The sequence below is a fragment of the Xiphophorus couchianus genome, chromosome 5, assembly GCF_001444195.1.
Source record: "Xiphophorus couchianus chromosome 5, X_couchianus-1.0, whole genome shotgun sequence".
In the NCBI taxonomy this organism is placed as follows: domain Eukaryota; kingdom Metazoa; phylum Chordata; class Actinopteri; order Cyprinodontiformes; family Poeciliidae; genus Xiphophorus; species Xiphophorus couchianus.
Window position 1 is genome coordinate 16,778,640 of NC_040232.1, and position 71,395 is coordinate 16,850,034.

At 37.4% G+C, this 71,395-nt stretch overlaps 5 protein-coding genes across 8 annotated transcripts; 3 read left to right on the forward strand and 2 right to left on the reverse strand.

Annotated features, from left to right (window-relative positions):
- Positions 1-1,096: 1,096 nt before the first annotated feature.
- LOC114144361 (PRELI domain-containing protein 1, mitochondrial-like) lies at positions 1,097-11,385 on the reverse strand. 2 transcript variants are annotated; one of them, XM_028017097.1, is made up of 7 exons: positions 11,232-11,385; positions 10,171-10,377; positions 8,597-8,822; positions 8,345-8,458; positions 7,120-7,198; positions 5,433-5,458; positions 1,097-2,274 (listed from the first exon to the last, which is right to left on the reverse strand). In XM_028017097.1, the coding sequence occupies exons 2-7, from the start codon at positions 10,260-10,262 to the stop codon at positions 2,239-2,241; spliced, it is 573 nt and encodes a 190-aa protein (XP_027872898.1). In that variant the 5' UTR covers positions 10,263-10,377; positions 11,232-11,385; the 3' UTR covers positions 1,097-2,238. The 2 variants fall into 2 exon arrangements, with proteins under 2 accessions (XP_027872898.1, XP_027872897.1); XM_028017096.1 differs by lacking the exon at positions 5,433-5,458.
- Positions 11,386-12,356: 971 nt separating this feature from the next.
- Positions 12,357-14,817, forward strand: ndufb6 (NADH:ubiquinone oxidoreductase subunit B). Its single transcript, XM_028016186.1, has 4 exons — positions 12,357-12,625; positions 13,777-13,869; positions 14,472-14,516; positions 14,658-14,817. The coding sequence occupies exons 1-4, from the start codon at positions 12,440-12,442 to the stop codon at positions 14,721-14,723; spliced, it is 390 nt and encodes a 129-aa protein (XP_027871987.1). The 5' UTR covers positions 12,357-12,439; the 3' UTR covers positions 14,724-14,817.
- Positions 14,818-15,807: 990 nt separating this feature from the next.
- toporsa (topoisomerase I binding, arginine/serine-rich a) lies at positions 15,808-20,194 on the forward strand. Of its 3 annotated transcripts, none has more exons than XM_028017809.1 (2): positions 15,808-15,932; positions 17,356-20,194. In XM_028017809.1, exons 1-2 carry the CDS (start codon positions 15,906-15,908, stop codon positions 19,729-19,731), a joined length of 2,403 nt encoding a protein of 800 aa, XP_027873610.1. In that variant the 5' UTR covers positions 15,808-15,905; the 3' UTR covers positions 19,732-20,194. The 3 variants fall into 3 exon arrangements, with proteins under 3 accessions (XP_027873610.1, XP_027873611.1, XP_027873612.1); XM_028017810.1 differs by having other exon boundaries at positions 15,828-15,976; XM_028017811.1 differs by lacking the exon at positions 15,808-15,932 and adding an exon at positions 15,986-16,246.
- A 1,259-nt stretch (positions 20,195-21,453) lies between these two features.
- On the forward strand, positions 21,454-40,935 carry mtap (methylthioadenosine phosphorylase). The gene is made up of 8 exons (XM_028017812.1): positions 21,454-21,594; positions 24,132-24,218; positions 24,330-24,388; positions 24,480-24,647; positions 31,004-31,106; positions 32,116-32,355; positions 38,296-38,418; positions 40,079-40,935. The coding sequence occupies exons 1-8, from the start codon at positions 21,571-21,573 to the stop codon at positions 40,115-40,117; spliced, it is 843 nt and encodes a 280-aa protein (XP_027873613.1). The 5' UTR covers positions 21,454-21,570; the 3' UTR covers positions 40,118-40,935.
- Positions 40,936-41,990: 1,055 nt separating this feature from the next.
- Positions 41,991-44,745, reverse strand: cdkn2a/b (cyclin-dependent kinase inhibitor 2A/B (p15, inhibits CDK4)). The gene is made up of 2 exons (XM_028017814.1): positions 44,328-44,745; positions 41,991-42,954 (listed from the first exon to the last, which is right to left on the reverse strand). Exons 1-2 carry the CDS (start codon positions 44,448-44,450, stop codon positions 42,703-42,705), a joined length of 375 nt encoding a protein of 124 aa, XP_027873615.1. The 5' UTR covers positions 44,451-44,745; the 3' UTR covers positions 41,991-42,702.
- Positions 44,746-71,395: the final 26,650 nt, after the last annotated feature.

The following is a 71,395-nucleotide window of genomic DNA, read 5'->3' on the forward strand; positions in this document are numbered from 1 at the left end:
GCATTAAAGTAGAAATGCACCAATTAGGCTTTTTCTGACCAGGTGTCAGGAATCGCCTCCCAATTTAATAAAAATAAATGAATACATTTTAGAACTGCAACATAAAGGACAAAAATCTGTGAGTGGTGGAGGTTGTAGTTCTGTATCCAAAATAACATTAAGAAATATTATCCTAATGCTATCCTGAATGGCTAGTTCCGAGGCTCTGGATGATTGATTTTTAAAAGTCCTTTTAACAGTATTGATATTGGGTGGAAATTGGTCGATTCCAATGTCTTAATGATTTATCAGTGCATCTGTAATTGAAAGGCACTTTAAATGAAATGCCAAAATAAGGCTTTGGAGTGACCAGAGTTTTTTCTTCAGCTAGATGGAGCCACAGTAACACGATGCTAGCTGCCCCACCTGCTAGTCAGGTGGTTGGAAACAGACTTTCTGTGAGACTTTTCTCATGCGATGGGCAGCTCTGGTTGCTTTGAGACAAACACAATTGGATGTTTTATATTTTTCTGTTATCACCGTGGTAATTTTATTTTTTTTTGCTCAACATTTTATCGGGAGAATATCTTTACTGGCCCATGCCTACTTTCGCGTTACTGTTGCTCAGAGATTAGCGTAGGTATAGTGCAATTTCTGCAAAGCATGTAGGCTTGGAAACATCAACAGGCTCAGAGAAAATAACATCAGCACACCTTGAACAGAGATCAGAATCTATTGCTGCTTTTAAAATCCACACAATGACTTCCATTAGAAATATTATTCCTGCCAAACAAATGGTCACTTTTATTCCTTCCATGATTAATTAGGAATTTGTGTCTTGTAATACAACGTGGATAGCTTTAAGTACCCTTTAGGCTTTAGGTCAGCTTTCCGCCCTTTTTCAGCCTTCATCACATCTTCACACGTAGAGGTAGAACCCTCCAGAGCCGCATCAGCAGGAGGATCTCTGGCTGGGGGTTTAGTACAGAGGATTATGGAGAAACAGTTGGGGACCAGCGTGCTGAGCAGGGGAGGGAGAGTTCTGTGCCAGAGACCTGTGAAATATGTTCCTTTATAGAGGATATGTAATTGCATACAGAAGATGTTATTAAGTTCCTTTTTTTTTTTGGTTTTGTGCGTATGAGCGCGTCTACACGAGTACCTGGTGCTGGCTACATTTTAGCAAACACTTGAAGGTATTGTGTGTTGTCTCATTGTAATATAATTAAAATGTTTTATACATAAACATGTTGCTGTGACTTATTCATGCACGCAGCTGAGCAAAGCAGCAGGAAAAGGCAGATAAAAGAGCTGAAATGTTAGGGGGCTTCCTGTTTGGTTTGTGCAGCTGTGAAGCTGAAGTCTGGAATATTAACTTTTAAAGGTCAAAGTGGAGCTTCTTGCTGCAGCAGCAGAAAGACGTTAGCTGATCCCATAAACAATAAGCATGTCAATCATGTAACCTTTTTTTTTTAAGTTCTATTGAAGCTCGTTTAACAAAAGAGCTTTCTGAAGTTGGACGTGCTGTAGATTTTTCTATTTTATAAGAGCTTGTCTGTTTAAAATGACCAGAAAAAAAAAAAAAAAATCAGGAATACATCCGTCATATTGTATCTTTTATCCAAGGCTTAAACAACAAATAAAAATCCAGTCAAATACAAACTTGAAAGGAATGCAGTCGCTGAAATCAGAACGATCTTAAGAACAAGCTTTAAAATAAAAGTTGATTCAGTTTCATTATTGCACCTCAGAAGCAGTCATTCAGTTACAGCCTGAATACGTTACAGTAAATCAGTGAAAATGTTGCTCATTCTGATAGAGCCAGTCTGTTGTGATCGACAGTATCAGCATTGGCATTTTATGCTTTCTAATGATCATGTCACAAATTACTGATGCATATATTAGCTCTATATATTAGCTCTAAAAAGTAAAAACAAAATCAACATCGTCTCTCTCTACTGGGAGAACTTAAAATGTGAAGTTATCTGGACTCAGCATTAACACCTGGCTCACTGACATTTTCTAGCACTGAAAGGCAGACGGCTTTCATACAAACACCTGAGATTTAACATAACTGAGACAGAAAGAAAAAAAAAACACACACATGATGAAAAGAACCAAGTCAGTCGCAGTTAGCCCTCATCTTAGGCCCTGAGCCTCCCGCTCCCGGCCGTCAGACGTACTGCTGGGATTTCTGCGGAGCGGCGGCAGCTGAAGCCAGAGTCTTGGCCGCCTCCTTGGCCTTTTCTGACGGGGGTCTCACTGAGTCCCGGAGTAGCCGTTGCGGCGCCTCTCCTACCAGAACCAGAGCGGGATCAGACAGAAAGAAGATCAACTTTCCTTAAATCAATAACCAAGGCATGAATATTCAACATCTGCATGACTCGTTGAAAAAGTATTCATACATCTTGATCTTTTTTTCCGTTTTGCCAGGTTGCAACTACAAACCTGAACACAGTATAATTAATTGGGATTTTAAATCGTAGACCAACAGTAGTGTGTAAATGTGAAGTCTTTAGGATTCTGCCTACGTGGCTTTGAACATTATTCTTTGAAAAATAGTTCAAGCTCAACCACAAAGATTAAGCTTGAACATCAATTTTCAAATCTTGGCAAAGATTGTCTGTTCAGAACAGACAATCAGCAGAACACGCTTTATCTACAGACTGGATGACCACGCTGCTGGAAGCCTGAAATCTTTGTCCGATATTTAGCGCCACTAACCTTCCCATCAAATGACCGGCCTTCCTTTCCCTGCATCCCTGAAAAACATCCCCACAGCATGATGCTGCCACATTCTGCATGTAGGCCAGAAGGTTCAGTTTGGTCTCATCTGACCAGATCGCCTTCTCCCACATGTCCACTGTAACACTAAGGCAGGATTTTCTTCAGTAAAGGCTTTCTTACCCAGTCTGTCCGTTCAGGTGGGCAGCTGTGTAGGTTTGATTTGTGCAACACATTTATCTCTGATCTGTCTGCTGTGTTTCATGACTAATGACCATGAGAATAGAAAGAGCTTTATTTGTCCTAAGGCATTTCACACAACCACCCAACGACCCTTTGTTGTGGTTGTCACATAAAAAAAAAAGTGAACATGTTAAAGGGACAGAATAACTTTTGCAAGGCGGGGTTTCAGGTGACTTTCTTGTAATATTTTTGTGTTTTTAAGAAAATCTGAGGAGGCATCAAAGGCACCGTTGTCTAAGCATGTCGACAGATTTACCGATGCTGCAGGCATCAAGCTAGGAGTGCAAGGCTCAACTGCAATTACTACCATGGGTTTAACTCTCACTTATTGGCTTACCTGAGATCATTTCCAAAAAAATAAGAGTTTAAAACGAGAATGAGTCTCTGTATCCTTACTCTAAACAGGCAATATCTTAAAGGCTTTAATTTAATCTGAGTTCATTTGAGAGCTGTCTGAGTTCCAGACAGCCAGTCATCTGTTTTCCATATTATGGACTCAAGGATGTCAGATGAATAGGTGACATAACAACAAGCACAGAGGACCTTGGAGATCCTACAAGTAAACAGAACACCGTCATTTGTATGCTGGTTTGAACTGGCTCACAATGGATTCACTGCCGTGGGCTATGGAGTGTGAGTGCCTGAGTGTGTGTGTGTGTGTGTCTGTCCTGACGGTGAACCTTCGAACCTCAAGGGAGAGCAATAAGCACAATAAAGACAGAATGGACAGCAGGGATGAACCGGTCTCTTCAAACCTTGCAGCGGATTTCAGCAAAGTGAAAAAGCAGGTAGAAAAGTTCTGAGGTCGCCTCGGTGTATCGCAGCTACTGTGAAAAGTTTACTCCAATATTCTTAAAGTACTTATGCTAAGAAGGCTTTGCTTATTTTGTAAAAGAACAAAAAAAAAAGGAGATGTACCAATGAGGCTTCTGGAGGCTGACAAAGTTTTGGTTTGCTTTGAGATTTGACTTGCCGACTCAAATCTTTTACCAATTCTGTTTTTTTTTTTCCTTCTTCAAAATTAAAAATTCAAATGTGGTAAACATATAACACAATATCCCAGCTGTCACCTGATTTTTAGTAAGCTCAAAACATCCAAGCACCTGAGAACGTGCAGTTTGATGACTTGCTAAGAGACAGAAAGCAAAGTGGGAGTAGAACAAAATACAAGTTTGGTTTTCTAAGGCGCCTCAGGAAATCGTCATCTTCTTGACCCTTTTCACATTTAGTCACACTACAACCACAGACGACAACTTGTTTTGTAACACACCAACACAAATTTGGGCATACTTATGAGCTGGAAGGAAAATGACATTTTTCTTGTTTTTGCTGTAAAAAAATCTGAAAAGTGTGGTGTGCATTCAGGATGGGGTTTTAGTTTTGCACCATGCATGTTGAATGCAGGAGAGAGTTTTCAGTTTAGCTTTCAGAGTAAAGCACCTTCTCTCACACGTTTGCCATATTCTCTACAGGCGCTGTGGGACTCTGCAGCTCGTCCAGACCTACAATGAACAAAACCGATGGTTGCTTCTCAGATTAGCGCGCTCACTGTCTAATGTTGCTAGAGTGCAGTTGTGCCGTGATCTTCCAATTACTGGATGACGTTGAGATATTTGTATAACCTAACTTTGCTTCAACCTTCTTTACAACTTGGAGAAAATGTGAAAAAGTTCAAGGGTTAAAACCTCTGCATATGGAAATAAATTCCTCCAGGCTTCTTGAACAACTGCTGCTGGCAGCAGTGACAGTTTGTCAACAGCAAAACAGAAATGCAACATGCAGCTACATGCTTAAGGCAGAAAATTAAAAGCAGTCTGTTTTTATGTGGAGCTAATGACAGCAGAAAAACAGACCTAGGAAAACCGCATGCCAATTTTTCTGAAATCCTTTGCACACATAACACTTCACCACTTTCCCTCAAATTTGGCTCTGAATCAAAATCCCTACAACCAAATGACTACAATATATAAGAAGGACCAAAACTTGGTGTGTTTCTAGGCTATGTGACTTACTGACAGTCTACAGTAACAGAAAAACTACAAAAACAAACCACAAGCTTCAAATCAAAATGTACTAAATAACAATGACTTTATTTGGGCCTTTTAATCTGAGATATGGAAGCAATGCACATGCTCTGATTATATCATGCATTTTCAGCTTATTTTAATATTTAGATGCCGCTAGAGTTTTTGCTTGAGACAAACAAAAATGAATTATACATAATAATGCATGCAGGCAATTTTTCACAAATTGCAACTGCTGGAAGTAATGCTAGGTTATCCATGCTGCATCAAAACAGCCATTTTATTGGTGTTTTGAGGACCACATAAAGACATTGTTGCTCTAACTGGTAAAATTTTCCCAGAAGAATGGGGGTGTCGGTACCTCCACTACTCTATCTATTGTTGCAGGCTCATGTGACAACCATGGGCAGAGGCCAAGAGTGTCAAATTGATGCCACCCCACCACCCACCCAACATACTCACCCCAACGGTCAGCCTGATGCCCAGTCCTGCAGAGCCATCAACAATGGGGCAATAAAACAGAATCACAACAATGGGAGAACGCCCTTTTAGACAACAGTACGCTGCTGCATCAGCACAACGCAGTTTGGAGCACAGGACTACCAGCAAGAAGCTACACTGTGACTAGGCCTGTCGCGATAAATGATAAATTAAAACTATCGGCGTCATTTTAATTATCGGCATTATCGTCTCTTCCGGCCTTTTTCTCTTTCTGTTGATGACACTGAATGAAAAAAGGCTCAACTCCGGTGCTCTCCACGGACACCCCCTTCCTCATTTCCTTAGTGTAAAGCCCAGCGCACACGACGTCGGCCGATTGTCGGCCCATTTTCAAAACCTGACAGATCACACATTAGTCGACAGAAATCCTAGGTATAAAAGGTTCTATCGGTTCGTTCCTGCCGTGTGGTGTCCAACAATGGGCACAAAATAATGGCTACAAGTCCAGTTAACTAATTTTAAAACCAGGCATTAATCAATGCTTTACTACAATCTACCTGCAATGCATGTGGCTAGTGTCAGTCCTGACTGAATGAAAATCATTAGAACCTATTTACGTCACGTTAACGAAGAACAGCTGAAAAGTTACCAGGTTTATCAACTGCAGCAGCAATTTCGCTCCAACTTGTCCCCTTGTCATTTCTGTATTCTTTTCATGTTGAATAAACATTAATGTTGTTTCCACATATCATCTCCAATGTTGCTGGACTTCAGGTTGCTGTATCAGCTGTTTGGGATTCCCCTCTGTAATTTCCCCTCAGAAAGCCAGGAGGGAATCTGTGCTTTCTGATTGGCTGCCTGTCACATTGAACAGGTGGAGTTAACGCTCCCAGTCTGGGAAAACTCCTGATTTAGATCGGAGCCCATGACGACCTACCTTAACACACCACACACTACAGGATGACGAAATCCCAAGTCACAATCTTAGAACAACCAACGTTTTAAGATTGTTGTAAGGGGAAAAATAGGAGCAAAAAATCATGTAGTGTGAACTATTGCATCAGGTAGTCGATGTGCCCATCTTCTCTATTTAAATCTAATTATTACTGAAGGGCAATATAGTATATAGACTTCATAATCTGCCCTCTTTTGGTTGAATGCAGTATTTATTTCCACTTTGGCTTTATGTTGTTTAGTTTTTATTCAAGTAAACTTTTTTATCAATGGAGACTGAGAATACATTTTGTTTTTGGTTGTTTTGTTTATTTGTTTATCAGTTCCAGTGTTAAATGTTCTTTTGAAAGTAAAGTGTATCTATCTTTGGCAGGAAATCGCATGCATTATTACGTCATTTCCATTAAATCAGTGTAAAAATGTCTTCAAACAATATTATCGTTTATCGCAATAATTTTTGAGACAATTAATCACTCAGCAAAACTTGTTATCGTGACAGGCCTAACTGTGACAGATCAAAACAAGCAGCTATCTGTTAATAGCAGATTACATTTGTTTCTAACTGAACGGTTTATGGTTTTCTTTCTCAAAAGTGACTTTGTCTTTATGTCAGACCTCCAAACTTTATACTTTTGCCGGAGCAGGAACAACAGGAGAAGTTTCTCAAATCTTTTGTTATTTAAACATATTACATATTAATAAGACGTTACACTTCACCTTGCCCTCATCTGAAGCTCAAACGTAGCATACATACCCTGCAGATTGGACAGAGCGTATTCCAGCCCCTTCATGGCCTTCACCTGGTTGCTCTTGAAGCGGGCCAATCCAAACTCCTGGGAAAGTACACAACAGGAAATGGTAATTTAATGACAACAGAAGTACACTCCTATGTGTCTCTGTCTGACTGGAGATGTTTAATAAAGTCTGGAATATTATGATTTTAATTACAGTTAATGGTTTTAGTACTGCTTAGATTGAAGGTCTAATATCCCAACAAGATCTTGCATTTATCTTTAGTTGGATTACTGCAACAGTGTCCTCAAAGGTCTATCTGAAGTGTCATCCAACTGCAGCTGATCCAGAGCGCTCCTGCTGCTCGCGTTCTCACTAAAACCAGGAACATAAAGCACATCACCCAGGCCCAACGTTCTTTCACTGGCTCCTTGTGACCCAGAGAACACACATGAAGATATTTGGTTTAGCAATCACTGAATGGCTTAGCACCAAAATACATTGAAGCCATGTTGTTGTCACATCAACGCTCCAGATCTATGATTTTAAAATACTCTGCAATATGGAGAAGAAGCATTCAGTTTTTATGCTGCACTAATCTGGAAAAAACATCCAGAAAACTGAAAAACTGCTGGAACACTGACTTCCTTTAGATCGAAGCTAAAACCCCATCTGCTTATTAGAGTTGCCTTTGACTCTTACATTTATTATACCAATACAAACATCATTAATTTCAGTCTTCAGACTTTTCATCACTTTCCTTCATGTCGATGCAGTATATTTCTGTTTTATGTTTTCATCCTGCAAAGTACTTTGAATTGAAATGTTCTCTACAACACCCTTAAAGTAATAGATCAAATGATTAAACATTTGAAAATGAATAAACTCCCGTTGACAGGTGAACTAAATTACAAACAGTGACTAGGAATGGTACTCGTGCCCCCTTAAACTTTTTAATACTTTCTCATGTTACAAACTCAAACTGCAAATGAGATTTCCAGACTTCTATTCAACAATAAAATTCTATTTGCTTAACAGCTGTCCTGTCCACTGATTCTCCCCCCTAAGTAGTGGAGTTCTGCAGCTTCTCCAAACATACAATCAGCCTCTTGGCTACTTCTAAACACCTTGGCAGAACTCAAAATGTCTGCACGTCACAAGAAACGAGCGTTTAAAAGGGACGTCTATAAAGCAATCCAAAGGTTTGCACAGGTGAGCTTATGGAAGTAAACTGCAAGTAAATGTACCTGAATGGGTTTGGAGAAGCCAAAAATGCTTGAAGATATCCATGCTTCCCGTTTTAGCTGTGTGGTTGATGGCTGCTCTGCTGAATCTAAGAAAACACAACGCTCCTCCACAGACTGAACCAGGAGAGAGAAAAGTGTGCCCACTCATTAGAACAAAAATTCGCTAATACTAGATTCTAAGCTAAAATGTTTTACATGTAACAGGATATTTTCCTGTTTTCCTTTTGCTTTTCACAGAGAATGAGGCCTCACCATGAGAGTCGTGTGATTTAGGTTCCACGTGTAGGTGGTCAAGCTTCTGTTGACCGGGTCCAGAATGGAGTCCTCCAGGATGTAGACGTAGCGAGACATGCCGGAAGGGAAGAACCGCTCTGCCCAGCGAGGCAGCCGATTGGTCTTCATCAGCAGGCGTCTGGAGAGGAGCCGGTGGTCCGTGGTCACCTCCCGGTACACAACGTCCTCAGTGAGAACATGGGTGCTGGGAGACATAGAGTCACGTTAGCACTGGGTGCTCAGTATTTTTATACCTTTGAGACTTTGTATTGTGTATAAACAGTGGTGGTGAAGGATTTCATGAAGGCTTTGTTATCACGTTAAGCTAATCCCTTTACTGATAAACAAAGTCAGAAAACAGAGACTACAGTTCTGTTTCTTTGTCAAAGCATTTCACTAACATATAAAAAAGAATATCCTTTATAGAATCATCTATGTGATCTTTGACATACTAAACAATATGATCCATGTGTATTTGTTTTTAACTAAAAAAAAACATCTGACATTGCTGTGGAGAAAATAGATTTCTATATGCTAAAATTTTCATCTGAGGGTCTCCTAAGGCCCAGTAATAGGACCAATGTTTCTTTTAAAGATAATTGCAAAGTTCCCAAACAGCCACAACAAATGACACAAATGTATTTTATCTTATTGATTGAAATTAACTTTTGCAGTTTTGGCTGAGAGCTAAATGAGTCAAGAGAGTGGCTTTGACATTGATTGACTTTGTATTTACGTTAATTTATTTGTTTATGTTTGGTCTTCATTTAACCAACTCAACAACTAGACTTTTAATAAATGTTCCTGAGTCTGACATCAAATAATTTTGTTAATTCAGGTTGAAAACCTTTTGTCTAGATTTTGTGTGTGTGTGTTTTTTTTTACAGTCATCACTGAGCTCATTTCACTGTTCTTATATTAATTTTATTTCTAGTCTCAAGATCGCAGATCAGTGTTTGCAACGTGTTGCAAAACTCTTAATGTTCTCATTGTAAAAAGAACGGGCCGGGGCAGCCGGAGATAAGAAGCAGATTACCCTCCAGAGAACTTGAACAGACTGAGCCTAGTTTTACTTCCCTGGTGACGTTTTTCAGTTCTCTGTTCTAATCATGATTGAGGTCGTCTTGCTCTTTCAGAGCAATGCACATTCAGTGTCATGTGTTGCATATTAAAAATGGTCTTTGGAAGGTGCTTTTATTGATTCATTTAGAATTTGCCTCATCATTTATTATAACCGCCAGACACCTTTTGCACATTTTAATGATATTTTTAAAAATGCTGTGCATTTATTTTAGACACAAAGGCGCCATCTGTTGCAAATTCTCTAAAGGCTGTTTATTATAATAAAACAGCTACCGAGAGTGGATATTTTAGTCCGACCTAAATGCATTCTAACAAGTTAGCAGTAACAAAGCTTTATTTTTATGTAAAACATAACATTTGGGTCACATTACCACTCATCACAAAAATCCCTTTTTCACTTTTCATATCCTCCAAATATGTTTCAACAATATGGCTTGATATAATAGAGACAATGAAAAGAGTTTCACTACCTGAAAGGATTAGGGTATCTCTGCCAAAAGGCAGAGACAACATGGTCCCATGTGCTCTTTATGTCTGTGGAGCTACAAAAATATTTGACCATTCTTCTGCAACTTTGTTGCACTATGACCTGAATCCTGAAACCTGAGGACCCTTTGTATGATTATAGAAAATAGCGAGATGCTGGAAAATGACTCCATCCAAAGACTGGGATTGTCCTGAAAAAAGAAAAGAAAAAAAAAATCCATGAGAGAAATAAAGACACATTAGATTCACTTTATCTCAGACTAATTTGTCCATATAATTAAAAACCTTTAAAGTGAAACACAAAATGCATCCTAAGCAACACATGTAAACATTACTCTCTACAACTATCTCCAAGCTTTAGCACATCTGAGGAAATTAGAATATGCCTTGCAATGTGGCTTGTTTGTAAAATTACCTTTTGAAAATAAAAACCTTTAAGTAAGTCTCGGACATAATGCTCATTAAGCCCATATTTATGTCTAATAAATGGTGTTCATTGGTCTGATGTAATCTTCTAATCTTAAATGGTATGTTTTCATTGGGTGTACGCAGAAAATCATCATAGTTAACAGGAATATTTATTTAAATAATAGACTAATTTATTGAGATGCACCTGTATGCCATCGTCTGTGTTGTGACTATTAGTTTTAATAAACCTATTTGACTTCTTTATCTATTCTAAGAAAACTATGGGAACCGTTTTAATGGTATTAACGTGATATTATTTTCTTCATTGTTACCACATGTAAGTCGAAATTCAAGCTTATACAATACAGGTCAGGACAGATTTTCACTGTTATCGCTTAGCTCACATGACAGCGCTAGCTGCTTCTAAAAACAAACGTATTTAATTGACCAGAAACTAAGCTTAGACCTATGACTAACATTCACAGTAATTTAAAAGTTCTGTTGTCATCTAACGTTTTACTTGTAGCTGTTTAATGATAATTAAACCATCCTAACAAAACCGCACCAAGGTTAATTACACAGAATGGCTAGCCTTAACAGCGACCCGACGAAAACATGCGTTTTAAACGTCTCTTACCTTTATAAAGTGTTAAAATCTAAGTCGAGAAACATTTGCAAATTGTGTGGTGTTTTTTTTTTTTTATTGAGCTTCAATCCCAAAAATAAACAAGCGTTAGCTAATTAAAGACATGATGCTAAAAGTAACAGCGAGGACGGACGTCATATGACTATTTCCGACTACTTTCAAAGTAAAAGAATCCCTCTTTTTGTATGTTTATTTTTATTTTATTTTGATCAATTATAGCTGGTGGAAAGCTATGGGTCCCTTTTAACCTAACTATTTATAAAATTACGAACAGAATATTGTAGCAAACTACTGGGAGAAGCTTATTAAACGATGCCTAAAACGAAGTCATACGGTTCGAATGGAAGATCTACCAAATACTGACAACGTGTAATTTTCTGGATGTGGAGAAAATGAAGAAAATACTTCTCCAGGCAATTCTCTGTCAAATTATTCTCTCATTTAGCAAATATAAAGAATTGTAATCATCTTAACTGATCTAAAAGGGGGAAATGTTCACTATTTCAGCTATTAGCATGCCAATTTGAATAGAATAGAATAGAATAATCCCGTTTATGCAGCAAGTGACAGGCAAATAAAATACACCCAGATACACAAACAATAACAACAAAAATGAAAAAAAAAAGAACAAGTAGTGAGGTGTCCTTCACACACATAGAAATGAATGTGTGATGCAGAGAACCGTTTAACGTCACGTATGTCTCTTGAAATTAACTTCCTAATAAAATATTCCACGTATTACTTGAAAAAAATCCCGAGTTTAAGGTAGGTTCCGTTAAAATAAGGAATATTATTCTTTGTTTTTGTCAGAATTTTGCTTCTGGCGCCTTCTAGCGGCTAAAATTAATAATATAAAAACAGCAAAGCAGTTCCAAAAAGCTTCAGCTAAAGACGAATAATTCATGCAGCATTTACTTGTAAAGTATTGTTAAGATTTTATTATTTTTTTTAATTTAATTTTGGTGTATTTAGGAGAAAACCAGGGACATATAAACCCCACCTCGCAAAAGCTTTTCTCTCCCTTTTCCCAGCCTGTATCCCTCAACCGGTTTCCTTCCTATTGTTGTCCAGTAGATGTCACTCTCAGATTAGTCAAACTCTTAAATTGTCTTCTTGTAGCATTTCCGGCTACTCTTGTCTGCTAAGGGAAGTGTCCTCCATGGTGTCATTGTAGGTCTGTCGAGGTTGAACGTTCAAGCATGATAATGTCTGGCTACCCACCAGACGAGAAGCTGCGCTTCCAGCAGCTAGTGAAGCTCCGGAGGCAGTGGCTAAAGGACCAGGAGCTCAGTCACAGGGAGCCAGTGCTGCAGCCCAAACCTCTCGGGCCTGTCGCTAAGTTCTGGGCCGGGTTTCTGGAGCCGAAGAGCCTGTGGAGGCTTTACGTGAGTCATGAAAACACAACAACACGTTATATTAAATGCGATCTGAACCGAGATACAGCTGTATTAAGATAAATGTGCGCTTCATTAAACTTACAATGATATTATGGTGCGAAAATTATTTAGTTAGGCTTAAAGTATCTAATTAAAACAGTGGTCTGTATATAGGCCATTGTTTGCATATTTTACAGTGCAATACCAATTGCTACATCTTCTGTAGTTTATCAGTTTAGTTAAATTTCAGATCACAGTTTGAGCAATTGTAATTACTGTATTTGCAGTACCCAGAAAATGTATTCTTTGATTGAAGTTCACCAGCAAACAGAGTAAAATGTATGTAGAAGTAAATCATCAGACCTGTGTAGATAAAGCTACTCTGACGGTTAAAATGATTGAGTCTTCTCTGCTAATTTTGTAAATCTAACTTCTCTGTTAAGTTCGTAAATCAAAATGACACAGGAACATTTTGAATGGTTAAATTAAAAACAATGCTGCAATAAGTTTATCCAAAGTCAACACATCACACTTTTAATGATAAGTGCAGTCTTAAACTTTTTCAGCCTGTTGAACATTGGAGAATCCGTTGTAGAAGAAGAATTAAGCATAAGCTGAAAATATGCTTATTTTCAGCATTTCAAATATGCAAGTGTCCAGAACCCCATTTTTGTGGTTCTGGAGACTTGTAGCATGTTTATTTACTCAGTAAATCCTGGGACAAAATATCATGGAGTCAGTGGGGAAGTTGAAGTTTGGACGACTCACTTTAAAGTTCCTACACTGGCTCCCTGTAGCTCAAAGAATACACTTTAAAATACTGCTGTTAGTTTATAAATCACTGAACGGCTTAGCACCACAATCATTAAATATCTGCTGTTGTTGTATCAACCTTCATTTGATTTTTTAAATTTATATTTCAACTAAAAGTCTTTAAGTCTTCACAAGGTATTTGTTATGAAGATGCTATTCAATATGTTCCATGTAACCATTTAATGACTGCACTCAAATACCTTTGCAGCCTTACTGGCCAGTTTAATCCTCGAGTTGAGAAAAAATGGTCATTATTTGTTAACTAAAATGTCTTGAAATTATCTACCTTTTTTAAATCTTTTTTTTAAGTTTATTTATTTAATGCTGATCCATTTCTGTATTTGCAGACCTACCAGGTGTACAAAGGTGGTGTTTTCACAGTAACACGGCTGCTGATACCTGCCTGGCTTGCCCACTACTATGTGAAATACCACGCAGCTGTAAGTTCACAGAAATGGTGACATTTTGTGTTTATTTTTGTTGTTTTTTTTTAATTAGACATACAGTTAGGGAAGAAATACTCATATCAGTATATTGAAACAAACCCATATTGTTGCAGTCAGACAAAGAAAGAAAATATAGCTTCAAAGTTAAACTTTTCTGATTTTTCTTTTTTTTAAATGTAGGTTTTCATAGGAAGAATTCAATTAAAATGTAGGGTCTGACCTGAGCGAAGTAAAGCAATTATTTGTCTAAGGCAGTCCAAAGTTACAGAGCTTTCTTTTTTTGTGTCACTGGAAATCTACAAATACCAAAAATTACTAACAAAAATAATCAAGAGTGGTGCAAATCTGATATTAGTGATGTAAGGCTGTCAGAATGAAGCCTCTGTTGCAAATTAAAGTGCAGAGACAGATTAGGATCAAAGCAGATGCTCTGAGACACAAAAAGAGACAAGCAGATAATTAAATGTAATTGTAACAAAGGAACTGTCAGGCTGTATTTCTTGCCCTTGATAGTTAGAAAATAATTGTTACCAATAAGTGAATTAAAGCTTATTTGATCAGGAGAGACTAAACAATGGTGTCATTTTTCTTCACAGCAAAGACCTTACGGCATCGTGGAAATAAAACCCAAGCTTTTCCCTGTGAGTGTGATTTCTTTTTTTCTTTATAAAAAAATTCTGACTCTGTTACTTTTATTTTTATGTAATGATAAAGGTTTGTACCTTTCTTTAGTCAACTTTAATGTCATAGACCTGCTCTCTAAATTGTTTTTTTGTTTTCAGGGTGACACCATTGTTGAGACGGGTGAAGTTCTTCCTGGTCTCCCTGAAACACATGGCCATCACTGAACCTGAAATATTTCATTAATTTTCTTGAGTTTCTGTTGTAAAAAAAACTATATATTACAAAAATAAACGGTGTACTTTATGCACAAGAACATGGCTCTAATGTTTGTAGAGAAATTCTTTTAACCAGAAATATTTGCTGATCTCTGATTTACTGGTTGCTCATCTGCCAAACAGCAGTTGTCTTAATTCATAAAAATCACCAAGATAAGGTACGGAAACAATTGGGGATGTGAATTTTGAAAACGTGTTTGGGGGATTGGATGTTATTCTCAGTGATGAAGCCATACGGCAACATGAATATCTGCAGCATAAACTTTAGGAAAACAAACTGGTTTATGAAATTCAGATGGAAACGCTCATGAAATAACTTGTATAGATAAAGTCGTAGCTGCTTTTTCTTTGTTGATTAGATGCAATCTAAATCAGGGCATGTTTGAAGTCATGCTTTGAACATAGTTGAGGACAAAATTTTATTTTAAAATATTTATTTTTTCCCCAAAAAAATTCAAACACCCTTTTAAGCATTCTAGATTTATAAATGAGAGTTGTGTTTTGCTTTGAACACAGAAACTAATTAATTTAATAAAACCCTTGACGCTATCAGTCATTTTGTGTTTTTATTTTTGTTGGATAACAGCCTGTAGGCTCAAGCTGCTTCAAATTTGATGGTCTTTTGGAATGAATCTTCAGCTGACCCTCGCAAGTCTTCAATGGGATTCAAGTCGGGAGAGCAAATCTATCAATAATGTGCATTCTGGAGTTAGCTTTCTGCCAGCAGCAGGCAAAGTGATAATCCAGGTCCTAGTTTGTCACAAACTCCTAAAGGTTTTGTTTAAAAAATTTTAACATACCCTCACCCTTTGGTTATGATCCATTCCTCACTTGCAGGATTTTCTTTTATTGAAGGATCCTCACCGCATGTTTTCCTGTAGGTTTAGCGTTCTTTAGGTTATAGACAAAAAATTTTGTGTGCAAAGTAAAAAATAATCCACAAATAGATCTGTGGTTTTGGAAAAAGGCTTTGTTCAAAATTCTATGCTCTGCTTAACAGAACTTAAAAAGACATTGCCAACGGACTATGTTTTATTTTGAAAGGCGGAAGTTGTGCACAGGTCTTCCCGTTGTCAAGCCTGCCTTATGAAATGTGAGGAAGGAAATGTTTAACGATAAATTTGTCTTGGAATGAGCGAGTTTCATCAAGGAGAGAAGGTATAGTTAGTTTTCGACCATATACGTGTTCAACAGAGTAACAAGTACATGCTAAACAACTTTTCCTAAAGCCGACTAACTAACCAGCTCTAGTGCTGCTAGCCTTCGTAGCTAAATTTAGCTGGTCTGCTAACTTTAACCGAGTTGATCCATAAATGACAGTTTCCAGTTAGTTCTCCCTCCCAGTAATATAAATGTGTTTTCAAGAGAAGAGTACACACTAACTCCGGGGTTAGCGATTTTAGTGCCTGTAATTCTTTATGGTTTCTTACACTTAGAAGGAATCATGATCGTCCTTACCACACCTTGTTAAGGTAAAGTGGTTTTAAAATTGTTTGAGTATTAAACGGAATAAATTAATTTTGAGCTACTAAAGTTTTCAGTTAGTTTGCTTTTTTTCTCGTATAAATCCAGTTCCAGTGACATAGGCCTTTCTTTAACAGTGCAGTATCATTTAGGATTTCATGTAAACACTATAAAACGGCACTTGATCGTGTGTGAACCCAATGCTGTTGATCAAAAATATATGTACAGTATTTCTTCCACATCTGAAGGGCTTGCTACAGCTTTAAAAAGCTTTAATATTCGCAACTTATTGTGGATATTTTAAAGGATGCTGGCCGATTTGCTAAAGTTTTAGTCTCAAAAGCTACACGACCCTCTAAAAAAAGAATGTTCTCTTTTTTTATAAATGCCCACTATTTAAATATATATATTAAATGAAAGAACAGCAACTTTATTTGTATTATTAGGTGTCAAAATAAAGAAAAATAACCTTTTATAAACAGTGAATATCTTAATTGGAATGTTACATATTCAGGGAATATTCCATGCACCATAACTTTATTGTCATTCTGTTGTAGTTTGTCAGATAATGTAAAGTAACTTTATAAAATCTACTCTAAGTCTATGGTTGGGTGTTGGTGATGTGGCTCCAAAAATACTATCTACCTACCGGACGTTTCTTCAACCAGCAATATCTTGGTTGGAGAATGGATCATTACTTTTCACCTTTTCCAAGATGACCAAAATTGGCGTCAGAACATTCAACAAAAGGAAGCAGTAGTAAATGAAGCATACTAAGATAAAACATCAAATTTAAGTTTTTTTGTTACGGCAACACAATATCATGCTAATGTAAATGTAACTGCTTGGATGTGAAATACTGTACTGAAATTGATCATTCACTCAGGCTTTCTCTGCTGCTAAAATATTTTTGAATGTTTGTTCAAAGGTCATTAAGATGTTAAAGTAAAAAGTCACCCAGAAACACCAACTAAGTTGTCTTCATTTTGTCATGCAAATCTTCAAGAAACTTAAAAAAAATAGGGCTGTAGTAATTTTGTGAAATTGTTTCATGACAGTTTTTTTTATTTTATTTATTAATTTCTCAAAATGGTTAACTTTCCTTTTTCCTCATCAGATCATGTCAGCAATCAAGGTTGCCCTACAGCACAGCCCAAAGGGTGGGAGGCATAACACCTCTAAGGCGATGTCTGCAGAGGTGTCTCCAGACTCCAAGTGCCCCATCTGTTTGGACGTATTTCATAATATGTCTTACTTGGACCGCTGCCTCCATAAATTCTGCTTCCGCTGTATTCTGGAGTGGTCGAAGAACAAACCTGAGTGCCCACTGTGCAAACAGCCGTTTAGGTCAATCTATCACAGCATAAAATCAGATGAGGACTTTCAAAAATATGAACTGAAACAGCAGGTGGAAAATTCCTCATTTGGTTATTTCGAAGGAGTTCGGTTTCGATACCGAACGACTCTCACTGGAGTTCATCGACAGATGAGAAGAACCTCTCCGCCTCCAGATAACGGGGTAATGTTTGAAGCTTCCTCAAATTTACCCCAGCAGAGACAGGATCGATACATTCGCCGCATGATGATGAGGTTGGCGGCTAAGAGGAGAGCTGCAAATGAAGGCAGAGCCGTGAACAATGTCAGGGAGCAGGAGATGATCAACTTCAGAAGGGAGCTGTACAGAAGGGGGGTGAGGGTGAGGAATGTGAGAGACGGCGGGCGCTCCAGAGACACATCCGCTGAATTTTATAGAAGAAATCCTGCCTGCCTACACAGACTCATCCCGTGGCTAAAAAGAGAACTGATGGTGCTGTACGGAGCCCACGGCTCTTTAGTCAACATAGTTCAGCATATCATCATGTCACGCATTACACGCTACGATATGGAGGAAGGGGCCATCCAGGAAGAGCTCAGACCTTTCCTGCAGGGTCGGACTGAACACTTTCTGCACGAGTTCATCAATTTTGCAAAGTCCCCCTTCAATATGGAGGCCTACGACCAACATGCCGTTTATGATTGCCATGCACCCTCCTCCAATGAGCACAGCAGCTCCAACTCCTCTGTAATCGCCATTTCAGAGGACGAGGAAAACTCTGCAGAGATGGAACCTCCTGGGAACTCGGCATCTGCTCTGAGTCAGTCTTTGTGGGACGATGAGACGCCGGGGCCTTCGTATTCAACAACAACAGAGCCCAGCAGGCAAGACCTTCAGACAGTCCTGGACTTGGATTCAGAAAGCAGCTCAGAAGACGAACAGCAAACGTTTGGTGCTTCGCCACCACAAATTAGATCTTATAGCCCAACGGATATTGCTCATGCAGACGGCACCAATGAAGACTGTGCATCTTCTGACGGTGATGACTGTTTTATTGTGGGATATGTTAAGCCTACAACAGAAAGGACTCCAGAGCTGGTTCATCTGTCTTCTGACTCTGATGGTTCTTCTGTTGAGGAGAACCAAGAGGCTCCTCTTCAGTCGCAACACATCCGTTTCACCAGCTGTAGTCCTGCAAATTCACACAGTAGTGATTCCAGTAAAGCTGGAGAAACTAAAAATGGCCAAACAGACCACCATCATCAGTCCTCCTCTAAAGAAAGACTTAGCTCAAACACATACAATACTGGTAGAAGAACAGATAGAAGGTTTGACAGTAGGGAAAGGTCTATTGAGGGGCATAAATCAAAGGAGAGAGACCACAAGAGAAAGAAGAGGCACTCAAAGAGCAGAGGGTGCAAGTACTCTAGCAAAAGTCCAGCAGTTTCTCAAAGCACTTTCAGTTCTCATGCCCGTCGTGGAAACTTCTCAAAAAGTGATGGAATGCATGCAAGGAGGGACAGCGACCACAGCTACCAGTCATACACCCATTACAGACGAGAGAGGAATGGTAGCATAACTCACTACACACAGAGACGGTCCTACTATTACAGCAGCCACAAGTACTCGCGCTCTAAATCCAGGAGCCGCAGCAGGGACTCACCTCACCGACGAGACAGAAGGCGGTCTCGATCCAGAGCGTTTTCCAGCAGCTCCTCCTCTTCGCCGGAAAGGAAATCTCATAATGACAAGCCTGGCGGCAAAAGGAAATATAAAGCTAAACATTTGGCAGAACCATCCAAGAACACCCAAAGTGGCCAAAGTGACTCCATGCCGTTGACAAAACACAAGAAGAAAAGCAAAGAGAAGCACCATAAAAGATCCAAAGAGAGGTCAAGGAAGAGAAGCAGGAGTGGGAGCACAGAGGTCATCGATGAGCGACACAAGCACCACCATAAGAAGAAGAAGAAGCACAAGAAGAAAAGTAAAAAAAGCAAGAGTTCCGAGCGCAAAGCAAAGTCCTCACCGAATGTCATTACAATTGAAAGCGACAATGAGTCTTTTGCCAATCACAGCATCATCCCTGTCAGAAGAACTACTGAAAATACTTTCATCGATTATGCTGCTGATGACGGAGAAAACCCTGCCACAGTGGACCAAGCTTCACAATCACATTGATGGATTAAATGTCACAAGAGCTTGCCACAAGTATTTTGCATCAGAACAGTCTTTAAACTATCAGGTGTCCAGCTATTTTATTTTTTTATTGTTACTCTGTTTTTTCACAGTTAATTCCATATATCACTGACATATGTCTGACAAACAATGGATGTTTTACAGTTCAAAACAAATGATCTTTAATGACATTTTGTATCAAAACTGTCTGGTATACCCACCATGATGTAAAGTGTTATTAAAGGCTGTTTTACATGACAATGCAAACAAGGTAGAGGGGTAAATATTTTTAAATTGTATATTTTACAAGTGTGAGCTGATATTTTGTTAAAATATTGCAATGTGCAGAGGTTTCTGTATATTCAGGGATTTTAAGCCCTTCTGTTATAATTATGGCACAGATCTACTTTTAACTGCCAATAATTCAGTTGTTACCATTAAAATGGCACCGTGATTTAAAAAAGGACTTTTTTGTATCAAGTTTAATTTAAGAATTAATTCAAATGAGTTACCGTGGATGATGTTTACTGGTGATGTTAATAATGAGCAAGTAAGTGCATAATATGGATTCATTATGCACTTACTATTTTTTTGCACTATGTTTCAACAAATAGTAAACTCAGGAGACTTTCCCAAAAGATTAACATATTTAAATCATTATGCATCTGTCAGAAGCAGGATAAATATACATCTGCCACACCTACTGGCACTTGATTTAAAAAGAGTAAATAAATAAAAGTTGTTTACATTTTTATTCTGAAAAAACAGCATGTCAAAACTTTTTTCTACCCTTAGAAATTTGTCAAGTCAGTTTAAATGATTATTTTGAATTTCAATCTACCAGAGGTAGGAATAACTTCGGTGGAGCCTGCATAAGTTAGAAATTTCAAATCAAGTATTTTCAAAATAGTGAAACAGTGGGTGTTTGTGTCTTTACATGCTTCTGCGGTCAGAAATGTATTAAACAAGACAGTTTTTAAAGGGAAAACATTAGATATTACACGAAGTACTCTTGTTTAACTTGATCTCCCATCCAGAAGGGGGCAATCTAGTAACAATGATTTCTCTCGAAAACGGACAAGACCTACACAGATTACGCATGCACTGAGATTACGGCGACATCTAGTGGATGGGATAATGGTTTAAAAAGTTGGAAAACATTTTTTTGTTTTGTTTTTTAATTTAAATTACTATGATATTTTTAAGACAATCGCTTGTTTATACGTACAAACTACATGACCTTTTAGACATCGTAAAGAAAAAAAAAACGTGGTGTTGAAACTAGTTTGCATGAAGTTGACACAATAAACCTAAAACGTTTCAGTGAGCTCCAGCCCTTTCTGCTTTAAAAGGTTGGATGTCATTCAACTGTGAATCATCAGTCATTTGTTAAATATATTTATCAGTCATTTGTTAAATATATTTATGATGCCTTTCATTTATTCTGGTGCATCCGGCATTTCTTCATTTGATATTCAACGATCTAATCGCCTAATAAATACATACAACAACAACCCAGAAATATATTACAACAAATTTTGCATTTTTATTTATATTACAGATAGTTAAATTTAAGTTGCAGACGTGTGCTGAGTTTCTGCGTTCATTCATTTTCCAGACTCTTCTTCACCTCTTACCTTTTTTTAAGCGATATATAACCACAGTTTGGCTTGTAAAGGAAATAATTGACATTCGGAGGTGGTACTTTTTTTTTCGAGGTGCTTTTATTTTTCAAATCACCGAGCAGGAAGAGACATACTGGCGCTTCATAGTCCGGACGGATGTTAATGGTGAAGCTTCTTCCTCTGTTTGACCACTTTTACTTGCAAGAAGATAACTGTAATGGCGTCCTACGTGCCCGTAAAGGTATTAACTATTGTTTCATGCTACATTGCGAGCATTGTTAGCTGAACGTTACGTGGCTGAGCTCGCTGGAAGGAGGGGGACTAAGCCATATAATCTTAATTATATATCAAACCTGGAAGTGAAGGAACAAACATTGTCTTGACGTTAGCATTGTAACTAAGCTACTTCACAGAGTACCTTGACTTTTAACACTTAGCTAAGCACATCTGTGGGAACTCGTGGGCTTTCATTCTGGCAATAAAATGTGTGATTTTCATCAGAATTTTAACCATACCTAAACACGTGGCTGCCTGAGCGCACCCTGCTGTTTTGTCACCACGCATACTGACTGACAGGGTTTGTGTCCTAGTCAAACACTGCAACGAACAATGGATCAGTCCTCCTTTAACTTAAAGACGATGGCCCACCTTAATAGTTTGTCTAGTGCCTAAATTGCAGCAATTCATAATTAGCATTTTTAAAGCTGCTTTTCAGACCATTCTGTAAAGTGTTTTAAACTCATGATTTCAACTGCAACACCTTTATTTCAAAATGCTGTGATTTACCGTTTGGTTGTAAACTCAAGATAAATCCTTCCAAACCAAGCTTCCTCTGCTGACATTAATGTGACATAGCAGTCGGAAGTTTAGTTTGGATAAGGAAATATGAACTCTGGCTACATGCCATTCCACTTTCCTGGTAATCTACGGTACTCCTAAACTGTGATTCAATTAAAACAGAACTTTTGGATTTCTGGTTTCTGTATCTATCTAGTAAACAGGAACATAAACCGATTTGTATCAGTAAAAGTTCTGAATATGTTCCCAGTCATTGTCACTGTTTGCTTCCACTTTAGCACCAACAGCAGCATCCTCCATCCTCTGGTCCTTCAAGCCAAACGTTTGTTTTGTTGCTTTAGATGTCTTATCTCAGACATCTAAAGCAACCTGATTATCAGGTTGCTGCCATACAGATAGAGAGACAGGCCAAGGAGCTGGTGATGGGCATCCCTAACATGAGAACAGCACTGCTTGTGGGAGGCATGCCTCTTCCCCCGCAGCTGCACCGCCTCAAGAGCAGCATCTAAAGCAACCTGATTATCAGGTTGCTTTAGATGTCTGATGTCTGACAACCTGATTATCAGGTTGCTGCCTGATATGACTGAAACCCTGTCTCAGACACATCAGGTTAAGTCCATTGCATGACATATACAACTCAACATTTGTACTACTAATGCAACCTGATAACATCAAACATTGTCTCTGTTTATTTTACTAACCAAAATTAGTCTTAACAGAGAGCTAGCAAGGCGTTTTCTGTCTGTTTGCTTTTTAAAAATAACATTTTTTGACAATGTGCTGTGGGAATCAGTACTTCATTACCTCTTTGTGTCATAATTGTCACTGTACATATATTGCCACCTTCCTAAAATAATGGCCCAAGTCATTTTTTGCCTACACAAGGGGCATCAGGATCTATTTGGTCAAACCTATTCATATGAGATCCATATGGTCAACCATATGGATCTCATACAGAAATCAGACCTGCTTAAGTATCTGTTCAGCCTGAGCATAATCCATATGGGCTTGATGTTGAACTCTTTGTTACTATCCAGTCAACATTCAGATATGGGGCCCAGAACATTAAATAGAATGTGTAAATATGCTGAAAAGTGGGCCTTGATGGAAATGTCAGCGACTTGGATGATGTTAATTTGCACATAGAGTTTTTTTTTTTTACAGGTTAACATTGAATCTAAAGTGTGGCCTTTATTGTATGATATATAGGCTGATACAAGGTGTCCAACCTGGTTTTGTTTCTACAGGACTCATTTGGGGTCCCATGTAGGCCTAGAACCACTTAGGCTGAGCATAAAACAGAGGCCAAGGTGGACATGTTTTTTCTGTACTCCAGTTTCAATCATTTCTATAGTTGCTTTTATTAGTTAAAGAAAAGATAATGTAGTTTCAGAGTCAAAATGTACTGTCAATTGTCTTAGTTTCAGAAAGGAGATACCCAAAGATTTACAGTAGATGATATGTTAGGCGCACATACACTGTGTTCCAAATTATTATGCAAATTGGATTTAAGTGTCATAAAGATTAAATTTTTTGTTGTGCTATTAAATGTATAGATCGTATTGTGTGTCAGGGCTCTTTGTATCACTATAATTAATTTCAGAGAGCTGGGTTGATTAGTTTGTCTGGTGAGCTCAATTAAAGGAAATCTACTTAAGAAGGATGTTCCATGTTATTAAGCAGGCCACAGGTTTCAAGCGATATGGGAAGGAGAAAGGACGACAAACAGGAATTTGCAAGACAGAGTAGTTGTTGTCAAACCAAGCTTGTATTTGTCAATCATACCGGTGGTTGCATTGCTGCCTCTGATGTGTGTTATCTTTTTCAGTGTACACCACAAATTTGTATTGGCAGGTGGAGTTCTTTGTTTCTTTATGCAAAGTGTATTAAAGTGCAAACAAAGACAAACCATTACAGCTGGATGCAACCAACAAAATGCAGCTCATATCTTTGTGACTTTTTACTTTGTTTTCTTTTTAGATAGGAATCATTGGTGGGTCAGGTCTTGATGATCCAGATATCCTGGAAGGAAGAACAGAGCGTTATGTTGACACACCATATGGAAAGGCAAGTTGTTTATTCCAAAGCACACTCTTTGGTGTAAAGAGTAAGCCTTTCATGTGTCCTGTTTTGACTTCATGGTGTATTCTGAAAGATTTCTCTGTTTTGCTTGAACAGCCCTCAGATGCTTTGATACTGGGAAAGATTAAAAATGTGGAATGTGTGCTCCTTGCAAGGTAAGCTCTCCTGTGCTGACAGTATGCCTTGGGAAAAGGGCTAGTTTTGGGTCTTGTGTGCATATCAAATTGTGATTTTTGCCAAACGTAGACATGGGAGACAACACACCATAATGCCGTCGAACGTGAACTACCAGGCCAATATCTGGGCTCTTAGAGAAGAGGGCTGCACTCATCTGGTGGTAACCACGGCTTGTGGCTCCCTGAGGGAAGAGATTCAGCCTGGTGACATCGTCATCATAGATCAATTCATTGACAGGTCAGTGACGTCTGCCATGTATGTGCTTTGATCAACTGATTCCTGACTCCTCGAGACAGTAGCTGCTTACCAATATGAAGTGATGCCAAGATTGGAAAAAGTTTTGGTTTCAAAACAACTGGAGGTTAATGTTCATTTTAAGATCCTTCTCGGGAAAAATTTCAGTGTCCATAAGGTTCTATGGGTGAAAAGGCCATAGACTGACTCACCGAGTCGCCCACCTGTTGCTTCTTGCAGCTGGGCAAAAGAACCCTTTAAGACTTTCTCTCTTGCATTCTGTTGTCACAATGTGGAAATTCATGTCACTATTGTAAATGTTGGGAAAATGCTTCACGCACTGTCACGATAAAAACATATTGCAACACAGCTGTTATTCATTTGAAATAACAGTGGTGTTATTTCAAATAAAAAAACAAAATCCACAGACTTTTATACATTAAAATAATGATTTTTATCAAGATTTCTTCCAATAAGAAGCATAGCTTTTACATAAAAAAAACAGCAGCAGTTGGAGTAAAGAGCATTTCTAACTATATTTTAGTGAGTTTTGCCCAATTGCCAACTTGTTTCAAGCCCAGTTTGCATTTTAGAAATATTCTTAAGCCATTAAGTTCAATGTATTTCTAACTTCTACAAAATATCAACACTTGTTCATGTTCATTCTTGCCATCTCATGCCTATGAAAATTTTGTCTCATTTTTATTGTGTGCACATTAATAACGGTTAGCAGTTTAACGTCAGCATTGACGTTACCATTATCATTGTTGGCACCAGAAGCTGAAGCCACTAAGAATGTCTTCTGTAAATAATGATGATAAATAATAACTAGGTACAACCGGAACTTACAATGTACCAGCATTTATACCGTTTTTATGAGCAGAGAGGATACTGAAAGCTGTTTTTAATTAGGTTAATGCTATTTAATGTTCAGAGCACTAGAGTTGTTTTGATGCTATAAATAGAGACATAAGCCGTGGTGCTTTTGTTTTGGCTGTTTTGCCGAGTGTTTATCAGACCCTCGGAATCTGACCAGTTGCTAACCAGTCAAACCAGGCCATTCTGAAGAGCACAAACATCCAGGCGCTACTAAAGTAAGTCAAAAAAAAAAAAATACAATTATCAACCATATAACATCAACTTAATGTGCTTTTAAATAAAGTCACTAAAATTCATTAAATCATCTTAAATATTTTAAGCTGCTGCTATAAATGTTAGCATATGGTAAAGAAGGATTAAACAATGCTGTTACTTTTAACACTGTGATCCATATCAAGAAATTAAACAATAAAAAAATAATACACAAGGGTTTCCATTTAAAGCTCAGTTTATTGTGTGGCAGAGGGGACAGCTGTCCCAGTAATGCTGATATGAAACAACATTTACAGAGCTGCAAACCATCTGCTACCTCAGCAGATGGCCTGACCAAGCAATTAGGTGAGATGAGCTTGTACCACAAGTCACTTTATAAAGAGAAGAACAGCACACCTGTATAATATTCTGTGCAATAAGAACACCAGCTTATTTAAAATATAAAACAACAATAAAAAATTTCTGGGTATCAAATGTAATAGTCAATATGTTGAATTATTTAAGCCAAATTTGGGATAATTGGGTTATATATTTAAATATTTTCTCCTAACCAACTCATTTTTTTCAACCACTGTTTTTACACACAAATATGATGTGAAGTAGAACAAATGAAGTGTGACTAACTAACTACTTGTTTATGAATGAACCCCTTTGACTTGACATCAGCTGATGTTTTGTCTAGAGGCGAGGATCACTTTAGAGCAGAATCTGTGTAAACTTTCAAAGTGTTTGGATATCCGTGTCAGGAAGGAAGAAGGATTTTTTTTCATAATGTTTGATGCGATATGAGAAAAGCAGTGTTTGCCTTCTTCCCTGGATTGTGGGGAGGAGGAAACTGAAGACTTCTCCAGAGTCATTTTTGTAGCAGTTTGCTGAAGTGAAAGTGAAAAGTTAAAGAAATCGAAAGCGTGATATTTCACCGCAAACACTACTAAAATAATTGTCTTAACTTTTGGGACAGAGATACTACTATATATTCTTGTGTTTTGTTTTGTTTTTCCATGAGTCTCTACATTCATTCAGTGAGATTTTGTTCTTCCATGAGAATTTCTGCTGTCGGTTCACTTTGAGTGTTTATACACAATAAGTTGATTAGTAATTTGCCAAACCTGTTTAACGTCTACTTGGTCTGTGTGTTTGGTTTGGCAGTTAGCTAAAAGGAGGGTGAAATGTCTGCGTTTGTTGAACGTCTACGATCAGATGTTTGGGGGTTTTTCAATACTTGGTGTGGACTTTTGCAGTCTTCATATGAGCTTTTAATATTAAATAACTGTTAATAATTGTTGACCGGGATAACTTTTTTTTTAAGATGATTTACAAATCTCCAGACTGGAGCTGACATTGAAGAAGCAGAACTTTACTGATGTGGGAGGATTCTTCTGCCCAAGGTCAGGATGAGGTCAAACTGAATCAGCATTTAGTTGGCATGGTAACATAACTGGCTGTGGGTCAAATTAAAGGTAGTTTCTAATCTCTAACCTGAGAAGAGGTTTTGTGCTACTGCAGTGTTCAGTGTTTTGACATATAATGCTTATTGAAGTGAGAGGAAATTATGTTGGACGTTCAGTTCAGTGCAAAAGTATTCATACCTCTGGAACCTTTGAACATGTTGTCACGTCACAACCACAAATGTCTGTGTTTTATTCAGATTTGACCACAGACTTATTTAAGTGGAAGGAAAACAATGAATGGTTGTCTATTTTATAGTTTTTATCAAAAACAAATATCTGAAAAGTGTGTTGCAAATCTTTATTGAGTCCCATATTACGGTGATTACCCTAAATCAACTCCAGTTCAAACTCATTTTCATTTTGGGCCGTATCAAAAATCTGAATGTTCTTAAAGGGCCGGATGTACCACAATGCATTAATTAAACCAATAAAATTGTTAAAATATCAATAAATAGCTGTTCCTTCAGGATTTTGTGACTGTTTTAGTAATTTTTTTAAAATCAAAATTACACATACTGTGGTGCCAATTTAGAAATGTTTGTTAGGAATTTTTACGATGTTTGCACTAATGTATGATGCTAAATGTGACTTTTTATTACTCAATGTTTTTAACCAATTTTAAGAAAATTTGTAGTAAAATCAGAAAAAAATGCAGAGATTTGTTGATTTTGTGTGAATTTTGTAGATTTGTGAAAAACTGGAGGGAGTTATTTATGTTATTTGGAGTCTAGGGGGCCACATAAGAAGCTACGGCGGGCCAGATTTGGCCCCCGGACCTTGAGTTTGACACATGTGATTTAGGGGAACCAGTTCCCTTCAGAAGTCCTATGACTAGTAAGTGAAGTCTGTCTGTGTGTAATAATTTAATCTTGAGATACATTATAGCAGCACAGCAAATTAACGCATAGATGCTAATATTTTTGGCTGACAGTGGTGGGACATTGTGATTAAGTAAAATAGTCTAAATGTGGGTTTTTCTCATTTCATGCAGTCCCGGTATTAACATTTTTGCTTTTAGGAAGGACTCGGAGGTTTTTTAGAAAACATTAATAACAAAATGAGAATAAAGGAAAAACGGTGATGGAATACCCAGGCATTTATTGCTTCCCTCCTTCAGGTGTTTTGTCTCACATGTTCAGATTGCTGCGACTGATGGTAAAAATAAAGATCTTTGTCTTGTTGGTAAGAATTTCTTCCTCAGCTGTTTGTCCCCTTGAGGCGAACACTCTGCTGTTCTTTTTTTCTCCATACATTGAAAAGACAGCCAGTTTAGATGAGAGCATGCCATCTCCAAGACATGGCTGTGCATTTTCCGAGTTCCTATTTAAATCACGACCATTTTGACCCGCGAGTTGGCACAAGGCGAGTCTTAATAACTCTTAATAATAATAAGCTGATTTTAATAACCTGCTCTCCAACATTTCAGCCTGTGGTTTTGTTGCGTGCTTTGAGGAACCAGATGAACTATCCTCACCATGACTTATTCATCCGAAATGAGGAAGTTGAACATTGGGACTTGTTCAGACTTGTCCGACTGCATGTGATTGCATCGCTTTAGCTCAGCCCATCTCATTAACTCATCATGCAGAAGCTGAACATTTAATAAGCAAATGCCTTTGTCTGTTTGTACCTATGTCCTGTGTTCCTTTAAATCTAGATCTCAACTTTGTCTTTGCTTCCATTCTCTCTTTGCAGGTGACAGCCACAGATCTTTGCGGTTGATTAAATAGCTAACGTTCAGCTCCAAACTGGCTGGGCTGCATTTTTAGAAAATTAAATGTACTCGTCGTGCATGTTTAACGGCTGCTGTCTCACAGGAATAATGAGAAGTTTCAGATATTCGCAACATGTCTTCATTCCTTCATTTCAAAGTACCATACGCTTACTGTTAAGGAACATTTGGTAGTTAAGGAACATTTGGTAAATGCCTTCTCACAATTTTGTTTTGAAGCCAGCCTGTGTCTGGTTTTTCCTGAATATACCTCAGATTTTTACTTCTTATTAACAAAATCTTAATCAGACAAGTTGAAAAGTGATTGCAGTTCCAGTGAGATAAGTTTACGTACATAAATTGGCATAACTTTTTAAATTTGAGCTTGTGTTCATTTATTTTGAAGTGTTTATTTCCCAGGTGGGATGATCATTCAATAAACAAGTTTGAGTAAAAATAAAAAGTAGGTGCAGAAGTTTGATCTTCCTTTAATCCACTCTGAGTCAAAGTCAGTGTATACATACATGCCCCTCAACATGATACTGCCTCTACCATGCTTACCAGTACTGCAGTGTTCTTGAGTTCGAAAACCACACATTGACTCCTCCAAAAATAAATGGCAAGCATTAGTGGGATGCATTCATATAGTTTAGCTTATGAGTATGATTTTGACCCAGTGTGGATTAATTAGAACCCACAATGAATTCAGATATATGTAACCAATTCTTATTTTTGACTCCTTCATTTATATCCTTCATTTATCTTGTGTAACCATTCTATTCTGCAAAAAGAGTGGTTTGAATAAGTCATCACAACCCCTAAATAATATTCTTAACATTCAAACACTCAAATGTAAATTTCTGACTTCCTTTCATTAATGTTTGTCTTGTATTGCTAATTTCTTGTGGTTGTATCAGGAATATATGAAATATTTAGTAAGTATGCAATGTGGAAAATACACTTTAAATACAAACGAACTGCATGGCCAAGGATAACTCGTTTTTCTTGATACAATCAGGCATTGTTCTTGGCTCATGCTTTGTCCCACATAAATTGTTGCTTTTAACGGTAAGCTTTGCAAAGCTGGCACAAAGTATTTAAAGGCTGACATTAATCATCCAATGCCACGGTTATGAGTAACAGACGAGGGCAGGACATCAGAGGTGCTCATACTTTGGATGTCTAAGATAATTATGCTACGACTCTATGATCTCTGAGAAAACACAAGAAAGCAAGAAGAAGGCACTTTCAGTCAGCCCTACCTTTCAGTTAGTATTCCTTTCTAGAGGTATCAAACTCATGAAAAAGAATGCCATATAAAAATCTGAACATGTTTTCATGCTCATAGAAGGCTTGAAGAGAACAAAATGTATTCTTCCTTCACCTTCACTGACCCCAAAGCTCATGGGATTCATGACAAAGAACCAAGCTGGAAGGCTTCAGCGAACCACAGAAGGCCTGATGTTCTCGGCTCGCTGGGAAAAGTCAATAAGTTATTTGTGTGCTTGCCACCGTTTGTCTGCATTTCGAGCTCATTGGAGACGGGATGAAGCTATGGCTGACTCAGGTCACTGGCACAGAGGACACTTGTTTTGTTTTGTTTTTTAAAAAACTGCTACACTTTTATTGTCCTGGATAGATGAGAAAAGCAGTGCATCGGTGTTATAACAGACTGTACAAGTGTACAGTATAGAAACCACTCAATGCTCATTGTTGTTGATGTGTGGTTCTTAATGCATTTTGCAGTATTAATTTATGCAAAAATACATATTGCAAAAAGCTGATTGTGCTGGATTAAATATTAGCTTCTTAAAGAGACAACATGCTGTTTGCTCTCTGCAGTAAACCCAAAGAAAAGCAACATTCACTTTGTAAAATTAAGCACCTGGTTATTTGTAATATTATCGGAATATTATCACTGTAACCTTCCCCAACATTATCGCATGCATTCCTGATATGCTACTCAGATTAATATTCAAATTGACAATCATTTTTAAGAGATCTTTTGTTCTAATGTAAGATGCTCCACTTTAATATGGTTGATCTTGATTTTGGCATGAATAAGCAACAGCATTTGTAAATTGGTTTGAATCTGTCCTCTCTAGGACGACCAAGAGGCCTCAGACTCTGTATGACGGGCAGCCCACCAGCCCACCGGGGGTCTGTCACATCCCCATGGCTGAGCCTTTTTGTAACAAAACCAGAGAGGTGAGTTGGTTTAAAAAAAAAAAAAAAAAAGGTATGATGTGCTGGTCACCTTACACAGAAGTGTGATTCTGGGGCCAGGCTAAAATAAAACATCTTGACTGGAGCAGAAAAATACACTTTTTAAAAAAGAATTAGGTGTGAGTGTTTATGTGTGTGGTGGTTTGCGGGGGTGTGCATGCATGTGTGTGTGTGTGTGCGTGCGTGTGCATGGTTGTTTGTCGTGTGTGTTTGTGATGGACTATTGACCTCTCCAGGATGTACTCTTCCTCTCCCTAGAAGGATAAGCAGGTATATCCGAAGGATTTCTGGATACTGTTATTATCATAAATATCATTAGAACCTCTGTGCTGGTGACTTGGACTCCAGCTGCATTACTGCTTAATTCTGAAATAATGGCTGTCTAGAGTTAAGACCAAAATTATTCATACCCCTGGCAGATTTAATTAAAAATGTTCCTTCAACCAAAACGTTCCTATGATAATAAGGTATCTCAAAAAAAAAGATAATGAAATTGTATAAAAGGAGTGACAAATTTAAAAAACAAAAACTATTCATACCATTCTTAATAATCAATCGAACCTTTCCTATTATTGAATACTATCTTTTTTGCATGTTTCCACTGGTATTTTCAATTATTTCTGATGACGTGCTTCAGGACCTGTAGGCTGGTAGAGCTCTTTGCCACCACCCTAATGTTTAGCTCCCGCCACAGATTTTCTGTCAGAGTCCTGACTTGACTCTGACAGAAAATCTAGGCCATTTGGCAACATCAGAGACATGTTGGTAAAATTACCTTGATTGATATAAAGATAAGTGGAAGTCTAAATCTGTGTGTGTGGATATTTTTGACATAACTGTAGATGTAAGTTTGGGATTACTGTCAAAGAATATTTGCCACACCAGCAAGTGGCAAAACCATAGAGGGCCGGCTGTTACCTATGACCTTTCTAGAGGTCAATAATGCTTCATAAACAGCCAGTTTTCTTAGGTGTTCTGTTATCTGTAACAGGTTCTGGTGGAGGTGGCGCGTAGTTTGGGTGTCAAGTGTCACGTACGAGGAACCATGCTGACCATCGAAGGACCCCGCTTCTCCTCGCGGGCAGAGAGCCTGATGTTCAGACAATGGGGCGCTGACGTCATCAACATGACCACCGTGCCGGAGGTTGTCCTCGCCAAAGAGGCCGGCCTGTGCTACGCCAGCATCGCAATGGCAACAGACTACGATTGTTGGAAGGAACACGAAGAGGCAGTGAGTGGCAAGACAAACCATTGTTCCCACTAATTTAGTTTTCTCTAGTTGTGACTCAGACTCCAAGGCGCTGCTGACATGTCCTGCTGGAAGAATTAGTTGCGTCAGACCTGAAACAGCTGAGTACCGCTTCATTGCTAAATGAAATAAGAGGACGATGTTGATCATTCGGTATTTCTGGACAGTTGTGTTGGTGACGACTAAATCATGGAAACCAAAAATATAACAAGGATCAGATTTTCTTTTTTTCATTTTTGTTGTACTGTAATAACCAACTTTACTGTAAACATCTAAGCAGCTATCAGTAAGAATGGAAATTTATAACTTGCAGATGAATATCATTTTGACCTATTTGTGAAGTCTTGAATTTTCTCAGTGATGCACAGAGAGATTTTCACTTCTCTTTCCCTTAAAAATTGAACTGGCACATCTTTTCAAATATGCAGTGTCTGCGGGGCAATCTTTAAAAATGTAGTGTTACTGGCCCATTAAGATATTAAGCACTAGTGGTTGTGGTTGTCACAACTTTTTAATGTCCATGAAGGACTGAGACAGCGTCTGTAGACTGACAGAGGTGGTGGACCCTATCTTTCAGCTTCAAAGGTAAAAAACACACAAATTTGAAAAGACTTGCTCTATTAGCTTCGACACTATATCTGCTAGAATTGTTTCCCAACTGCTGAATCCTTCTGTCCTGTAAGCAAGGCAACATTGTGGTAGTATTCTTTCATGCAGCTGAATGGCAGAGTGCAGCAACTTGTGGAGGAGGGGTTGTTTCTCTGGGATCACATTAAACCTTATTTTTCCAAACTTGCTCACAACTTGCTCTACTGTAGTTGCTGCATCTAAAAAAGGAGGAAAGAAACAAAGAAAGAGAACGGGAGAAAAAAACAACAAGTAAGATAACATGCTTTATATGGTTAGTCTTTGTCACTTTATGCCAGTGGTAATAAGGAAACTAACCTGAAATATGACATACAGCTGTTCACAGTTCAGCAGATTTCCTCTGATAACTCAGTGTCAGTCAAAAGATTTACTTGGACTCTCCTCTGCCATGTTGTGTAATAAAGCAATTATTCTACAATTATATCCCTGTGTCCCATGATAGCTGTCGCATTTAAGGCTGGGATATGATTTTACAGGAGGTGACAATGATAATCATTGACTGGATGCTCACGTCTGATGTTCTGTTTACAGTTCTTTTTGTTATCAGAGAAAGTTTATATTGCTCAGTGTTTCCTTGTGTAATGCCATTTTCAAAGTGTATCCATTTTGTAATTGCCAAAATGTTGCGGTCTTGCACAGTATGGATCACGTTTTCAATTTTTATTATCATATTGAGCTCTCAGAAGTCTCTCCCCTTGTGCCCCAAGTGATCCACAGTTATTGCCTGCGGCTTCCTATAGCTTCCGAGTGGCTTCTCCTGTGGCAGCCACTCTATATAAACCAGTTGATAGTGGCTATGTGTGCGTGCGCGTGCGCATGTGTTTGTGTGTGGGCGAATTTTGGCTTATTTGTCAGTGATCCAGCTTCACTTCCGAGTTCCTGCAGCTGACCTCTTCCCCCTCCTGTTGCAAAACGCTCGCCACATCCTTCCGCTCGTCTCTCCCCCCATTAACTCTGGCCTGCTGCTACCTCTTGGCCTCTCCCTGTTTACTCCCCTCCCTCCTCACGCCACACACCCCCACTCAGCTTGGCCTGCCAGCCTCCGGTGGAAGCCCTGCCAGAGGAGGTTGAGTCACAATGAGTCATGACTTCATGCTATCAAAAACCACAAACACAAACGTATTCATTAAGCATGACATGAAAACAGAGGAAGGCTACAGGAGGTAAAAACAGGGCGGATGTACCAGAATGCCTGACTGTAATTTATACTTTATGGCATTTTCAGACTATGTCTGTTATGAGCTGTGGATATATAAAATATATTTATACTTAGGGTTAAATATACTTTATATTTAAGTATGATACTTAAAATGTGCTTGAAATAAAAACAGGGTTTTTGTGCAGTCTCAAACAGTATGGAGACGTGCTGTAGACATTTAAAATGTAAAAGAAAAATACTAATACGCAACAAATATTTTAAAAGCAAACATGTTTATATTGTGTAATTTGCTTTTTTAGATATTTCCAAGTCTGGTTGATGAAATGGCTAATTTCATCAACCAGAGCATTCTTTGTGATTTGATATTTCCTAAAATGCATACAAAATTATATTTAACAGAGATGCATAAATTAGACACATTGTGGCCAAATTCCAGTCACCGTGTTTTGTAAAGCTCAGAACTGCTGGTTTCAGTTTTAACACGTACAATTTTTCTTTAAGAAATTAAAGTAAAACACTTTCCCTTCTACTTTCTTAACAGTAAATGGTCATAGCAACAATAACAACAAAAACCCAACAACCAAGAGGACAACTTTTATTTCTTTAAAACAGCCCACTGTTACACAGATGTGTCTCCTCCAGGATCTGGGTTAGACATATCTTTACAGATAAAATAAAAGTAATTAATTTACAGCATACTCTGTTTACAATTCAAATTGAAGTTCACTTACTTTTGTTTCTATTTCATGACTCAGAATTTCTGAGTTTGTCAAAATATGTTTTACTTCAAGACAGAAAAAACCCAGTGATTTTCAAGTTAAGGGGGACTATTATGTAAAATCCACTTTTTTGACCTTTAGTTGTGTTATGTTTTTCCCTCGTCAAAAACAAATAAATACTCGGTGGTGGTGGTGGGGGGGGGGGGTGTTACTTTGATTCTTTAATGCATGTTTGAGGAATCCTTTGGTCTCCCTTGGTGCCAACACTCTAACATAGCGACGCATATTACAAAGCTCCTCCTTGGAGCTGTAGTCTCCAGCTGACTGAGCACACTTCCTTGTGCCTCCCCCACTCTGCTCCTCCAGACTAGCAACAACAACAATTATCAAAGACCTTGTGGAACTGTGAGTCTACTGAGCTTATCATGCAAACTATTTCTCAGTTCAGCACTCCTAAGAACTTCTGCTAATGGCATAATGAGAAGTTTTGTTGGAGTGCTCCTTCTGACACTCCTTCTGAGTGTCAGAAGGAGCAGGGTCTTCTTAAAAAGACAGAGGCCCAATTTCAAGGTGTCCTTTTTTGCAAAGTCAGATTTGTTTTATGTCATGTTTTTTTTATAAAAACGGAAGATAACATAGTTACTTGGATTTGCTATGTTACATTGTTGAAACATTTGTTTGTTTTAGTTATAGATACTCCATATGGAAGTTTTATGAACCATATATAAGAATTTTTATATTAGGACCAAAGAAGATGCCACAAATATGTCAGAACAGTCACCACTACATAGCTTTGCATTTAATAAACTTATTAGTTAATATTTGAAGTTGGCTTTAGCATTTCATGGGATTATCTGCACTCTGTAGAGCCATAACTGAGAACATGTTCAACATTTCCTAAGCCAGCAATATCTGTGGCAGACAGAATTGGACTTTAGTTTTCATAAAACAAGACAACTTTGATGTAACGTTATGTTTCCCGATATTTGCTATGCAGTCTGAATGAGCAGCCAATAGTTCACAGTGGAAAGCAGAGTTAGGTTCAAAATTATTCAAACCTCTTCTTTCATTCAACTGAGAAGTTTCTTGCTGATAGGAAGCGAGTAAAGCGCCTCTCAAAAGATGAAAGTATTACTCAAATAACCTTTTTAAAATTTTATTAAAGATTAACCATTTTTTTTTAAACCATTTTCAGTAATCAGTAAAAATATTTGTCATTACAACCCTCCTTGTCACTTTTGACCAAACATTTTTTCCACTAGTAGTTTGATGATTTGCCTCCAGTGATGAGCTTCAAGTCATTGGAACACCTCTCTGCCATAACCCTAATCTCTACACAGATTCTCTAACATATTCAAGTCAGGATACTGGCCGTTGTAAATATTACTTCCAGACAGAAAAAAAAATTAATTAAAAGGAAACTTGAAACCTAAGTCTTCCAAATAATTTTGTCCTTTACATTTTCTGTCATCTCTTTTTATGGTTCTTCAGACTGTCACCTCAGTGACACTGAAAACGATTTGCATTAAGTGTCTCTGCTTGATAACTGTCGCACAGAAGAGAGTTGTCATCAGTGTGACCTGGTATGAATTAATGTGGTGTATTCACTGTTCAGAAATCAGCTCGTATTTGAAAGTTTCTACTCAGCTGATCTAGTGAAGGGTAAAAATGAGCAATTCCAGCCTCTAGCAGGTTTTTGGATAATAAACTATTCCAAAAAGCTGTGTATTTACTAGATTGTCAAGAAAAATTTATTTATTTGTCATGAATATCAACTTGTGGTTAATTTGTCACATTGACTCATGAGTTACATATTTACCCAACCATAAGATTGTTTTTTGACTTACTGACTTAAACCCTGCAGCTACATAAAAACGTGTACAACGTGACGGTCCTGAGAAAATTAGCTACTTGCTTAGTTGGCAGCCTGAATACCCTTAGGCTGATACAATCTTAACCTTACACAAAGCAGCTGTGTGAATGAAAGAAAACGGTGCGAAACATTTTTTTTATACCTCATCAAATTAAAAAATGTGCCAAACAAGTCAAACTATTTACCACATGATGCATATGCAGTAAGTAACTTGTCCATTAGCCCAGATTTCAAAATGTGAAACTTTACAACTTTACTTAAAATATTGACTAAAACTTAAAAGAAGGAAAATCAAGGAATTAAAATTATTTGTATCTGAAAAAGTTAAAAGAAGGCTGGAAGGTGTTTGCATAAAGTGTTTTAGTTGTGTGATTCTTTCCGAACACATTTAAATTGATTTATTAATGTACCAGAATTTGTAAACATCCCATCATAAATATATCTCTATAGCTTGTAATATTGAGCAACAGCTGGTATTTTATTTTCACAAGACAGAATTCTCCTATTTTCATAACACTGTCAAAGCTAAATGAATGGTGATCAAATGTCGTTTATAAAAGAGGAGAAAAAAAACATTACAGGAAGAAAACCATATTAAGTCATGCCACAAACAATGTAGGAAGTAAAACAGAGATGTGAAAGAATGTGCTTTTATCAGATAAAACCAAATAGAGCATTTTGCCTGATATGCAAAACTCACATTACCTGCTGCACATTACCCTGACCACACTGTCCAAACAGTGAAACATGATAGTGGCAGTATCATGCTTAAGGGAGGATTTTCTTCAGCAGGAACAGGGAAGCTGGATGCTGGAAGAGTTGAACAGATGGAACTAAAAACAGGGGGATCCTGGAACAAAAGGACAGTGACTCTAAACATGCGGCCTCCAGTGTGATGGTTTAGTTCAAAGTGAGTCCTAGAATGTGTTAAAATGGCACAGTCAAAATCCAGACCTAAGTTAAACTGACATTAAGCAATTTGGAGAGAAAACACACCAAAATGAAACACAGTACAGCCAGTATTCTGATTTACAATTTAGGCAACAAAACTCTAATAAGATCGAAAGTTTATATTCATATTTATAAGACCTAATTTATATATATATATATATCTATATCTATATATATATAGATATAGATATATATAAATATATAGATATATATAAAACCACTTCATATCGTCTAACTTAAATCAATTATGGTAATTTGTGTATTAAATACCAAAATAATTTTTCTGATTTTTTTTTTTTTTTGCTGAAATTCAAATAGTTAAACTTTACTTTTATCTTTTCTTTAAAATTGAGACTGGAGAGAAAAATTAAATGGAGAACGGGCTCAGAGCACTTCCTCAGGACCTTATTTGGAGTTATGACACAGGCATTCAAACAAGTAACCCACAAACCAAAAGTGAAAAAAAAAAAAAAACATTGATCATTTTGTCTGGAATGCAGAAGATCAGTGACATTTAGAGGAAGAGAAATGTTCATTGCTGTAACGCTGCTGCCGTTCTGCCTGTTTTTCAGGTCTGTGTTGATAATGTCCTGAAGACGATGAAGGAGAACGCAAACAAAGCCAGCAGCATCCTCCTGACTGCAATACCGCAGATCAGCCAGATGGACTGGACTCAAACCACCAAGAACTTAAAAGTAAGATTCCAACAAAATTTCATTAACATCTGGCGACAGCGTCTGCTTTTGATTTTGATTTATAGGGTCACTCTTAAAATTGTCTCCCGCTGCCGTTTGTTGTTTATTTTCACCAGCCAAACCACCAAAGATGTCAATGCACAATCCCCTTAAATCTCTGTCTGTAAGACTGCCCTTTGTTTCACCTTAAAATAAAGAACGACTTTATGATGTTATATGTTAGTAACATTTTGTAGAAGTAATTACAAGTGCAGCAACAATAAGGTGTATCTTAAAAAACAGAGGCTAGACATTGTTCTTTTGTTGTTTTTTTTACAATGGAAACATTCTTTACATGCATTTTGAGCAAGTTTTCTAAAATTCCAAGAATAAGTCCATGTTTTAAATGGACAACAGATATTTTGGTCTTTTTTACTTTAACATATACAGTTGCATTTAAAATAACAGGATGTTTATAGAAAGTGGGAAAATTGTAAAATTCATCCAATAGCTTTTATTTCCATACATGCAAATGCACTGAGAAAACCGTATGCAGTATTCAAAACATCAAGGAACAAAGTCAGAGATATCAAATATGTTGCCACTCTACAGAAAGTGAGGAAACAATTCCTGTGTTAAACTGAAAACGGCTTAAGTATGTAGTTTATGTGAGTCACTAAAGAACTTCGAATTTAGGTTAAAAGTCATATTTAAATGTCACAAATATTTTTTTTCCTCTTGCTAAAAGTAATATTAACAATTTCAGTGGCCCTAGTCAGCTTCCCGATTAGAACCTGTTAACCAGTGAGACCTAAAAATTAAGCTGATATTTGGAACCGTGATGCTGCTCGCTTTCTGATGCGTTTGGGTTCCCTGTCCTGCTGAAACAATCAATCCTGGGACATTCCCTCTTCTGCATAAACCAACATCAAGTTAAACTGACTCACATTTCATAGTGTGTGACCCAGCGCCCAACATTTAATTAGAAACATTCTTTATTGTGGCTTCAATAGACATAGCTGTCTACTAATTGTTACAGTACTCACAAGTAACTAGAGCTTTGGTCACCGCAGAGCTTATTCTCAGAAAAATGTTTGCCATTCCGGTTATGCTTTGATTGATTGCGATGGTATTTTTGCATTTTCTGCCCATCTTTCTTGTTACCATTTTGAGGCACTTGACCTCATTTTAGTTAGCCTATAGTTTTCGCCACCTGTATATACTTTTACTTTTCCACTCAACTTTTTAATCAGTGCCTGGAACAGATTTTCAGAGGACTGTGTGATAACCAGCACATACAACATCTCCTTAAATAGGAGCCACCTGCTTAAAACCTGTCTATTTGCTGATTGAACTGCATGTTGCAGGTGTTTTAATCTTGAATCAGCAGCATGCACGGTATGATTGTTGGATATGTTGTATTTCTATTTTATTGTCTACTACACCTACTAAGAAACTATTTGTCAGATAAAATGATCATTTCTGACAACATCAGAAATTAATCTAGCGAGAGACGTTAGAAATCCATTATGTTGAACGCGATGGTATTTTCCTCATTCGTCGCGTTTCTACTTGCGAAAGAACTCAAATGCTCCCAAGCAATCACTCAACATCTTCCACAAATCTAGAATAACATGTGTGAAATGAAAGAATAACGACTTTCGTCTTTTTTTTCTTACAGTCTATGGCGCAGTCCTCAGTAATGCTACCGAAGCATTGAGTGGGCGTAGAAGACATGAAGCAGAGAAGAGGGGGGGGGGGGGGGAAAAACTGACACCACGTGCACGTATCCCAGCACAGACGGCGGACTCTGACTCTGTCTGTGGATTCATTATCGTTGAATCACAAGAAAAGTGCCTCACAGGAATAATGCACCTCCGTTTGTTTAGCTGGAGTCTCATTAGGTCAACTCCTCAATTTCAGTGTGCATCCTGAAGCATTTCTTCAAACTGATTCACAGGTCACTTCTTTTCACCTTTTGGTAACTGCATTTGAAAAGTCTTGAAATTATACTTGATATGTTGCAGACTTATATTTTTAGTATTTTATAAACCTTTACACTTTCTATATGTCCTGACTTTCAACTGTCCGTCTTAGTTTCAGTTCCTATAGATCAAAGGATGAGCTGCAAGACTAGCATATACTTATCAAAGTCCTTACCAAAATATTCTAAATGCCCACATAATTCTTAATATTTGGAATGTTTTTCTGCTTCTAGAAATTACATTTTATGATCTTTACTCTTATCCTCAGCTCTTACTTTGTGTATAATTGGCAGTAGAATTTGCACCCATATTTGTAACCATGCTCAAACATTTCATGTAGAGATTTGTAATCTTTTATTGAACTTGTATGTTTATTCCACATATTTCAGTAGATGTAAAACGCATCATTTATATTCGATCTTTGGCCTTGAATTTTCATTGCACTATATGCTGCACAGTATGTCGGAGTCACTTACATTTCCTATGTTTTTAGGCTGTAGTATAAATTCATCATGCATGAGCAAATATCTGAATAAAGTATAAATCAAAACTTTGAGATCTTTGCTCAGTTTCTTAAGGAAAAATGAACATTTGAATAATTTTTTGCAGTTTTGATTACTTTGATCCAGTTGATGCTGTAAATCAGAATTTTCCATTAATTTCTCTTTTGACATATGAGCTAAACTAAAACGGTTCAACAGATTAGTGCTGTAAAACTTAGTTGAATGGCACCTATTAACTAAGTCAATTAATTTTAGAATTATAAATAAATCAGACTAATATTTTGTCTTTTTGGGCGACTGTGGCTCTTTGGTAGAGTAGTCGTCTTGCGATCGGAAGGTTGTAGGTTCGATTCCAGCTTCCGATGTGGCAGGACATGTGGCAGGTGTATAAATGTGTGTGTGTTTGTGAGTGCGACTGGGTAAATGTGACTCTAGTGTAAAGCGCTTTTCCCACATTTTTTTATATAGCGCTTTTCCAGTCAAAATTAGTATATAAGTTCAGTCCATTTACCATTTAAATCGAAAAACTGCAAATGTAATTTAGTCACTTTTTGTATTTTAAAAAAAGATATAAGATTTTTTTGTGTTAGAGAAAAAATCTTATGATAGATAAACATCTTTTTTCTTTTCATTTTTCTATGTATTCACAATTTGGATACCCAGTCTGTTGTTTCATTCTAGTATATACTATCAAAATACAATGTAACTCACCATGTTTTAAACATAAGATCATCACACTGCAGATAGACATTATTATGAGCACAATTGCACTGATTAGACTTTTTCAGGCCAATTCGGATTTCTGACTTTCTCTGAATTCTAATTCTGATTTCGCCTGTTTTGTTCCTGTCATCTGTGACGCATACAAGGGAAACATGCTGCTGGTTCGGGCAACCGTTTTGAATATGACTGGAAATTAAGAAATTACAAGATTGTCATCGTTTATCCATCCGAGTATAAGTCTTCGGTTTAAAAATGTCCATCAGACCACATGCTGGTGGATTTAGACTAAAACTGATGACAGCTGATAGTTTCTGCATTTGCTGAATAAGGGGATGAAACAATTTTATTTGACCTGCATATTAAAGGCAAATGGGAAAAAAGCAAATCTCTAGCCACTTTATTGGTTTAGCTCTAGTCCAGAGCATAATTGCTAAGAGGAAACATTTCACCTGCACGTACAAAAGTAGTTTTAAAAACTATTAGGAGGCATAGTCCATATGTTTCAAATGTTTTAATTGCACAACAATGTTCAAAACTCCCCAGTGTAATGAATATCCTTAAGTCATTTCTTTATTTCATTTGGGTGTAAAGACAATAATTCACCTTTATGACAGCCTGAAGCATGCTTACTTTCGCCTACAGTGTTTCAAACTCATATAGGCTATCCCCATAACTTCTTTAAATTAAAGAGCAAACAATTATACAAAGACATAATCTCTCAGTGTATTGGTTTCATAATAGTGCATAAAACAAATATGTGCAACAAGTTATGGCTTCTAAATTAGCTTTCAAGAAATTCTTCATTAAACAAAAGTTTAAGCAAAAAATATTCATATTTCAGAAGAACAGTAAAAAACAAACAAAAAAACATTGTATGAACATTTACCAAACGCGGTTATTTAATAAAATTTCTAATCCCAAGCCGATTTCTAAAAGTAGACCATTAAAAGTCCTGTTGTACCCTACTATATTATAAGCATTTCGTTCAATAATAAACAAATAAATATAAATTAGGGCCCTTTCGGGCCTTATTCACGGTTCTCAATCAGAACCAACTGAATTAAATAATGTTTCATATGAAGACAGCCACATAGTTATAGAGTCTCCAGGACAGCAACAACATCCGTGTGACCGTTCTGTCTGGCCAAATCAATCGGGAGACAGTTGTCCTTGTCCCGGGCCTGCGGGTCGGCCCCGGCTTTCACCAGAAGCTGCACCGTGTCCAGGAAGCCCGTTCGGGCCGCGTCATGCAGCGGGGTCGCGCCGGTGCTTTTGTCCGTAACGTTTGGATCCGCTCCGCGCGTCAGTAAGAGCCGAGCCACCTCCGAGCTGCCCATCATCATCACCTTCAGGAAAACCGAACCAGGCGTTTTTAATGAATGTATTATTTGATACAAAGGCCTATGACACTGAATAAAATGCTCAAACACAAAAACCGGTTCCTCACGAATTGTTTAATGCTTAATAGACACATGCGGGAAAATAGAACGATCTGTGCATTTATTTATCTAACAAAATAAATCCCATTTTATTAGTTTTTATTTATGTCTCGCTATTACACTACTACTGTTGGACTTGCGCCTATCAGTCTACCGACTGGCGAATGACTTGTGATGCGCTGCAAACATTTTTATATGCCAAACCGGTCGACACTGTTAAGGTAACCGACAACAACAAAAATCGCCATGTTCTCAATAATTATACACTGCAAAATTTTAATTTGCCACATATATGCCAAAATGGCACAGTGCGCCCAAACCGCAAAAAAAAAAAAAAAAAACTATAAATGACAGAAATGAAATACTCACATAAAATTAGCTATTGCTCTTAATTTTATTTTTTATTTATTGGTACTCTTTAAATTGCTTTAAAAACAAATTTTCTACATAAATGCACTAGGAACTGAGTTATCTTGCATCGACCGTGTTTTCTAGGTTACTTGCTGTTTTACCTCGTCTATTAAACGTCTGTTTGATATTATAACAACTGTTTTACCACAGTTAGTTGCACAGTAGGCAGTGCAGCACTTAACAATAATTTGACAGTCAACACTACAGTACAAAACTCAGTCAGTTGGTACTTTAAAGTGTTTAAAACTTGCCAAACAGGATAAAGCGTTGTCTTTGTCAGAGTCTACAAACACGCTTAATATTAGATTGGGTCTTACATGACTTGGATATATTATAAATTATTTGCAGTCAGCATACATATTATAAAAAGCACAAGGTGTACATTCCATTCATTGATTGATTGATTGTCTTTACGGCTGGTAAATACTCCCTTTTTACAGTCCAACCACAATGTTAAGAGTGAAACCAATGCCCGCCGCGGCTTTTAAGAAGGTAAACGTTACGATGAAGTCAACGGTTTCCTGCGGGTTCGTTTCAGCTCAGATCGCCGCTGACTTTATCAAACCCAATTATATATATATATATACATATATATATGTATATATATATAGTTTTATTCGCCCCCCCTGAATAACCGTCCACTTTGGAGTACAGATTATAGCGCTGTCGCTGCCTTGTCTGCCAGTTATTACCCCGTCTGCTTTTTGAGGTACTATTTGTACATAGAAACCAGACTGAAACAACTAAAAGTAGATACGAGATGCAGTAGATGCATATAAAATAGCCATCGCTCCTTGTTTTTTTCCCCTTTTTTCTTTTTGTTGTTGTTGTTTTGTTTTTTCTCGCAGATGCTTCAGGTAGGTACTGACCTGTATTGCTCTTCGTCCAAAACTATTCACCCCGTTAACAGGAGCCCCTTGCAGCAGCAGAGCCTCCACCTCTGCCGTGTGTCCCTTCGCTGCGGCTGTCGTCAGTTCATCCTCCAAGGTCATTGTCGGCGACAATATCCGTCACTGTCCTCCTCTGACAGGTACCCTGACGGCGATGCTTATTTGAGGAACAACCAGCTCACAAACCCGTCCGGGCTCCTTATATTGGCGCCGATAAACTACTCACAGCTTTAAAAAAATGAGTGTTCTAGGATTTAATCCAAGATCGTCTCTATCTTCGTTTTGCGTTTTCTTTACTTCGCCCCAAGAACCTTTGGGTTCGGTCAAAACAAACTGCGCTCGTCCACCGGCTGTCGGACGGTGTGTGTCCGGGCTTGTCTCGTATTTAATGAATGGGTGGCGTCATCATCTCCTGCCGGGCTGTTGCGGCAACGCGCATGCGCATGAATATGAAACTCATTCCTGCGCAGTAACACTGTAGCGTTAGATTTTAAACCTGTTGTAGTTGTCACCTGGAGAATAAAATAAAGTCACAAAAATAGAAGTAGAGTTGAATAAGAATAAAAATAAATCTTAATAATAAAGAATAAAATCCTTCAAATGTACACTAATACATAAACACCAGACTGAAACACAAGTACAGGTAAAAACTAATTACACACACACACACACAAAAATCATTAAAATTAAGCAAGGAAATAGTAATAAGCCCAACTCGTTAAATTGAGATCAGCAAAGCAAGAAATAGTTGAAATGAAAGCAAGTTGCAGTGCACCAGAATGCACACTAAGCACTAACATTTGTCCCCCTGTTCTCTTAAAATAAAAACTAAGTTGGTAGAGGGCTATTTAGTGTAAAGACATCACCCTTCAAAGCTTCGCAAGCTTTCAAATCACAATGGTAATCATACATTACCAGGGTACATTCTGACATATTGGTGGCGTTATAACCATGATATTTTTGCAGAAAATCTTTACCAAAAAAATCATAAATGGGTTTATTGTTGTTTTTTGTAAGATTTTGTGCTGACTAAAGCATCCACTTAGTTGTTCTGGTTTAATGCTATTGCATTAACATACAGTAGATTGTTATGATATCACTGACCACAATATGGTGCCATGTTGTAGGAGAAAAGTTAGAATGCATTTTTTTTAGAATTCCGCAACCAATAATTTATATCATAATCTCCAGTCTAATTTACAAATTAAATATTCTTTTCTCATGATAAACTTAGAATAAGATATTATATATACACACTGCCTGCTTTCATTTGCATGTGCAATGATTCATATTAATTTTAGTCGAAGTATTATACTGCAAAACATTACATTATCAGAAAGAATTGCTGAGTTGTTGCTGATTAGATTTGTCACCATTTAAATTTTCATCTCTTCCTACTTTTCTCTTGGATTTACAGTGCTTTGGAGAAGTATTTGCTCCCCTTGCAGATTTACTCCCTGGTTGTTTTTATGCCCCTTTTTAAATACTGCAGACCATCAAGCTATATTTTTTATCAGACAAAAATAACATAAGTAAAATCAAGATTTAGTTTTTAAACTGTTTTTGCTGGTAGCACCATCCCCAGTGGCAACAACGGCAGTCAAGAGTTTGAAATAGATGAAATCTGCAAAAATGTTTTTACATCTCTGTGGAGGAACTGTAGCCCTCCTTTTCTTTGCCGAGTTGTTTTGTTTTGTTTGTGCCACATTGCAATATTTTTGAGCATAAACATCTGCCATATAACTTCTGTATCAGGTTTACGCCCTGAATTTGACTGAGTCACTACAAAACCTTCTTACTGACTTGTTTGTTTACTTTGGATCGTTGTCCTGTTTGTGTGTAACCCATGTGGGCTTGAATTTAAGGTCACAAAGTAATGCCCAGACATTCTTCTTCAGGCATTTGTTTGCTACTGAGCAGTATTTATGGTTTCCAGCAGCTATGCCAACAGGTCCCACATTACTGAAGTAGCTCCACACCATCACAATACCATCTTTATGTTTGACTGCAAGTATGGTGAATAAAAGTCTCTGGTATTATCAAGGTGTTTTTGGCAAATGTGGGAAAGGCATTTGAGTTGATTTTGGCATTTACTTTGACCTTTTGGAGGTTTTGCCGAGTCTCTTGAACTGAGACAATTTAGGCCTGCACTGCTTAGCTGTTCATTTAGGTTCTTTTATGACCTCGTGGATCAGTCATTGGATGGTTAGAGCAACGTAACAATGTGTGGTTACACTGTTTCTTTATTTGTGGGTAATGTCTCTCACTGTGATTCATCCGTTTGTATGAAGTGTAACCATTTCCTGCATAATAGATGTCAGGAATTTTTTTTCTTTCAATTGTTTTTGAATTCTTTTGGATCGGCAGATGATGTGATGAATTTTGAACTACTTCTAATCTACTTCTTGTTGTTATACAGGTTCTATTATAATGATTTCCACATGTCACACAATTGTTAGTATTAACATTTATGTCCTTTTTGTGACAGTATCATCATCTTTCACGTCTGTTTTCTGTGGATCTTTATGATTGCTCCGGGTCTTAACCTTAGACATAACTGAAGAAACCAGACTACCCTTACAAAAAACTGTGTCCCATGTTTCTGTAATACTTTAGCTTACATTTGCTGACTGTTTGTTATTGATTAATGTACATACAGAAACATAATTTGTCCATGAGTGCAAGATTGCTATATAAGACAGCTGCTCCTTGAACAATTTGTTTGGCCCCAAAAGAAAATTCTGCTTGTGGCCCTGCACAACCATGGGCCAGTTAACCTTTCATGCAGCTTTCTCAGGGTTGTCTGCTGAATGTGGTGACAGAAACAGATCAGATCAGATTTCTTGAAGAAGATCTGCTTTGTTATTGTGCATCTCTTTTGGAAGACATAATCTGAACGTGAATCCCAACTGCAGACATGCACAAAATATCTGATGTGGTAAAGACATAGAAGAGCATGCTGGAACACAGTGGATTCTCCAACAAAGTAGCTCAATATTCCTGATTTTTTTTTTTTTTTTGGAATTAAATAAAGAGAATGAGATTTTAACAGTATTTAAATAACATAAAGAAGTTACTTTTATGTTTGAGCCTGGGTTTTAAGTTAATTACGGTGCTTAGTGATTAAATCCCTTTTTCTAATGTTTTCACAAATTATAACCTACGAACCTAAAAAGCCATTTTAAGAGATGACACCAGACATGACACCAGACATATTCTCCCTGAATCAATAGTGACTCAGACACACAGCTGTATGCGCATGAAGAAACACACTGCAGCCCTCTGTTTTGGGTTGATTACCGTCTGAGCAGCATGCAGAGACTTGTTTTACATATGTTGGTAAAAGGAGTTGTGGATATTTTCCTTTTTCTTTCCAAAACTAAAGGGGTTGCTGACTCATATCTGAGCCAGATGAAAACACTAACAAAGCAGTGATGTCTGGGACCAAATGAACAGTATTATAGGATAGGAAAAGTTTTCTGCATGTGTACAGTACACACAAACTGGGTGACCTATTTCATGAGTCATTGGGCCAGTTTGGCTCGTTTAGCATACAAAGATAGACTGTCAGTAATTATAGTGCAAATAAATGTCATGTTTGCTTATACGCATTTGAAAAAGATTACTTTGACTCAAAACATTAAGTCAAACAAACAAACAAAAAAAGAATGCAATACTTTTTAGTTCATACAGTTTTCATATTTTTTGAAAAAAAAAAAAACTAACTATGAAATGTGAATGGATTTGTCTAAAAAAGTCAAAATGTAATAAATCTAATAATCATAAAACATGGTTGATGTCTCAAGGTTTCAGTACTTTCATCATGTTCTTCAATCAAAGTGCCACCTATTCAAGTGCACTAATCCATCCTGCAAGAAAACAATCGCAGAACATGACCGCAGAACACTTCCATACTTCAATTCGGGCACGGTGGTAGAGCAGCGACCCATATACAGAGACTTTAGTCCTCAACGTGGATCTCACAGATTTGAGTATTGGCCTGCTGACAGTTACCACGTGTCTTCCCCCTCTGTCATAACCCACTTTCCTGTCTCACCATTGAATTTGGATTTTTGCAATATTTAGGAAGTGTGATGCATTTGTGAGTCGGATTTTCTTCCATATTGTCTTAAAGTTCCCCTTTTTTATTTCATTCTGAGAATTTCTTGTTAAATGTTATTAAAGACATATGATGGCAACATTTCTGATTACTCAGCTCATGTGTGGGTAGCTGAGTTGTTCCTCATTTTTCTTTCAGACAAGAACTAGAAGTTGTTACAATTTTCTCCTCCCGTTATGCAAACATATCTCATGTCATTGAACTTAATTATGGTTAAATAAAAATATATAATTATGCATTAAAACATTTTTTTTCTTTGAGACCATTTTCAAAATGTGAAACATTACAGATTAAACAAAATGCATAATTTCATTTTTAAAACATCTGAGTTTTTAAAGAATGCTTTCTGGTGGCTTTGTTAAGAAATCTACTGGTATTTAGAGAGTAATCCTGCCACTATTAGAATAAAATTATTACAAGGTTTTTCATTACCCAGGTATCTCAAATGAAGCATGCATTTATGGGTAAAATGAAAGAGCTCAAGATCTTTGAATTTTTGTTGAGTGTTCAAGTGATGGGACAAGAATTGGGAAGTGGAAATAACACCAAAGCCACAATCTTGTGATTCTCACAAGATTTCTGACACTGGTGTCAAAAATAATCAGAATTCTTGTCCAAGGACCAAGGATCTCTCAGAGAGAGTTTCAGAAAGACCTTGAATTAGCCGGTTTTGCAAACGGCACACTCACTACACAAGTCTCCACTGCCCGAGGCTTGCTTAAAGATTGCGGATGAGGATCTGGACAAGCCAATGAAATACTAATGGGAAAGTAGTCTGGTCAGATGAGAGCAAAAGAAAACTCTTAGACAGCCAATGGACAAACTATGTTGGCAAATGTCACCATACAAAGGTGACGTGTTATTGGGAGAACCAGAACGTGGGTCTGTTTTCTGTATATGGTAGCAGCAAAAATACATATAAGTGAAGGAAGGATTCATTGAAAAAAAAGTTCTTGAAAGGAACCTGAAGATGAAACATGGCTGGATTTTCAGCAAAGACAACGATCCCATGAACACACAGCAAAGAAGCCTCTCAGTTTCACAGGAAAAAGTAAAGCTACAAAAAAACAAACAAAAAAAAAAACAATCCAGTAAATTATCTGCTAAACTGAGCTAAAAAATATGTGGAAATAACTAAATATCAGATTACACAGAAGATGCTTCCAGAACCTTCAAGATCTGAAAATGATTTGTTTTTAATAGGTAAGAACACACAATGCACATGACTACATTTTTCATACAGGACACGTCTTAAAGCTGCATTATTTAAGATTTATATAAGATTGTTCTGCACCTATGAAATAACTCTCCGTAAACATGTTTAATTAGGAACCACTTCGGTGAAAACTAATATCCTAATAAATAAATAAACAAATATATTAACAGAGAAAAAACATTAAAACTTTGCTTTTTCCAGTGTGAGTGATCAAGAAATAACTAGTAGTGTACCATAACTCTGTTTGCCATTCTTTTACAATAGTGGCCATTAGTTAAAACTCTTCAAGTAGCATTCTTGGCAATATTGCTGCAATGAATTCAAACGATTGGTCTAAACATTAGACTAGTGGTGTCATTGCCTCACTTGTTTGTTTGATTATGACTTTGAAACTTTGGAGATTCTGTTTCAGAGGCTTCATTGTTATCCCATTGCAGACACTTGTATTTTTATTTGAATATTTTTGCTAAGATGCCGTCGTCTAATATTTGCACAATAAAAATCGTAGGCCAAAATAGTTTATAATTTTTTAAAACATTTACTGTAATTAGTTTAATCGTGTTCTACTGAAAACTGAGTGATGTTGACAAGCTTCAGAAGAATGTTCCACTTTTCTTCTGCGCCTACTGTTTGAGTCTAAGGCAATTCAGTTTCCATGGATAAGTGGGCTTTGACACTGAACAGATTTTTTGTAGCCTTTCATTAAATTGGAACTTAGTTTTAATGTTTCTTACTTAATAAGAAACATTTCATATTTTCTACAAAAATTACATTTTTAAGAATTTGAATTAATTACAAACTGAAAGCGTAATACCAGCCAAAGATTGAAGAAACAAATGTGAGCAGACGTGCATGGAATGTGATTTTGTCTCGAAGTCCACCCTCTGAGGCTGAGTGCGTAGGTGGGGGTGTGTTGGCCTGGAAGTCCCCTTCGTTTGTGTCTGCTTGTGTTTGTGAGAAAAGAAGACCTACTGTTAGCATTGCAGACGTGATTTCTAGCATCATTAGTTCTATCGCATTGAAAAATAAAGCAATCCGTCTCTCAAACAATAAAATAAGGGGGAAACTAATGGCTACTTTTAAAACTGAATAAAGTAATCACCAAAGGTTTTCTTTGAAGGGTTTGACATAGTGACATCACCATGTGGGAACATTCTTTTGGTCATACAAATGGTTGATCCAGAAAGTCCATTGTTCATTGCCAAATTTAGTAGTTTGGTTGGAGAAATGTAGTCAGTACTGACATGAGCATCACTGCAATCTGTTGGTTTGATGAAGTTTCCTCAGTGTCTGGTCTGCATCTTTCAGCTTTACAGTGTTCCTCCTGAAAACGCTTACAATAACTTAGTTGTTTTATTTATCTAAAAAAAAACCCATACATTTGAAATTTGATTCCTACACAATAAAAACTCAGCACTAACACTGCTGCGCACCCCAGCATCTGAAAATGGAAATACCTGTTTCTAACTACCAGTGGATTAAGTCACATCCAGCTTACCCTCTTTTGTTGTTTTTCTAAATGTTTGACTCCACCAAACTCACCAGTAACTCAAATATCAACCAATTCAGCTGATTTTTTCTCAATCATTTCCACAAAGGAGAGACAACTAGTGAATTCAGGAAAAAAAACAATGTGTTCTTAACTGTACTTTTGAATCTTGAGGTATTATGTGTACTTTTAATTTGAGAGATAAGCTTTCCATTTTTACTTCACCTAGGTAAACACCTACTGATGAGGACCTGGTGACTTGAGTCACAAGGGGAGTTGGCAGTCTGGAAAAAAACAATGACTGGTGAAAAAGGAAGGGATTTAAGAGAGCAAAGGGGACCAAAAGGAGAAGACTCTTCCTCGCGTTGGCTACAAGGTTAGAAAACCAACAGAGAAACAACAGCATCTACATTAATAACAAGCAGTAGCTTTAACAGGAGAAGGAGACACACCAAGAAAGAAGTGGTACCAGCCATGGTTATGGGAGTGAATAAACAAAAGAAAAGGGAAGGATCTTAAACTCTGCTCATGGAGTAAGTACTATGCGCCCTCCCAACCGTTGTTCCCAATCTGTGATGTTCTGGTATTCTCTTCTTTCAGAAGAACAGCACTGAAGGACTGAATCCAGAGAGGAGGTGCAGAATATGTGCTTTGGTTTTTTTTACACACTGCCTGGGTTCACATTTCTTATTGCATCTACTGATAAGCTCTCATAGCTACTAAGCACTTCTACAGAGTGTGTGACGTTTCACTGTGCTGTGTTAAGTGGAAACTCAGCCCGAGAAACCTCTCATATTGTTTTAAAGCAGTCACATCTTTGCAGTGTTTCACAGACAACTGATGAAATGCTAAAACTGTTTTCAGAGCTATGAAATATTGCACATTTCATATTTTAACTGCACAACATTTCAATAGTCATCTTTGTTATAGCTATCTTTGAGAGGACTGACTGATTCAGAGCTCCCTCTGCTATTTGCAGTGTTCATTATCACAGACCTGCTGGACTTGGGCAAACATAATGTAGTGCACTGTCTGGCTGATAAAATCATTGTTTCCCAGCATACAGAATTTACTTTGAAGTCAGAAGTGCATCTTGGGTATTTTTGTCTTGAGGCTACTTTTTAACCAGAGTGGAACTCATCTATTTATCCACTCATGATAATTAGCATCGCTGTGTGATTTTTCACACAGATATAAATCAATGTAACAATGTCTTACAAAAAGTATTCATACCTCCTGAACTTTGACAGTTTATTATGTTGCAACCATAGCATGACTTTGCTGACCTTCAATAGGATTTTATGTGACAAACACATAAAACATCATTGTCTTTTTATAATACAAAAAAAAATTATATATAAATTTCAAGATTTTTAATAACATCTAAAAATTCCCCAAATGTTGGTGTGCATTTACTGTACATTCAGGCCTTTGTGGATAAAAAATAAATACATTTTCACACTATATATTGCTGCAAATATGTTTGACGCATGTACAGATTTAAATTTTTGGCCCATTCTTTTTGCAAAGCAGCATAAAGCTAAGGTCAGTGGAGCACCTAAAAATATTTTTTTTCAGTCGAGCCACAGACACCTAATTCTGCTTTTACACTTTGATTGTTTTTGTTGTTGTTTTTGTTTTTTTTAAGTATTTTGACTTAATCCATTATGTTCAGAATTGTCATCAAACTGGGAGGTGAAACTCCTCCACAGTCTGAGAACTCTTTCAGCTTGTAACTGGTTCTCCTTCAGAATTGCTCTGTGTTCAGCTGCATATTTCTTCCCATCAAGTCTGACGAGGTTTTCTGTTAAAGAAACTCATCCTCACAGCATGATGTTACCAACAACAACAACAACATGTTTTACCGTTGGTATACATTCAGGTTGAATGAACAGTGTTGATTTTCCTCTTCTCATAATGTTTTGTTTGTAGGACACAAAGTTCTACCTCTGACGTTGAATTACAAACAGCACATATGATGACTTTCTTTTAGCAATGTGGTTCTTCTCACAAATCTTCCAAACAGGTTAATTTTATGAAGCGTGTATTTCTATGGCAATCTTTTTAAAAAGCATTTTACTTGTGTTTCCAAGTAAAATGGAGCTTAAAATGTAGAGACTAATAGGTGTATGAAAAGATACTTTACATAAAGCGCTAATAAAAAAAAACAAGAAAACATGTCCCCATCAATCCCAAAGCCAGTCCCCAAAGGCAGGTGTTATTCAGGTTTTAGATGTTTTTATGGTTCAACTCTTTGGATTCTGTGAGAGTCAATGACCTGCTGAGGAAGAAATGCAACCATTTGAATCAACTTTGTTTGAACAAGTACACATCTTAAACATGTTTAGGTTTCCAAGTACCAGAAATGAATACCTATCACAGGTGCAGGCTCACAACATGCTTAAGTTGTGTTTAAATTGAAATGTCTTCAAAAGAGACATGACAGACTCTTAGCTGTTTTAACCTTTTTAGTGTTTCTACAATAAACGACACACAGTGGGTTATAGTTTAGCTTAATTGTTAAATAGTTTTGTCATTTAAAATGTATAATAAACTGTGAACATTACTGTTCATCTAGAAGAGATTATCGTGTATGGTCAGATGTAGAATATTCTTCCTCACTGCAGTTTTTATCTTTGTTCATCTGAGAACAAACAGACATGTTTAAAAGGATGCATAGAAATGCTGAGTCAGAGCTGTTCAACAGGTTTGGCATTTTAGTTAGCTCCTCCACTTTGAGACACATTCATTCTTACTTTGAGTAAGAAAGCTGTGACTGTTGCGTGTGTGATCAACTGAAACTGAAATTAAATGCCTCTAATTCACAAGTTTAGGCACTGTATGAGCAAATAAGACATGGCGAATGTGCTGTGTCTACACTTAAGTTTATTTCATCACAGATATAAAAACACAGCAGAAATCAGTTGAGTCACACTCCCGTCGAGCCACAGAGTTTAAGTACTTGGGTGTGGATCTGGGTGACTAAGATGAGGCAATTGTGAGGCGCTGACATATTGTTGGTGTGCCAGTCACATGTATGTGTGAGCTCCAGCTAAAACCCGCATACAAATGAATGTCTTAAGTCGCTGTGGGATAAACAGTATAAAAGTTTTGCATGGCCAGCCACAATTATTGCTCGACTGGTAAAGATGTATGAAAAGCATTAAAGTAAATGTATCTTTATGTGTTTTTCCAGGACGCTCCCAGCAGTAAAGAAGGAGTTTCAGCTAGCTAATAATTAACAGGGAGGGTTGACATCATGGCTCCTTATAATGACGGTGATTACCATCAATATGATAAGATATGCTAACACAAACGAAACAAGTGGCTTTGGGGAATCCTTGAGCACTGGTCAATATACCTGATGTAACATTGTGCAGCAGTATAAACTATTTTTAACAAGTATTTTACATTTCTTTTTGTCTGTAGAAAGAAATGTTAGTCTGACTCCTTTATTTACATTGCATGCTAGTTTGCACTTGTGCTTTGGAGCAATTGTGTGGATATAAGATTCTCATGGTGCTATGGAGGAAGTGCAAGAGATGGACTGGGATAAAAAAAGAGGTAAAAAATGTCTCAAAGCTTTGCTGTCATCGCCACAACATGTACATGACACGGTGCTGTACAAAAAGTCATCTACAACTGTAATTTTCTTGTGAGGACGATCAAACATTATTACTGGAACACTTGTCATACAGCATGTTGTGACACAAATGGCTTCACTGAGGTTTAAAATAGGACATACATTAGAGTGTTGGAGACCCAGACAATGACAAATAACTAAATTTGACCAACATTTCTTGGTTGTTCTTTGACACCAAAGCTTTTTCATTAACAATAGCAGCTTTTTCACTCAGTTTCAGTGCTCATGATTATTTAGGCTTTGTCTGTCAAGCCATTTAAAACCTTGAACGTTTCTAAATTTGTATCACTTTACAACCTTCAACATCAACGGGTTTTATTTGGATTTTATGTGAAAGATCAACTCAAAATAAATCATAACTTAGAAATGTTAGAGAAAATGATTTATGTGAACCACCACTGAGTCAGCACTGCATATAATTAAATTTTGCTGCATCTACGATTGCCAGTCTTATTGGGTACAATATGTCTTTACCAGCTTTGCTCATCTAGAGACTGGAGCTTCTGCACATTCTTGCTTGCAAAATTCTTTGAACTCAAGTCACATTGGGTGGATAGCATTTGTCTTTCCTCAGATTTTAAATTGGATTTACATCTTGAATATGAATGGACAATTCTGACGCATAAAATTGTCTGAATAATTTATTGAAATAAATTATTTTATGCTTTGGCTGTATGTTTAGGGTTGTTGACCTGCTGAACCATCAAATCAGTCTCAGATTTTTTGTAGCTTCTGACAGGTTTTGTTTTTCTTTTTTTTTCTCAGGACTGCCCGTCTCTTACCTCTGTCCAAAAAGTATTCCCACAGCATGATGGTACCAAAATAGCATTTCACTGTGTCACATCTACACGTCACACTTTTCAGATTTGTATTTGTAAAACAGTTGTAGACCAGATATTATTTACATTCCACGTCATAATTATAGACTTCTTCGTGTTGACCTATCAGATAAACTCCCATTAAAAATTGTTTTTATGTTTGTAGATAAGTTTAACAAGTAAATTAAGTACATTTGCAAATCAGTGTTTGTACTTAACTTCTGGATTTTACAGTCAGTATTTTTTTTGTTTCAGAAGTTTTACTCTGAGGTTAATTTTGAAAGCTGTTACACAAGATCAGCTCCTCCCCTCAACGAGTTCCTGAAAAATCTGGTAATATCCGACTCCACAGCTGTGTGGGTTGCTGAAAGGCCTTTGGGCTTATATATGAAAAAGTATTGTTTGGTAATGTTTCATTACGTACAGCGATGGCATTTTATATAGAGAAAATCACATTAAAAGTAGCAAGAACAAAAGTAGAATTTAGACAATTTAGAAATTGGTCTAACTTCTGTTAATTGAAATATATTTAAAATATTTTTGTCAGTTCCCAGTGTTTTTTATTTATTTATTTTTTAGTAACTGTAGAATGTTTCGCAGTTTTAGAATGCATAAGGAGCAGTTACTTAGCTATCTGCATTTTTGACAGGATGGTGACTTTGATTTTTTGTCAACTGGAAAGTTGAAGTCACTAAAGTTTCCTTTCATCTCTGTGTGTATTCAGTCTGAGTAAAGAAGTCCGTCCATGATGGATTCTATTCTGCAAGCAAAAGTTTCAGTTGCTCTTCTGAACATGTTAAAAGTAACATTTACCGTCGGAAAAAGGTGTACTACATTTTACAGACAAAGGTACATTTGAATGACTTTCGGAAGAGAGTTTCACCAACTCTCTTCCGAAATTAATTGTATACTATAAAACTCATTTATTTTATGAATTCATTGCAAACGAAACAATGTAGTCAAAGTGTTTTTGCTTTAGCCTAGTAGTCTAATGGAAGAATGGAAGAAAATGGTGTGTCCACAATAATGCACATAAGATAAGAGGACATTATGAAACAAAGCCCACTTGAGAGTTTTAAGGGTAATTCAGAAGGCGCGAATGAAGTTAGAGGTAGAGCTTAAAGACCCACCACATAGTGATTCATTTGGGAAATGAGTCCTCTTTTCTGTAGAAAGCACAATTTTCCTTTTATTTATAAATCAAAGTCCCAGAGTCAGGAGAGTGGAATGGAACAAAGTTCCAAGTTGGTTAACGTCAGTGTGGAGGTTTTACAGTCAGTGAGAATTTGGGAAGTCACATCATCTGCCGGTATTTTCTGAAGTCCATCTAACTTTCAAAAGATGTAGAGTTTAGGCTTCCATCAGCTGTAAACCACAGTTATCAAAATTAATAGAAATTAAAAACTTATCGGCCTATGTGTAGTGAAACCATGCAATATATGAGTTTTGCTTTTCAGTTTAAATTAGTCAAAGGTTTTTGATGATATTCTAATTTCTTTTTCGCTAAATGAAAAGTGAAACTTGTCTCTCTAAGCAGAATACCCAAGAGGTGAAGGTTCAATGACTCATATTTACAGCTTGATAAGAAATTCAAATTTAGATAAGCATGTTGCCTTAACTTCCACAATTTATTTTGTCATCAGGAAGCCTTATTAATCTATACTCTAAATTGTAAAGAGCGCTTTGGTGTATTTTTTCTGTGGCCACTAGGAGGCATAAGAGAGACGATTTTAGGTGTGAGGACAATGCACTTCAATTTCAATTCAAGTATACTTTCTTTATTCCTTGTGATTTTTCACTTACAGCGAGAGAATTTGCTCTCCCTCATATTCATGAAGTCTAGGAAAAAAGAGAAATTGCAGAATTTTTTTTTAATGATGACAATAGCTTGCCTGAGCAGTATTACACATTTTTGAATAAACAGAAAAGTAAAACTTTAGATGGCATTATAGTAAAGTACCTATCAGAACTTCTCCACTGTGTTTACATATGCGACAGGAGATGCAGAACCTCTTAACTTCTTTTTTTTTACCTCAACAAATTGTGCAGGCGTAGACTCTCTGAGTGACTGTGAAAAGAGCAACGTGATGTGTTTTGAGCTAAATGTTTAGCGTCAGAGTCAGCAGCGAGGGGATGGAGAGGCTGCAGCCATGCATGTGGCTTGAGCCTCTCAGAGAGATAATGTGTGTAGTCATCCGCCCTCCACCCCCCGCATCAGCACCATCCCTCAGGACTGCATGAGACGTCTGGGGGAGCAGAGGGGTATAACTGGGGAGATGGCGCAGTCACTGGCCCATGTAATAGAACGATAGAGAGGTGGGGCGGACGCGCACACGCATCCACGCACACGCACACACACCCACGCCAACACACACACATTTGTAAGTTACAAGGTGAATATTTTGAGCAAAGTAACCAGGAGAGCAGAAGTGATTTTTTTATTTTTCTTTTCATCTTCTTTAAGTATTTGTGTTTGGCCAAAGTTATGCATTTTTGTTTTGTTTATTTACCAGATTGTGCTATGAGTTTTACTTTCACATGTTTTTTTTTGATTGTTTAGTTTTTAGCAACATAAAATAGGTTGAAAAGACTGTATAACCCTGAATATACTAAAAAAATGGCTAAAAAGAAAGAGTATACAGAGTTTCTAGACAAGAAACATTTGCAATAAAATGCAGATATTTGTTTTTACTTTAATTATGCAACAAAAGAAAATATGCAAAAAAAAATTGCCATGCAGATAACTGCATGGCAAAATTCATAATAAAGTCTTGAGTGACTAATTCATTGATCAAAGTTGAAATATTGAACATGTATAGCACTAGCTTGTGCTAACAACATAGCAATTCATTTAAGTTTATTTTCATGTCTTCAATTCACAGAAACATAATTTTGAAGCTGCAGTTGGTAATATTTAGAAAAATATGTTTCTTACATGTTTGGTAAAACTGTCACTACACTGTGACCATGTGACATGAGACAGATGACTTGTGAAAAGATCAAGCTCCACTTCCTCCATGTAATCCTACTGCCTGCTACAGAAATACACCGATCTCTCAGAAACAATGAATCAGAGCCAGAAGGAAGATCTTAGTGTTGTCAATCACCCTTGTATATGCGCAGCTCAACATTGCCAGTGAAAACATATGCAGACCTCAGGTTTGAAATTGGACAAATACTCAATAATTCATTGACGGAAAATCAGTAAATTCACAGGAATACATTTGACTGGTCTAACATATTTATTCATGTTTAACAAATGAACTAAATGTATACAGTGCTTTGCTAATCAAACTGATCAATATAATCCCTTTACACCAGAGTCACATTGACATGCAAGTACGCAATTCAGGGTTAAGCATTTTGCCCTTTGGCAGATGACTGTGGAATTTTGGAATTGAACCCACAACTTTCCAACTGGAAGAGAACTCCACTTCCCTCTGAGACCTGATTGCAATTGTCTAGTCCGACACAGGAGTCAAAAACGAAAGCCTGATTGTCTGCCAGTTTATGTGGCAGCAGCACTGCAAGCGTCATGTGAAAAATTCCACTTACAGGCAGTAAAGGCCAAGGCATAAATCATCATTGTTCTCAGATTGGACCCCCGTTCACTCCCCGAACCGTCCACCTGCGGATGAGACACCCTGCTAACATGTCACCACTAGATGGCACTGTACCAGCAGCAATCCCCCCCTTCTCAGAACACACCGACCTTTTTCCCTATCTATCTAATTACACATTAGACCTGTAATACGCCATTCCGCATCCAGAGGCCTCAGATGAATGGCTTCCCCCTCCCTTCCTTCCTCTTTTCATTTCTCTCTCTCCCATCTTTTCCTCCTCTACCATCCCAGTTTTCACACTGTTCTGACCAGCATACCTCAATTATTGTCACGGGCAGACCACAACATTGGGTGGGTGGAGCGGGCTGTGGGGGTAGAGGGTGCATGAAGGGAGGGAGCAAAGAGGGGAAAGAGATGGATGCGATGGGAGGAGGAGACAGTTGGTGACATACCAGCACATGGTATATGTTTACAGGTGTGTTCGTATGTGTGCGGGCATGCGTGCCTGCTTCCCGACTGTGCATTTGTGCGTTTCTTTGACATGCCCATGGGGCAATTGCTTGCCACATGCCAGCGCTGTTGGAGCAACAGTGGTGTGACAACAACGATTTGACATTTGTGAAAGATAAATATATTCCACTTAGAGTGAAGCTGTTGCCACTCACTAGTGGGGCTGAAAATTTATATAAAAAAGCTGAAAAATATAATGACACTAGTTGTAACAATCATTCAAACATTTTCAGTCCACCCCATTAACTCCTAACTGCTAATTTTTTTTTTTTTGATCTCAGTGCTTTCCTAATTTTTGTGATGACCCAGATGTTTGTATTAACTACAGTTGCAAAACTTTGAAAGCTCTGTTTAAGTAAATATTGGCAAATGTCAATGAACTGTGCAGATTTTCCAGAATCATTCTTGCATTTGTTTTCATGGTGGAGCAGATGTTTGGATATATTTTAATAGTCTAATAGAAAGTTTATTCTGAACTAAAACTCTGCAAAGTTAGAAGGGGTTCAGAGAACAGAAAGTGAAAATGCACAAACAAACAGAAAGTATGCAGTTTTAATCCAAATCCAAATGCTAACAATAATCTACTGCTGCTCATTCACTCCCAAAACTTTACGCTAACGAGGACCAGAAGTGATGTTCAGCCTCATTAGGGTTGGGCTTTGGCCTGCAATATGACTAATTTACCCTGAAAAGGTATTAAAACTGTGCAAATACACAAAATCAACATTGCTAACTGTTCAAAAAGTCTACACATTTGTTTTTCTCTGAAAAAGAAGACAAAATGTATTAGGAGAAAACTACAGTATGGTTCTGAATTGTAATTATTATTATTATTCCTTGATCAGTTTCATGGATCATCAAGATGCCTTTAGGCAAATGAAAAATTATGGAATCTCAAAACATTAAAAATTTGCTTTGTAGCCTTTTCCATACTGATATACTGTATGTCAACAGGTTTGTGTTTTGACTATTTTGATTTTTAAAAATTGTTTGACCTGATGAAGGTATGGTTAATCACAATTAATTTATTACTTAACATGATTGGCTGTTACTTTTCTATTTAAAAACTACATTTTGTATTTTCGCACGTTATAATTGTCTTATTTTCACATTTATGTGAGACAGAAATGTACAAACACAAGAAATCGGCAAGAGTTCAACTATTCTTTCCCAGCAGTGTAAATGTGCCACTAAGGAATTTGCTAAAAACAAATATTTCATAACATGAGATTTTTAATCTACACATAATAAAGTATGAGAGTATGTCTCAAGACTTTTTACACATTTTTTCTGGATTAACAAATCTGTCGGTACCTGCGCTACAGACAGTAAACCAGTAGTTGCTCAAAATGCTATGTACCTTTTAAAGCCCATTAATTCTACTTCAACTCAGCATTTGTGTTTGGAGATGCTTGCTTCAAGCAGTCATTCTAACAGGTTTGAGTTCACTTCAGTACAACTTAATGTTGAAATTTAGGAGCACTGCATCATTCTTCATTTAGAGTCCTAGTCTGGGTGATGCACTTGCAGAGATCATACAATTATTTTAACAAAAAACAACCTAATCGTAATGACATCTTAAGAATGTGTAGAGATGTCAGAATGGGAACTGGATCCATGTAGCAATGATACAATGGGGAATTTGAACACTTAGAAGTCTGAGAGTATTCCAGACATCTGCAGAACCTCTACACAGCAACGGTACAATTTGTGCATGTATGTGTGAGTAGTCTAAGGTTCTACTGGGTCAATCACAGTAATTTCCCCATTTTTTAGATAGCATCATTTTGAGCTCAGGCCTGCTTCATTACGAGGCTTGTTCACGCATCCTAGCTGTGAAAAATACTTCATACATAAAATCCCTAATTTCCTGTCTGGGTATGTGTGAGTAATTGAATAATTTCCCGCAGAGGAAAGATAAAGATCAGTCACAGGAAGTGTTTTTTTTTTTTTTTCTTGCAAAGTTTTGGCCAATGCGTCCACAAACATTGATGAAAACATGCTGCACAGTGTGATTCTTTTTTTTGGATAATGTTTGGACAGAACATTCAGAATGCAATTGATCTTATTGTTTATATTGCATCAATATTTGATCAATATTTCAGTTTGTAGAAAACAGTTTTATTACCAGCTCCTTCATCACCACAAAGGGTGCCCAAGTAAGAGTCCTAACCTCTTAATACATTTCAGTCGTCCTCAACCAAACAGGTCATGTGATTTAATGAGGTTAAAAATGACATAGAAATTGCTTCAAACATAAATGCCATGAATGGCATCCAATTTGAACAATGAAAACTGGCTGGCATAATTGTGATCCAAGCTTAGATTTATAACCAAAAAATATGGTAACATTGGAACAAACAGACTTTGCCTTAAGTGCAAGTCTTGTCCTAAAGCTTTCTGAATGTCTCTGTTTTGCTTAGAAGTAGCCATGTCTTCTTACATGTGTTGAAGTGATCTTTATCAGAAGCTGTCATGTGTTCTAAAGGTCTTTATGTATTATGTCTTTGCAGTTTGTAGTTTATAGTTGATTATTTGAGTTGAATGATACATTAGACTGAAGTATTACATACAACAGAAAAGTGAACTGAGAACTGTTTCACCAAACCAGAACTAAACAGAAATTTTCCAGATATCCTGGCTGAATTAAACCTGGATATCTGGTCGCAGTTTCACAAAAGCAGTAGCACATAAGTTACCATGGTGATTTATCCAGTGCAGCTAACTTTTCCAGTCCAGGCTTACTTGATCCTGGTGCCTTATTTGTTCAGTCAGTCGCCATGCCGATCAGAAACCAATGAGCTTTGTGAGTGATTCTGTTTTCTTGGCCTTATTTTATTTTAAAAATTGCTAAGTTGCCCAAAGTAGGTATTTTTTTCTGGACTGTTGTAATCATTAAATTATTTTCACGGTCATTGAACTCCCGTGATTCGTTATGTTAGCGGGTGGGTGGTGGTTATTTGGCAATTTAATTTCAGCAATTAAAAAAAAAATCTCAATCTGAACTTGTTAATTTTGGTGTTTGACACTTGTCACTGTTTTGTTTCAAAAATGTTCTTACTGGTCATTGTCAATGAAAAAGTCTCAATTGCATTACAAAGTGAATATGCATACTTTGTGATTTTAAACATATAATACAAGTATTGGTTGCAATTTGAGATTATAGTCAAGGTTGCAGTATATCCACTTCCAAAAACTCACAGCAGTGATGCTGTCCCCCAGAGTTATGTGTCCAACCTGGTGACCAGCGTGAGAATCAGGATGTGCCAGGTGTTGTTGTTCCATACAGTTCTCCATCGCACTCCTGAGGGTCCAATCTGTTAAATTAATCAGCTGTTTTAAAAAAAATTGTCAAATTGTGTATTCAATTGTAATTGCATAGTGTAGACAAGCAGAATAAGCAGTTTGGCATTGGTAAAGAGAACTTGGCAAGCATTTCATGGTTGAAACCCATTTGCTCAGCTGTGCTGTTGCTCAACTCACAAAGCATTTTCCTTAAGATTGAAGCAGTTTTAAGGAACATTGTAAGGTATAAGTTAACTTATATAGTATATTATGCATATTTTATTATAAAAATGTGTTGGTTTTTTTTACACATTTCTTAAAACTGTCATCATAAGACAGACAATCTATGAAAATAATGAGCTCCTCTGCCTCCAGTCGGTGCTCTGATTCTACTGCCATCTGCAGAAATACACTGTTCACAGCCAGAAACAACCAATCAGTGCTAAGACCCTTCTCCTGAATCTGATTGGTTGTTTCTGATGTGGAGTGGTGTATTTCTGCAGATGGCAGTAGAACCACTGAGTGAAGGCAGAGGAGCTTGATTTTTTTCCCACATCATATGTCGTATGTCAAGACACAGTGACAGTTTTAACAGACTGCAGTTTTAACAATGTGGGACCATTAAGAGAAAATAAACCAGCTTTCAAGTGGCGTAAGGTTTATTTCCAAGAAGGATTGTTACAACAACAACAAAAATGAATAACTTTTTTCTGCCAAGCAAAATAAAACATTCTGGAAGCCGCTGTGTTTCTGATGCCCTTTTGCCAATTCCTCCAGTTTGTCATTTAGATTTACTAAATCACGGCATTACTTGCAACACTAATTCCTCTCCTAACCTTTTTACCTCAGTTCCTTTAATCTGCTTCAGCTGTACAAGAGGTTGAAAAGGCTTTTTAAGGCTCCGGGGAGGAGGTGAAAGGGTGAAGAGCGGGGTGGATCTGCGGCACATTGTGGCTGCACATTAATTGAATGGGCTTGGTCTCTGAATCCCTAATTAGGGACAATGGCTGTGACATGGGCAGTGGAGATGCAGAGAGCTCTTCTGGGAGGTAAGTGGGATGTTGAAGGACAGCCACGGGAAAGCACCTCACACTCTTAAACAGTGTCCTCCAAAAGCTGTAAGAGGCTATTGTAAGAGCGCACACACATATGAATGAAAGAGAGGTGTGCTAGAGTAGGGGCGCAGCGGAGGGGGCTGAAGCAAGATGGAGAATAAGCAGTCCCCTCTTGTGTAGTTTTTCTTCCAGCTGATGTCACAGTGAAAAACAGAAGTATGAGGGCCTCATCGGGAAACAATAACAGAACAATATGAGAGTTCAACATACAACAGCTATGAAAAAAAAGGAAAATAACCCCTTTCTTATGCATCAGGATGGCTACATGTTAGAGGGACAATTCAGCATGAATTTAGTCAATTTCTTTTTATAAACATCACCTGTGATTATAGATATGTGCTTTTGTGATATAGGACAAAAACTTAAAAAGTGTTGACTGGGAATAGATGTCTGTCGTTTTATGACATTATTTTAAAATCTAACTCATTCATAAACCACCTAGTCTCATAATCTATTATGATTTTAAAAAAATGAAACTATGACCGAATGCTACCGTCTCAGCTTAATTTATTTATAATCTGCTCACTAATAACAAAAGAAACACCCAAAGAAACATAATGACTAACAAACAAAAACAGTAACTCCAGTTGATCTGCAAACTGTTACTAAATCACCATGACGTTAAATATATCATCTAAACTGTTTAATGTCTAAAATATATAATGAGAGTTCGTCACACTGGTTGTCTGATCATCCAACAAATCTTAATCTTGAAACAGGTAACCTAAGTAACCACAAACATCTTCTAAATCATGAAGTGACTGCGACAGACCAATTTTTTTTGGCATGGTGGAATATTAAGTAAATTTCCATTAGCCACTCAAAGGCCTGATTACAGCGAGACATCATGAGATTATCTTAATAGAACCTATCTGACAACATGAAGCAGGCTAAGCCATATCCTAAAAGCAACAGAATCTACCAGGACCTGGAGAAATTTAAGAACAGGTGAAATCAAAGTTATTGATATATTGTAAGCCACATCTAATGCTGTGGGACTCCAATGAACCAGAGCGAGAGCCATTATTCACAAATGGAACAATCACGGAACATAGATAAACCATAACAGGAGTCGCCCTGCTGAAATTACGACATGAACTACTCACACAGCAATTCACAAAGGAACCATAAGAACATCTAAGCTCTAACAGCACCATATTTCTCAAAAAAGGCTCATTTTTCAAAACTCAACAATGAGAAAGAAACTGGACAAAAATGTCACCCATGAAAGAGTTTCAAGACGAAAACCACTGCAAAAGGAACACAATGGCTTGGCTCACGCTTTGTAAAATCATCTTGATGACACCATGGATTGATGAGAGAAAAGCAGAACTTTTTTAAAGGTGTGCATCATTCATTTAGAAAAAGAACATCTAACAACAGTCAAACATGGTGGTAGCAGTGTAACGATCCAGTAAAGCTTCACGGCACAAGTGACAAACCATGAACTCTGCTTTCTGACAGAAAATCCCAAAGGAGAATTATCCACCCATTAGTTTGTGAAATAAAGCTCAAGCACACTTTGAACATATAGGCAAGGTAAGGTAATTTTACTTACAGAGCACATTTTCAGCAACAAGACAATTCAAAGTGCTTCATCAGAGTTAGAGGAAATACAAACAAAATAAGAAAAGAAAAGCAAAAGAAAAACAAAAAGTACTCCACAATTTATATACTAACAGGAGTTTCTCTGGATAAACCAACAGAAAAGGAAAGTAAAAGTATAAAAAGCTTAATGCTTAATGTTGATCTAAGGTAATGAGTAGTTTCTCTAGATATCAAAGTTTGTTCTAATTCCAGGACGATTATTTGCTGCACAGCACAGAGTGTACTTCTAAATTGCTCAAAAGGAACAAAGAAAACCATCAAAATAAATTAAAAAATTCAAGACTTTAGAGTGGTCTAGTTAAAGTTTGAACTTGTCAGCTTGAGATGATGGGCCATCACCTTAAACTGACTGTTTATGTCTGAAAAACACTCCATTGCAGCTGAATCGAAGCAACTAAAGTTTTGACCAAAGACACAAGTTCTTTGACAACAACACCCACTGTGTGCTGAAATGAACAAACGTGAAACAGCGAAGCGCTCCCTTAAACCGATTCATGACTCCCAGCTGCTAGTTAATTTGTGCTTAGCTTGGTTGATCAATACTAGCTCCAGTACTGCCCGATGTCCTCCAGGTGTGTTTACCAAAGTTGCAGAGTTGCAAAGTTGCAGCTGCAGAGAGGATTTGGATGTGCTCGAACAAGTTTGTGTCCTACAGTGAGACACAGCTGGATGCTGAAGGCCAGGGGTGTCAGCCAGCCAGCAAACCTTTACCCAGTCGGCCCCCCCTTTCCTTATTATTAACAGGAAAACGCTAACAGATACCCTCTCCTCCCCCTAGCTCATGCCGTGTCATGGCCACAGAGATGGAGAGATGTGAACGTGGATTAGTTTCTATGCCAACAGCGCGAGGACGCAGAAACACAGTCAGCCAGCTAGTCAGCCAGGGTCCCTGCAAGACACTTGTTTTTGTCCCCCTTGTTTTCCTCCCCTTGTCGGCCCTCCCCTCCCCTTCTGCTCTCTCTCTATCAGCGGGGGAGATAAGGCTGGGCCCTGGGCTTGGTATTACGCCTTATCTCCCCAGCTGGGGCTAAGGCCTGCTGGATTTGGTGACACAAGTGCAGAGGTTCAACTCAAACAAGCCCAGTTTTAATGGCCACACATTAAATTGTCGTCAACGGCAGGAGACAAAGATATAAATAGAAAATGATTCGCCTCTTGTAGATAATTTCGGTTTGAACTTTGATGGCGCAGAATATCTTAGGTTTGTTGTTTTTTTTTTCTGCTGTGTTCCCATAATCTCTCTCTATTCCTTTGTGTGATAGTTCTTCCTGATGCTGCTGCTGTCCTTCTCTCTCTGCCAGGTTTAAGGGTGGGTGGAAGGAAAGAAGGGAATAGAGGAGCGACAGACAGGAACCAAGAGGTAGACAGGGAGAGAGAGACAGAAGCAGAGAGAGATAGAGGAGAAAGGAGGAGAAGGAGACACACTCTGAGGAAAGGAAACAGGCAGGAGCAGGAGAAGGAAGGGGGGGGTTAAGGTGAAAACAATAACACGGGAAGCGGGGATCGTGCGTCTGTGTGCGGCTCCCTGGAAGTGTCAGGCGCTCTGTTCATTGACAGTGTCGTGCACCCGCCGCCCCGAGAGCGCCGGCAGCCTCACAAAGACAGACAGCTCGAATTAATCCCACGGGGGGAGTGCGTGACAGTTTGGCAGAGCGGAGAATTGAAAGGGAGGAGGATGCAGAGGATGGGGAAGGCGCGAGCATTTGTCAAATCATAATTAAATGATGAATCACTATTCCGTTATTAAGGATATGCCCACCCAAAACCTCCCTTGTTACATGGAGAAAAAAAAGGGAAATTGTAGAGAATTGAACCACCAGCAGCACTGTGGACATTGGAAAATGGGAGGATTTATCTCCGGCTTATTTGGCAGTCTTGTGGCATAAGATTGTAGCTGATGGTTTTGAGTTCCAAACAGTACAAAATATTCATAGTTTTTAAAAAATCTGTTGGAAATGGCTTCATTAGGCACAGTGATCACAGTTTAAGATGCCCACAAAGCATGCCGATGTTCTCTTGTTTTGCTTATATTCTACATGTTCACTTTAATCACATTTATATTTTTGTGGCACTCATGATTATGTTTCTCACAATTGTTTTGTCCTTCATCCAGAAGTTCTGATTCAGACATGATTTTAGTGCCTTCATTGAGGTGTAGACCCCACAGGAATATCAAGTTAATAAAAACAATACTTTTAAAGAAAAATATTGGGTTTAAATTATAGCATTTTGCTTTTCAATAAAAGTTTTTCTATATTTCCACCTTGACCTCCTTGATACCATCAATTCAGTGAGGGCAGGATTTGGTATGAGTGTTTGGTCTTTAAACTGTTAACGCAGAGTTAGAAACAATACTGAATAACTATCAGACTGAAAGGTGAGGTTGTCTTAGAAAAAGAGACAAAAACACTCACTCATTGCATATTTCTATTAATGAATAAACGTGATGATTATAGGTTCAGATGATAATTTCAGATTGGGAAAGCCAGGCTTTTAAATCTAAACTTCAGCAACCAATTAATGAACATCTAAAAAGTTTACATACCACTGCTAAAATAGCAACCTAGATAAATTATTTCTGAACTTTTTCCACCTTTAAAGACGAGCTATGTGCAGTATTTTTCAACTGAAAAACAAAGAGTATCATTAGTGAGTCAGTGCATTTGTGTACTTCATGTTGTCCAAACGTTATTACAGTTTTCTAGAAATGGGCCCTGGGCTTGGCCCATCTAGGTGCCTAGAAACAAGTAGGATAAATGAGTATGATCCTCCTTGAGGAGGATTAAGGAGGATCACACTTCTTTAATTGCATCTTCCTGCATCTTCCTGGCAGCAGCCAGTAACTGCATGTTGGCATTTTGGATCATTTTGCTCGGTTAGTTTCTTTACATTTGGTGCACGACCTTCAATTTCCCCAAATCCAAACCTTTGTTTGTTTGTTTTTTTTCCGAAAACCGTACAGAGCAGATCAACAAAGACAAATAAATAGAAACATAAATACACCATGATGGGCCATCAGAGCAGTTTCATGATGAACCCGAGCACTGTCGATGTTTCAAAACTGAGATTATATTACTTTACAGTATTTTACATTATATTGCATTTGTTTGACAAAAAAGCAAAAGCAGAAATATGTGAGGAAACATACTTTGCCACAGCACTATTTTTAATAAGCTGTAATTATGATTATTAGTAAAAAAAAATTTAAAAACGAAAGAAAAAGAGTAGAAAGTCTAGTTCCAAATCAGTAGTTTTTATTGATTTAAGAAAAGAAATAAATGTAACTGGGTAGTTGTACAGCCATATGAACCTTTTCATACAAATACATATGCATAAGTTGTTATACGCAGGATGGCATATAATTTTATGTACACATGCATGTTCTTGGTTCATACTGATTTACAACTGTGGACGGTTTCATTTTTAAAATAAATATAAAGGTTGAAGGGCAGTGGGTAACATGTAGGATTACCATATCAGAAATAGGGATGTCAAACACTCTGACTCACATCACGATGAATCCTTTGACATGTCTGATCACTCATTGAGCTTGTTTGCAGCAGCAGGCGTAGTCTCTTGATACCAAGCCACCAGAAAATGATTTCCGATACCTCTTTGAGTGGGAGTCGATATGAGAGGGGAGAATGACTCTCGCATCTAAACTTTCAGGTGAGCAGGTACATTAAAGCTATCTGACTCTGGTGCCTGATATTTGTTTCTTAAATTTAAGTCAAAAGTTAGCAACAGTTAACTTCCACAGCTCTCTGGTTTGTGAAAGCTCTGGATGTCCAAATAAGGTCGACAGAGAAAACCATCAAACTACAGAATTTTTGTTCTTTTTTTAGACGTAATCCACCTCCACCTAGATAGCCTCTAAATCAAAGCCCTGGTGTCATCAGAGCACCCTGAAGACAAATAATAAAGTAGACCATACTAAAGAACAGCTGCAGTACCCTGCATCAACCCATTTCACTTGTTACTAATTATCAAACATAAGTAGATATTTAGCAAAAAAAGACCTGTCTAGAAAAGGTATTTTTCTCCCTTTGCTGTGTAAATTGTCTATTTGCTGCACATTAGGAGGCAGGAGACAAAATCCTGGAAGCTTCTGAGGGAAGTTGAGCAATTAAAGAACCATTAGCAGCACCTCTCTGCAAAGCCATTAATCAAGAAGCAGCGGTGCAGCTCACAATGGCAAGCACAATGTTCACAAAGGAGAATGAGCGACGGATGATTAAATGAAAGATATCTCTATTTGTAAAGCATCTCTAGGCCAGACACGCGTGCAGGACTGCAAGAACAGGTTTGATTTACAAGAAGAAAGACCTCCCAAGAAAAAAACGAAAAAAAAAAAGCAGCAGTGCTGCTTCACACTGAAGCAAATTAACTCAAACATCTTTTCTATACGTAAGCAGATTTAAGCATATAAGGTCTACAAAACTGAATAAGATGAGGAGATGAAAACACAGGATTTTGAAAATTGGAAAATGCTGTACTTTTTAAATAATTTATGTTTATGGTAAAACCCTGAACTAATATATGTTTAAGCTTATATGTATATAATTGTCCTTCAACTGCATTTAAAAAATTTGTGAAATGGTAATAATTAAGATTTTTTTTTTCTTATAGTCCCTTTAGCCTCACCCCAGAAAATACAATGGAAAACTGGCACACAGGTGTTCCGCTGCAGGTTAAAGGGATAAACTTTCTGTGGGGTTTTTAGTGTTGAGATTTTAAACAAATCAGCATATTTTCTTAAAATTTTCATGTCAGTGTCTTAAATTGATTCTTGGAAGTCTCAAAATCAATTTTTCTCTCAGTGAATCAAATGAAATACCCTATAAAGTTGGAAACTCTGAGCAGCACCAGAGTTCAGATTCAATATGCTAAATTTTTACACCCCTTACATGTTCAAATCTCTTAATGTCAGTTTCGTACAACTTTTACAACAATTAACAAATGCCACAGGGTTTCCAAAGAGAACAAGCTAAACTCAAGTGTGAAAGGATTTCCAGATCCAGGTTATAACTTTTGAAGCAAATCCAAATCAGAGTAATGTAGTCTCAGTGGTGTGGTAAAATTTCAAAGATACACATAAACTACTGTACTTTTATTAACTTTGCCAAACTCATTTAAGTATTTTGGAAACATTGTTGTGAATATCTACTCCTGCTCAATTTGCATCAGATGATCACTTTTTCACTTAAATTTCCCAACCTGAAACCCCATCTGAACTTACTCATGCAAACATTTGCTGAGAGCGAGCTGACTGTGACTTTACAATGAGTAGCTGTTGTGGTGAACTATCAGGTTGAACTAACAACAGCACTGCGAAAGATGTCATTGAGTGAAAAAGCAATTGGTTCATTGCAGAGATATTTAAAAACGTAGACCGAGGAAACACAGAGATGTAAGAAGCTCTATTTTCTGCCAATGACTGTCAGGAGTTTATTAAAGCTACATCAACAGATAACAACATCTTGGAGGGTACTGATCACTTTGTTGCATCACCATTTCCTATGTTATCTGTTTTGGTCATACGAGAAAAAAAAGGATAGTAAAGGTATGTCATTTTGCTCCCACTTTGCAGATTTTGCCAAATGACCCAGATACCCAGATACCAGAAAGATAGAACGTATCAGAGCTGCTCTGTTTTATGTGGTTGCTTTGTAGCTTTGAA

Bases quoted from the DNA above. Each gene is read 5' to 3' on its own strand.
- LOC114144361 (XM_028017096.1), bottom strand. From the start codon at position 10,262: ATGGTCAAATATTTTTGTAGCTCCACAGACATAAAGAGCACATGGGAC. The intron at 8,459-8,596 runs GTGAGGCCTCAT...CTCCTGGTTCAG, and splicing joins TAAATCACACGACTCTCATG to TCTGTGGAGGAGCGTTGTGT. The intron at 2,275-7,119 runs GTATGTATGCTA...TGGTTCTGGTAG, and splicing joins CGCTCTGTCCAATCTGCAGG to GAGAGGCGCCGCAACGGCTA.
- ndufb6 (XM_028016186.1), top strand. From the start codon at position 12,440: ATGATAATGTCTGGCTACCCACCAGACGAGAAGCTGCGCTTCCAGCAG. The intron at 12,626-13,776 runs GTGAGTCATGAA...CTGTATTTGCAG, and splicing joins AGAGCCTGTGGAGGCTTTAC to ACCTACCAGGTGTACAAAGG. The intron at 13,870-14,471 runs GTAAGTTCACAG...TTTTCTTCACAG, and splicing joins ATGTGAAATACCACGCAGCT to CAAAGACCTTACGGCATCGT.
- toporsa (XM_028017809.1), top strand. From the start codon at position 15,906: ATGAGCGAGTTTCATCAAGGAGAGAAG. The intron at 15,933-17,355 runs GTATAGTTAGTT...TTTCCTCATCAG, and splicing joins AGTTTCATCAAGGAGAGAAG to ATCATGTCAGCAATCAAGGT.
- mtap (XM_028017812.1), top strand. From the start codon at position 21,571: ATGGCGTCCTACGTGCCCGTAAAG. The intron at 24,219-24,329 runs GCAAGTTGTTTA...TTGCTTGAACAG, and splicing joins TTGACACACCATATGGAAAG to CCCTCAGATGCTTTGATACT. The intron at 24,648-31,003 runs GTCAGTGACGTC...TGTCCTCTCTAG, and splicing joins ATAGATCAATTCATTGACAG to GACGACCAAGAGGCCTCAGA.
- cdkn2a/b (XM_028017814.1), bottom strand. From the start codon at position 44,450: ATGACCTTGGAGGATGAACTGACGACAGCCGCAGCGAAGGGACACACG. The intron at 42,955-44,327 runs GTCAGTACCTAC...GTTTTCCTGAAG, and splicing joins TTGGACGAAGAGCAATACAG to GTGATGATGATGGGCAGCTC.